At 38.1% G+C, this 72,089-nt stretch overlaps 1 protein-coding gene and 2 non-coding genes across 3 annotated transcripts; 2 read left to right on the top strand and 1 right to left on the bottom strand.

Moving 5' to 3' along the window:
• Positions 1-14,629: 14,629 nt before the first annotated feature.
• Positions 14,630-15,508, bottom strand: LOC118845824 (vomeronasal type-1 receptor 4-like). The gene has a single exon (XM_036753868.1). It carries the CDS (start codon positions 15,506-15,508, stop codon positions 14,630-14,632), a length of 879 nt encoding a protein of 292 aa, XP_036609763.1.
• A 45,946-nt stretch (positions 15,509-61,454) lies between these two features.
• Positions 61,455-61,526, top strand: TRNAH-GUG. The gene has a single exon. It is a non-coding gene; the product is annotated as a tRNA-His (tRNA).
• Positions 61,527-64,325: 2,799 nt separating this feature from the next.
• TRNAV-AAC lies at positions 64,326-64,398 on the top strand. Its single transcript has one exon. It is a non-coding gene; the product is annotated as a tRNA-Val (tRNA).
• Positions 64,399-72,089: the final 7,691 nt, after the last annotated feature.

Here is a 72,089-nt window from a genome sequence, read left to right as displayed (position 1 = left end):
AGGAGAGGCTAAAAGCAGGAAGTGGACAGGAGTGATAGCAGCCAAACCTGAAGAATTGGCAGGTTATCAGATAAATTTTCTTAAACAAAAATACAGCAGCTTCACAATCTCTTTCCCTTGGGGTAAAGTAATCAGGTTAGATCAGCTCACTTTTTTTTCTATATGTCCTTTGCTATGCAGAGTGATTTAATACTTTAAAAACAGGCATGGTTAGCATTCCTTTTTATAAAGGAAGGAATAATGACATTTTTAGTGAGAAGTGAAAGCCCTTAATCTATATCAAAAGTCTCTATGAGAAAGTAGGTATTTCCAGACAGAAATGGCTCTAAATCCCTATTATTTTCCTTACTCTTCCTCACCTGGTTAAGTGTATAGTGCTTGGAAAATGCAAAAGTAAGGAAGCAGTAAGACATATTTCCTTGATGTTCCTCAGACTGGAAACTCATGAAAAATCAATGTGTGGGCCTAAATTATTGAATGAAAATTGTTGGATTAAATACATCCCTACATCCCTACATCCCTAAGGTTTCACCTCGTACACCTACAAATTGGCAAAGATGACCAAAAAATGGCAATACTCAAATGTTGGAAGAATTGTGGAATGATAAGCACACTAATACATTGTTGGTGGAACTGTGAAATGGTATAAACATTTTAGAAAGTAATTTGGAATTATTCAAATAAAGCGCCTAAAATATCCCTACCTTTAAAACCAGAGACTGCATTTCTGAGTGTATACCCCAAGAAACTCATCCATAAGAAAAAAGTCCCCATATACACCTGAATATTTATAGCAGCACTTTTTGTGATGGCAAAGAATTGGAAGCAAAATACATGGTTTTTGCTTGAAGAATGGCTAAGTAAATTGGGGTAAATGAATGTAATAGTATATTTCTATGCTATAAGAAATTATATATTTTATGAATGCAAAGAAACGTGGAAAGATCCACATGAATTGATACAGAGTAAAGTCAACAGAGCCAAGAAAACTATATGCACAGTAATTACCACAATTTAAATGGAGAAAAACCACCAAAAATCAAAAAAATATAACAAAATTATAGATTGAACATGACTTGAATGAAGATATATGAGAAGACACACCAAACTCACCCTTTGGTGGAGGATGGGAAAGTACAGGTTTTGTACAGTGTGCACTTTTTCAGACTTTTTCAGTATATTGACCAGTCATATTGATTTTTTTCTTTTAAAAATACTATGTTATGGCTCTTTAGAGAGGGAAGGATAATAGGGATAACAATGATGGTATAAGAGGAGATACAAGCATAGAAAAAGAAAGTTGATGAATTACTTCTCAATATGGTTTAGCAGAATATGACGTTAATGAATTTGACAAATATTTTTTATTTTGAACCCCTTCTGGGAGTACTTGCTAACTTGCATACCAATTTGTCAATTGTATGTCCTAAAGGGCAGCTGACTACTTTCAGGTTTTTAGGAGCAATTCTGTGAGTCTATTCTTCCAAAAATAGTTCCTTATACAACAGTAATATTTCATCCCAATAACATCCAATCATTAGATAGATAACGTTAGCAAGGAAATATGAAGATAGTATAAAAAAATTGTTCATACCAATCATCCCCTCCAAATCTTTGGAATTTGCTCGTCCACCAATACAATCAGTTCCATGAGAAGAATGGGCTTAAAACTAGAATCAAGTGTGATGATGTACATAGATATGGACCACATGTTGCAAAAGGATAAATTCCAACTCTTTGTATTGGAAGTGTTTTCTATCTTCATAGCCTGCTTAATCATCTTCCGTTGAATGCAGCTAACTGTTGGGTAGGCTACTTACTTGGGCTGTAATATCCATTTTTTTCTTGAGGCCATAGCTGGCACTATATTCCACTATAAGAGTGCGTGCTCATTAAAGTTGGCTCCTTTCTCAAGTGACTGTCTTTGTGTCTCTATATGCTCTGGATTTAAAGGTGTGCATGCTCTCAAGTGTTCCCAGGACTCATGGGAATTTGGGACCTTCCTGGATGCATAAGGTCACTGTCAGTTCTGGACATTTTGTTTAGGGATACTCATTTTCCTAAGAATGTGTTCATGGGCACATGAAGGCCAAGTGCCAGTTAGGATTCCTATACCTTTTCCCATCTAACTCTTGGGACTGGTTCAAAAAAGCCCACAAATTCACAGCCAATATGGAAAAAAAGACTCAACAATTCGAAAGCTTGCTTTTAAATAAGCTCTGAGTCATTAGTTCTTCTGTCTCAGCAATCTATTAGGGTACTGTTCAGCATCATCCAATAGGAGCCATGATGTAAAGGAGAAAATTATCTTTTATACGCAGTCTTCCACAAGGTGACTCAAACTAGACTTGGGATATCTGTGCTTGTTCCAAAGAATGGGCCTTGTGGGCCACTTTATCCTATTACACTCATGCAGTGAAATGTTCTAGTGGGGCTCTTATAATAAGGCTCCCCCAGCCTTATTGAAATGTATTTATCTTGTGGAAATTGTGCATGCATGAACCAAGTCCTGAAAACATACTTGGTCTTCTCCTGTGTCTTCTATCTCTCTCTCAGAAGCACCCATTATAACACACATGGAACTTGTGGAACACAAAAATTTTGTTAAATGCACATCTGAGTATACAGACTTATGTACTATATAATAGACAAGGATCCATGTTGTTACTGTTTAAGCCAAAAATGAAAAATGTATATTATTATTTTAAACTGTATCGGTGGAAGGATGAATAGTTGGGAACAATGACTTGATATCTTGGATAATTCCCCACTGAAGAAAAATGCATCAGTATAGACCCCATATTTTGGGAGAAGTTTGGTGGAGATTATGGTAGAGAAGTAGACCTGGGGCATTATAGACAGAACATAGTGATACCCTGCCTACTGGTGATGCGGTGTCTTTTTCAGGACTATATTACAAAATGGGAGGATGCATTGAAGATGCTAGGATAGAGGATGGATGGAGTGTGATATGCCAGGGTCAAATTGATTGATAATGCTGAGGAAAAGATCATCTCTATGGTCTCCTAGGAAGAGAAGAATCTATAAGGAAGTGGGGAGGGGGATGAGGAAAGGATTAAAAAGGATAGTGGGAAAGAAGAGGGCCTTGCTTTTGTGGCTAAAGAGGGCTACACTAATGAATTCTCCTATGGGTGAAGAGAGAAGTTCTGTGAAGGGAAATGTACACTATTTCTCAGTGTTATCTGGGAGATTTGGGGCTTGAAAAGACCGTTTGTCCTACCTTGAGAAAGGAAGTGAGTTGGAACTGCTGGGGGCAACTGGCACCTGAGAGAATGAGAGACCATGGACTCAGGGAGGAGACTTTAGGCAAATGGGGGAAAGGGAAGAGTTGAATACAGTGATGACACTGATCAGTGGTGGGCTAAATAATTACAAATATAGTGGAAGTGGAAAGTACAGCCATGAGGCAATGTCCTCTCCGACACTTGCATGAATTGACTTTGTTCTGTGAGTGAGACACAACATTGCGTAAGTTCTACAAGGCAAAGGAAAACAATTGTCTAGAGGAGACAGCTTAGAATGGATATCCTGGAAATTTTGAGTGCATGAGGAATACAGAAAAGCGAGACTAAGTAATTAGAGGGGACATTAACCAGAGAATGAAGGTCTAAACTTGACAGAAAGAAAGGATGAAAAATGAAGAGAGGGAAAGAAATTCTCTCCAGAAAGGGATACAAAAAAAATTAAATTTAAATAAATGAACAGGACTAGTGGAAAGGGAATAGAGAACTAGGAAGTCTACTTAACTAAGAGAGTAAAAAAGGGAGGGAAAGTATTATGTAACCAGATAAAAGTAGGAAAGAAAAAGGAACTAATAAGTAAAACCCTCAAAAAGATTCTATTTCCTGAATGGAAAAGGATAACAAACAGGAATTCAAGATAGTGAATGCAGAGGAGAGAGCCAGTGGGAACAGAGCTACCTTCAAAAAGATAAGCTAAAGTAACAAAAGGAATATAAAACTATGTTAAAGCAGAGAAGAAGTAGTGAAAAACAACCTAATATTAAAGACAAATGAAAAAATATAAATCTAATTTTCATAACTTTAAATGTGAATGAATAAAATAATCCAAATATAATGAAAAAGAATAAGATTGTTTAACAAAAGAAAACCCAACAATCTGTTGCTTACAAGAAACGCATTTAAAAATACATACACAATGTAAAACTGATGAGATCAAGCAATGTACTATTCATCAAGTGATTTAAAAAAACAGGAATTGCAATCATGGTATTTGATAAGCAGAAAGAAACATTCAAAAAACAAGGGATAAACAAGGAAACTATGTTGTACTAGAAGGACCCATAGGCAACAAATCTCTACAGCAATTAACTAATATGTTCCAAATTCTTTAGGAAAGAGAGACAATTAATACAATAGTGACAGAATTCAACCTCCATCTTTCAGGTTTGGGTAAGTCTAGCAGAAAGATTAAGAGGAAAATGTGGCACTGAACGAATTGCTAGAGAAATTAGAGCTAAAAGACTTCTGGCATCTTCCAACCAGGATTGCAAAAGAAATATTCAAATTTCTTGGCACCATAAGGAACTTTTGCAAAAAAATTTATCACATATTAGGTCATATAGATAATGCAAATAAATGTTAAAAAAAGATGATACATTCTTTCTGTGGCATAACACAACTAAAATAGTCATTGTTTCAGGGATCACCAAAAAAAGACATAGATCCAAATGGAAATTTGACAATGAATTCCTAAGTAATGAAAAAGTAAAAAAAATCCTAAAAACTATGAATAACGATGTGAAAACAAAGAAAAATTTTGAAACAAAACACTAAAATTTCTGGTATAAAGCTAAATCTGTTCTCAGGAGAAAAATCATATTCCTATAAACATACATAAAAAACACAAAAAGAGTGTTAATTAATTAAATATGCATTTTTCAAAATATTAGAAAGCTAGTAAATATATAAATCTAAAATAATCCCCAAAACAGAGATATTAAAAAAGAGAAGTAATCTATTAGAAATGAAAAATAAAGAAATGATAACTCAAACTATAAGTTGGCTCTTCATAAAGACTAATAAAATTTATGTACCTTTAGTTAAAGAAGATGGTAAAAATTAGATTAAATCAATAAATTAGCAAACGAGCAAAGAGAAATCACAGCAAATAAAGAAAAGTTACAAAGAATAGTCAGTATATCATATAGAGTTTTAGGCTAACAAAACTGAGAAAACAAAAGAAATAGAGGACTACTTTCAAAAGTATGAAATACCCAGACTATCAGAAGACAATATAGAGATTTTAATAACCCAATCTCAGGAAAGGAAATAAGTTTAACTGTAAAATGTATATCAAAAAAACCTACTTGGTCTTGATAGCTTCACAGAAAAATTCTATCAAATTCTTAAAGAAAAATCAGTGCCCACATTTCACAAACTATTCTCAAAAATTGAGAAAGATTGCACCCTACCAGAATCTTTTAATGAGACAAACATTATCCAAATATATAAACAAAAGGAAAACTATAAACTAATACAATTAATGACCACTGACTCAAAATTTTAAACAAAATCCTGCTAGATAACAGTGATTTATCTGACAAATAATTCAACATGACAATGCAGGATTATGCTGGGGATAGTACAACACTAGGAAAACAATATAATTAATCATATCAGAAATCCAAACATCCATAAACACATGATCATCTTACTAGATTCAAAAAAGCTTTTGACAATAGAAGAGAGGACTGAGGAATCTACTTAATGAAATGAGAGAGAAAACAAGATGGAGGTTGGGTGGGGAAGATAATATAACAAGATAAAAGCAGGAAATAAAAAGTAACTAATAACTGAAACCTTTAAGGGGAAAGAATAATGAACAAGAATGGAAGATAGAGAATGAATGGAAAACATCCAGTGAAAATATGGCCATTTTCAAAAAGATTAAGCTAAAGTAATGGAAGCTACATAGTACAGCACAGAGCCCTTTATTTTAATATCATTTTTAAACATCTATCTAAAACCCAAAGGAAGTATCATATGCTTTGGGAATATGCTAGAAGCCTTTCCAACAGTTAAGGTAAGGATGCCCACTCTCTCTGCTTTTGTTTGATGTTTTTGTGTAAATGTTACCAGTAGCAAGAGGAGAAATGAAAAAGAATTAGAGGCATAAAGGTAGGTAAAAAGGAGATAAGACTATTCCTTTTTGCTCATGATATGATGAAAAGATCTGGAAAATCCTAGGGAATCAGCAAACATGCTTCAGAGTGATGACAAGTTCAAGAAAATGATCATTTCTACGTGTAGCTGATGTGTTGTGGACGATGAGTAGATTGTGGAAAATGAATAAGCTGAAGAACTGGGAAGTTAGTATGTTTGAGGGAGTATCATCATGTATATTGATGTCCCTTGGAGGACAGGAATTAAGGAGGGGATATTTATTGTGCATGAGGCACTGAACTTGGAGGAAAGAAGAGGAGTAACGTGGTGGTCACTAGACCACTGTTAACAGAATTTTGATTGAGTGGTAGCTATGAATGGAGAGTGATTTTACAAAATAAAAAGGGGGGGGTGATAGAAGGGAGGGCAGACAGGGGGAGGAGGTAATAAAAAACAAACATTTTTGAAAAGAGACAGGGTCAAGAGAGAAAATTCAATAAAGGGGGATAGGTTAGGAAGGAGCAAAATACAGTTAATCTTTCACAACATGAGTATTGTGTAAAGGTTTTACATAATGATACACATGTGGCCTATGTTGAATTGCTTGCCTTCTTAGGGAGGGTGGGTGGGGAGGAAAGAGGGGAGAGAATTTGGAACTCAAAGTTTTAAAAACAGATGTTCAAAAACAAAAAAAGTTTTTGCATGCAACTAGAAAATAAGATACACAGGCAATGGGGCATAGAAATTTATCTTGCCCTACAAGAAAGGAAGGGAAAAGGGGATGGGAGGGGAGTGGGGTGACAGAAGGGAGGGCTGACTGGGGAACAGGGCAACCAGAGTACACGCCATCTTGGAGTGGGGGGCGGGGTAGAAATGGGAAGAAAATTCATAATTCAAACTCTTGTGAAAATCAATGCTGAAAACTAAATATATTAAATAAATTTTTAAAAAAAAGTTAAAAAAAAAAAGGTATGTACAGTTTTATAGCCCTTTGGTTATAGTTTCAAATTACTCTCCAGAATCGTTAGATCAGTTCACAACTTGGGGAGATTTTCTTGCAGATGGGGACAAACCTCTTTTTGTTTATATTGCCATGTACTGTATAGATCTGTACTTGTGTTTGTCTGCTTGCTGTGCCACATAATAAAGTTCAAGATTATATCATCCTCCTTACTTACAATTTTCCAGAAGTTCCCAAAGCCAGGTAATTATTTTAAGCCAAGCCACAAGGACAAAAAAGTAGTGACTCCATCAATGACTTTGCTTTATAAAACATTTAATCAAATTAAATAAAAAGGTCATAAAAATAGAATTATTCTTCAAAAACATCAACTATGCATTCCCTTTGATTGCTGGACACATTCCCTCCTAAAGACAGAAATCTTTTCCTGGTTGAAGTCTATTTCTTTCTATTCCAAGATGAAGGACAGGAGCTAATACTGAAGTTCAGTTCTCATTCGAGTCTTTTTTGGGGAAGTGAGCAAAAGCAGACCCCATATTTCCCACTGGTGTAAGGATGGGGTGGGTTCGAAGAGCACATAAGAAAGTGTGCATTCTTCATTGACTAGACTGTATGGGACCCCATTTTTCCTCTGCTCACAGCAGCTAGCTTTGATACTAGTTGTATGGTGAACTCATTTATTGTACACAGAGGAAATGCAATAAGGAGAAAAGTCTTACTGGGCCAGAGGTGGGGCTGCATACCTGTAATCACTGCTGTGGTGGGAGTGGGGCTGAAGGTTAGTGGATCTTTTAAGTTCTGAAGTTTTGAGCTGATAGAGGGCTAAAGTCAACCTGTTATCTACACTAAATCTGGCATGAATATAAAGATCCCTGGGGAGTATGGGGAAAACAGGCTGCCTAAGGAAGGGTGAATAGGCCTAGGTCAAAACCAGAGATGTCAAAGATGCCATGGCTATTAGCAGTAGGGTAGGGTAGTGGGGCACCTGAGTGATCACTGCCTTTCCATCCTTGGTGGGATAAAGAGATCTAGACTGAAAAACAAAACAAAAGAAAAAGTCTCTGCTTCCCTAGCTATTTATGAGGTAATGGAATGAAATGCTAGCATTTCAGAACTGGCTCTAACTTCTATCAGGAATTGCTCACTTATATCTTAGTACACCTATTAGAGTAGATCTACCAATGTGGTTTTCTGAGTGATTTTGATGTTCAGGATTAGAAGTTATCCTTTCTTACCTGAAAATGTCTTTCTTGCCTAATCTGTTAAATCCTCTCTCTCTCTGAATGAGATATCAAATAAATAAAATGAATGTGATGTATTGACCCACTGAGTTCCACCACCCACTGGAAACCATGACTTCTTGGAAGAAGGAAAAGAGCACCAGGAAACTCTGTGAAAATGGGCTTAAGTTTCTCCATCTCTCCACAATCTTTCTTCTAGGCATTGTAGATGATGCAACTACACCAAGTCACAAAAGTGATTGGAAATGTTTCTTTAAAAAAAAGGAAGAAATTAGAAGCTTGTCACCTGGACTCAAGTATGACTTCTTCAATTTGCTGGTTTTAGACCTTTAGCCCTTAATCATCTGGATTTTTTTTCTTTTCCTGTTTCAGATTTTATATAGTTTTTTTTCCTGATTATTGAAAATTAATTGAATTTCCGCCTATTGTCTTTAGGTATGTGGTGATAATGGAGAGAGAAGCATAGTAAAATGCTATTGGCAGAGGTATAAATTGGTCTGTTCTCAGGAGGCAATTTGGAATTATGCTTATAAAGTGACTGAAATCTCTATCCCTTTTGTTTCAGGTTCCCCTACAGGTAGCTGCTCATCTTGTCCACAATTATAGAAAATCCCACCTTGCCTGTCCAGCTGTGCTTTCTATAGCACACATTCTTGACCTCTGTAAAAGACAATCTTTAGTCTTCTGAACCAACCACTTGGACTTGGCATAGCTTCTATTATGAATTGCCTGCTGTTGAGGTGTCAGGTGCACTCACTTGAATGGATTATGTAGGGGCTCATTATTAGTCAGTCAATAAGCTTTAAGTCTTTATTATCTCCCAGGTATGGTACTAAGTGCTGCTGATGCAAAAAAAAGGCAAAAGACAGGCCCTACTCTCAAGGAGCTCACAGTCTAACAAGGGAAGACAATTTTATGAAAACAACTGCATACAATTTATACACACATACATACATATACATAAATACACCTACTTACATGTGTATTACATATATGCAAATAGATATATAAAATCCCATCATTTATAAGAAGCATTTCCTGAATCCCCCCTAATTCTAGTCCATTTCCTCTCTCAGTTATCTAAAATTTTTTCATAGAATTAAGGAAGATTCAGAAAATGCTTTCCATAGACAGTGGTATTTTAGATTGGACTAAAATGAAGAAATAAAAAAGCCAGGAAGCAGAAAATTCTGGGCAGGTTTGGGGGAAGAGGACTGGTTTGGGGGACTGGTAGTGAAAATGCCAGAAATTAGGAGACTGGGTGTTGTTCAGGGAACAACAAGGAGGCCAGTGTCACAGGTTTGCATAGTGCTTTGGGTGGGGAAAATAAGGTTTAAGATGGAAAAGGTAAAGGAGGGTCAGGTTCTGAAGGACTTTGAATGCCACACATTCAATCCAGGAGGTGATGGGAATAATTTTGGTAGCTGTTAGCCATTCTTTTGTGTGGCCTGCCACTACATTCTTGATTTATCAAATAAGTTTTTGGTGGGCTCTTCTTAATGCTCGACAGCTGTAACTGGCACAATAACTTTTAAAATCTAGATTTCCCTGATCCCTTGGGTCAGTGTAAGATAGTCCATGATGGAGAGAGTAAACAATTTAGAATATGTGATAAAGAAGCTTGCCTAGGTAGTAGAAGCTCTCAAAAAGACAAAGATACCCTAGAATTCAAAAATACAGATTTGGATAAAAATCTGGCAGGACAGATTCAATATGTAAAACCCATTAAAAGGGCAAAGGACCTTAAGGACAAGTGCAGGGATAAATTGAGAATGATAAGATTTCATAGAAATCCCAAATGACATACTTTAGAAAAGAAAGCAAACAATATAACTATTTTTAAAGTAAGGAAATGTTGATCAAAAGTTCAAAAACTGTCAATAAAGAGAAATTGCAAATTTAAATTACAAATGAATGCAATGGCTAAACTTCAAAAATTATGTGTCTGACAATGCATACTGTACATACTGCACAAGAGAAGTTAATTTGAATAGTTTAAGGCAATTCCTTGTTTATGAGAAATCAAAGAATTTGAATGTGATGTTCTGAAAAACAAAGAAGATCATGATGGATCCTAGAATAACATATTTTGTCAAGACAGGCCTATTCATCAATGGGCTTTTAACAAAAGGAAGATAGATATTCAAACTATTCCTCCAAAAGGAACCAGAAGGGAACAGAATATTTATTGTTAATCTAAAATATTTGATATCTTTTGATTTTATGTTACCAAAATATCTCCCAGTATCTTTCCCTTTCCCCTGGGAAAACTTTCTTATATATAACAAAGGATGTTTCTTAAAGAAAAAGAAAGGAGAGAAGAATCATCAAAACTAATCAATATATCAAATAAGTTTGAAAATATATAAAATGTTCCATACCTGTGAACCTTTCACCTCTGTGCAGATATAGAGTGGAGGTATCTTCTCCTATCTCTTCTTTGGGACCATGCTTTTTCTTGGTGATTTTGCATTATTCACGTGTGATCATTTTGTACTTGTTCCATCTCTTTACATTGGTGTAGTCATCAAGTTTATTTTTTCGTGTCTCTGTTTACTTCACTCTACATTAATTAATTCAAGTAATTCCTTGTTTGTCTTTATTCATTATATTTGTTGTCTTTTATAGTACATGACATTATCATACCACAATTTGGTAACCACTCCCCAACTGATGCACATGTACTTTGTTTCCATTTCTTTAGTATAACAAAAAAATGCTGCTATAAATATTTTGGTGTATGTGGAGATTTCCTTCTTATTGATGACATTTTTGCAGTATGCCTAGTAATAGAATCTCTGGGTGTAGTAGCAATGTGGATTTGAAGATCTTTCCACCCATTAATATGCCATGTGATCTGCTTAAATCACAGGAAGCCTAAGTTATATGTGGTGGGATTAGCTTCCTGACAAGAAAAGGAAGTTATGTCATAGGAAATGCTGAGAGAAAGAGAGCAGTCATGGCTGCTAATGGCTGCTAATGGCTGCCCTCCTGATTGTTAGAACTGAACAGGCTGACTTAGCTGTACTGTGAGTTTGTCTTTGGGAAGACCCCAGCAGAGGGTTGGAGAGGTTTTAGGATGGTGAGGCTCCATGCTGTGATATGGTGTTTTAAGTTCCCTGCTGTTGTGATAAAGTGGGCTAACCAGCTATGGGAGATGAACATTTGGTTTTGGGATATGGTTCTCTGGTGTTCAAAGAAATGTTATACTTCTTTTATCTTCCTTAGGGAGAGTCTCTCATACTTTGTGATACATAACTACATGGACATATTCATGATTATCATTGATGATGTGTTTATTGCTTACTGATACACTGGGTCACAGGGAATGTATATTTTACTCTATTTTCATAATTAGAAATATGAGCAGGGTGTTTAATGTAAAAACACTTCAAATAAGAGGAACAGAAGAAAGATAACTATTCTTAACAAAAAAAGACCCAAAAACTCAAGTTTTCCATTATCCCAGAGATAGACTAGGTTATTATATATTTTTTTTATTCACTGGTATAGGATCTTATCAGTTATCTTGAATTCAATTACCAACTCTATGTTGATCATTCCCAGACCTAGTTATCCAGGCCCTGCTTCTCCCCTAACCTTTAGACTTGCATTTTCAATAACTGGGTATCTTGAACTGGATGTTCCTATACATTTTAGAGGCAGCCAAGTGGTGCAGTGGATAAAAGTCAGCATTTGAGTCAGGAAGATCTGAATTAAAACCAGTCTTGAACACTAACTGTGGCACCCTGGGCAAGTAACCTAACCCCATTTGCTGGACTATTCTCATCTATAAAGTGAGCTAAAGAAGGAGATGGTCAAGCACTCCAGTATCTTTGCCAAGAAAACCCCAAATGGGGACACAAAGAGTCCAACACAACCAATCAACAAAATAACAATACATTTTAACCTCAACATGTCCCACACTAAACTTCTGTTTCCCTCCCCAAGCTCTACCCTCTTCTTAATTTTTCTGTTACTACAGGGAGCACTACCATCTTCTCAGTCTTATAGGCTCACAATAAGGCATTATCCTCAACTCCCCATTCTTACACTCCACTATCTAATCAGCTAATAAGTGCTGGTGGCTTTACATTCACAATACTGACCCTATATACTCCCTTCTCCCCACAGATTCTGTCTCTGTCTTCAGGCACAACTGTATTACCCTCCTGCCAGAGCTATTGCGATATCCTGCTGGTTGGTCTTCTTGACTCATCTGTCTCCCTACTCCAGTCCACCTTCCATTCAGCTGTCAAGTTGATCATAAAAGGAGATTTGACTATGCCATCCCCTTATTCAATGGGCTTCAGGTGTTCCCTAACACTTTCAGGATCAAATATAAAATCCTCTGGCATTGAAAGCATTTTATAAGCTTCCTAACTTTCCAATCTTCTTATACTTTACTGCATCCCTTTATACTTTTAAATGCTGGGACAATGGCCTCCTTGCTGATCTTTGAACACCATACTCCATTTCCTGGTCATGCATTATCACCACCTGTCCTAGAATATGTCTATGCCTGGAATTCTCACTTTTCTGTGACTGTTGGCTTCCCTGACTTCCTTCAAGTCCCAGATAGAATACCCCTTCTTCAAGGAATCTTTTCTTGATCCCCCTAATGTTAGACCCTTCCCTCTATTGATTATTTTGAATTTGTCCTATACGCATCTTGTTTGTATGTAGTTGTTTTCATATTATCTCCCCCATTATGAGCCTTTTAATAGCAGGCTTATGGCTTTCATTTTAACCCCTGGGAGCTAGATATTTGTACAAGTGGTGTGGAAGAGGATGTGAGGAGTGAAATACTCTACTTTGCAAGGAATGCTGAACTTCTGATGTCACCACAGGAAGGTTCCAGGACTAGCTCTTGTTTCTAAACTAGACGCGGTTGAAGTTCTTTTTTATTTTTATTTTTAATGTACGAAATAAAACAAGCATTTCTATAACATAGTACAATAAAAAAGATTATTGTACTTGAAACTGCAAATTTACTATGCATGACTTGTTATTCCTTTCAAATGTACAACAAAATTATCATGTAAATTTTTTCTTCCTTCCCTCCCCAACCTAGAGATGGCTACCATTAGACACAAATGGGAACATACTTCTAGTTATTAGTTCTTTTCCTCGATGCAAATAATGTCTGTCTTCATACGTCCTTTAACCTTTGTAGTTAATTTGGGTATTTATAACAGCCAAAATAACTCATTCACTCAAAATCGTTCTTAAAACAATATTGTTGTTACTGTATACAATGTTCTTTTGGTTCTGCTCATTTAGTTCTTCATTATGTTGTGCGAGTCTTCCCATATTTTTCTAAAATCATCGAGCTCATCATTTCTTATAGCACAGTGGTAATCCATCACAATCATATACCATAACTTATTCAGCCATTCCCCAATTGATGGGCTTCTCTGCAATTTTCCATTCTTTGCCACCACAGAGAGAGCTGCTATAAACACTTTAGAATATATAGGTTCTTTTTCTTTGTCCCTAATCATTTATAGAAATAGAGCAAGTACTGGTATTGCTGGGTCAAAGGATATAGGTAGTTGAACAATTCTTTGGGTATAATTCCAGATTGTTCTCCAAAATAGTTGGATCATTTTACAATTCCACCAACGATGAATTAGCACCCAATTCTCCACATCCCCTCCAACATTTTTTGCTTTTCCCTTCAAGCATTTTAGCCAATCTGGTAGGTGGAAAATGATATCTCAAGGTTATTTTAATCTGCATTTCTCTAGTCAATAATGATTTAGAGCATTTTCATATGATTATAAATTGTTTTGATTTCTTCATTGGAAAACTGCCTGTTGATATCCTTTGGCCATTTATTAATGGGGAACGACTTGTCTTTTTGCAGATTTGACAAAGTTCCTTACATATTTTCAATATGAGACCTTTATCTGACAAGGTGTTTATAAAAAATTTTTCCCATTTTTCTGCTTTCCTCCTAATCTTGGCTACATTTGTTTTATTTGTGCAAAAACATTTGAATTTAATACAATTGAAATTATCCATTTTACACTTAACTTCCCTCTCTATCTCTTGCTTATTCACAAATTGTTCACCTGTCCATAAGTCTGATAAGTAATATGTTCCATGTTCTAATTATCTTGTAAAATCTTTCTTTATATGTAGGTCATGTGTAAGTTATTATTCCTTATGGCAAAGACCTTTATGGGGTGAGAAACATGACTGCAAGCAGGAGAAATCACTCTAGCAATCCTATATTCAAATTTTAGGATGATTCGAGGGTTAGTATCTTTTCTTCTTCAGAGAAGGCAGCTGTGCTTGGGGGCTCTGGGGAGCAACACAAAGGGGCTAAAAGTTGGGAAGCAAAGAGACAGAATGGCAGAGATGGTCAACCAGTATCGGTTAGGATCTAAACAGGTGAGAGAAATCAAAGTGATGGAGTGAAGTAAGTAAAACCAGACAAAAATGCCCATCAGCAGTAGGATAGTGCAGGTGGCTCTGACCTCAGGGGCCGTTCTAGATGAGAAGCTGGCACTATGGATCTTCTGGACTTGCTGGTGATGTCTGTGCAGGATAAGCACCATGTAGCCACTGGTCCAAAACATGAGTCCCACACACAGCACATTTCTCAGAGTAGTCATGATAAAGTAAATATCAATAAGCATTCCCATTGAACAATATATAACATTAAGTTTATATGTATTGTTGATAGTGCTCCTTGGTCCTATCACAAATATTGGCACAGGAATTTCTATCAAGATATTAAAGATCCAACAGAAGAGACAGAAGGTAGAAACCAGTTCTGGAATTCTGGCTTTGAATTCTGACAGTGTGGAGTCACTGGGAGTGATGGTGATGGCCTGGAAGCTACACAGAAGGCAGGTGAAGCAAATTGAAAGTCCCTGGGCAATTCTATAAAGGAAAAATAGCATTTTGCATCCAACATCATCCAGGAAATTTCTTATCTCAAAAGCTTGCAGTATTTCTGGGCTTCCTATGCTAACCAGTATAGTGATGTTGGCCAAGGTTAGCTGCATCAGAATCAGGTTCAGGGGTCTTAATTTGTGGCCAGGTAGGAAATTCAAAATATAAAGAGAAAGTAGGAAGAAGTTTGCCAGGATCCCAATTGTAGTCTGGAAGAGCAAAAAGATCGTAATGCAGACATTACTAGTAAGCATTCTCTGTATGTCTTGAAGAGAAGATGAGCCAGACTGACCTAGAGGGAAATAGCAGCTGTGTGACTGTCACATCATGAGATTGCAGCACATGGGAAAAACCCACACTGTGACTCCTTTCTCCTTCCCATGCCCTGAAATTACTATTGAGAGACACTATAAAGAACTTTCCTTGACCAAATACTCATTCTCATTTCCTTCAAACTCAGCCCACCTTGAGGAACAAAAAAATCTGCTGACTTAGGTGATCAGAGAAGAAAAAATGATCCATGTAGTACTTGAGTTATTGTATTTGTTTGAGCTCAGGACATCAGGCATGAAGCAAGTCAAAAAGTGATCTCCTTCCCTCTACTTTAATTTAAAGGGGAAAAAAGCCTTTCTTTGAGTTCTGGTATTCTCGTTGACCCAGGACCAAATCAGCCTTTACCTTCTCTACTATTCAACACCAAACAATAGTCAGTTTAGGTTCAGCAGCCATTTACTGAGGATCCGGGGACCATTGTACACCAATCTGAGGGGCTGAGATGAACTGTGGGACAGAACTGCTGTACTAAGGGCAAAAGGGAAAAAAGAGCTTCAAATCAATTTCAAAGTGTTGGGGACAGAGATTATCATGTAATGATTATATATGTGAGTGTGTATATGTGTGTATGTATGTGTATGTATAGATATAAAACAGTCCTGAAATTTTATGGCTAAAATTTGCCTGTGAGCTCATGTAGTCTGGTTTCTTGGTTGTTGTCCTTCATTCTCAAAGAGGACCAAAATGACATCACTTTTCTAGAGTCAACTTTCAGTGTGTCCAACTATGGCTGATCAGACAAATAAGAGCTTGGAATGCTGTACCACAGCCCAGGCACAAATAGTCCATGTGAACATCTGGGATGAATTCTCTAAATTTGCACATCCTATGCTCCTTCTAAGCTATTTGAATTCTACTTTGCTCATAGAGCCCAGCACCTTCTCTGATGTGGGCACAGAATGCTGAACAGTCCTGTGCCAGAGTCTTCCATGTCACACAATCAATTCCAAAGTTCTTAAGAGAGACCTTGGGAGTGTCCTCGTATTGCTTCTTCTGACAACTACATGAACTCTTGCCCTGTGTGAGTTCTACACAAAATAGTCTTTTTGGCAAGCATACATTTTGCATTTGAACAACATGGCCCTCCCATTGGAACTGCAACCTCTGAAGCAGAGTTTGAATGCATGGCAGTTTAGTTCACAAATGGACCACAGTGGCTGGTACCTCATCCTTCCAGGTGATGTTCAGAATCTTCCTAAGACAATTCAAATGGAAGTGACTCATTTTCCTGGTGTGGCACTGGTATACTGTCCAGGCTTCACACGCATACAACAATGAGGTCAGCACAATAGCTCTGTAGACCTTCAGTTTAGTAGTCAGTTTCATACCTCTTCTCTCCCACACTTCCCTTCAGAGTGTCCCAAACACTGAGCTAGCCCTGGCAATGTGTGTATCAACCTCATTATCTATGTGTACATCCCTGGAAAGTACACTATGAAGGAAAGTGAACTTATTTATAGCATTCAAAACTTCTCCATTTGCTGTATCTGATGGTTCCACATATAGATGGTGTGGTGATAGCTAATGGAGTGTCTGTTTTCTTGCTGTTAATTGTTAGGCCAAAATTAGCAAAAGCAGCAGAGAATCGATCCATACTTTGTTGAGCCAAATGCATGATTTTCTGTTTGCAGATGATTGTTCACTCAATGCATCCTCTGAAGCTGAGATGCAACAAAGTATGGATCATCTAGTCTAACCACTCTGTGAACCATGACTCTCCTCTAAAATTGTCTTTGTATCTCTCTCTTTGTAACCACCAAGAAAATTGGTGATGGCCTTATATCCCAGAGTGAGCCAGGTTAAAAAAAAAAGTCAGTGCTTCCCCTGCCCCAGTTGGTACATCATTTGTCTCACCGACTAGAGTTAAAAGTCCTAGGAAAAGTGCCCAGAACAGTGTTTTGCATATATTATCTAATTAATTATTTTACTTGAATTTGGTGAGTTGAATCCTTCCATACTTTATTCACTTAGAATAAAGGAAGTGGACAGTTTAGGGGTACAATATGTTGAGATGGTGATAGACTTCAGTTGTAAATTAAATGCATTAATCTGGCCTTATACATTATGTTAGTTTCCCCATCTGAAAGAACTTCAAGTCAGCAAACATTTACTATGTACCCATTTAAGTGCAGACAGTACAAAGGTGAAGGTACAAAGATGAAAAATATTGCTTTCCCTGTTCTCAAGTAATTTACTGTCCAAAAGACAGGTAGAATATAACATGAAAACATATAAATAAGATGTACATACCATGTCATGTGATAAGGATAAAGGAAAACCAAGAAGAGTCATATGAGATATTTGAAGAGGGAAAAATCAATCATACTGGGGGAGAGACAGAACAAAGTGAATAAAAGCATCTTGGAGAAGGTGGCATTTACATGAGTTGGCATATGAAAAATGGGAGAGATTTGAGTCAATGGAGATATAGTTGGGGAAGGAAATGGAGGCGATTTGTGATCCTAGACAAGTCAGTATGAGCAGAGGGATATAATTTGAAGAGGGAAGGGTGAGATTGGCAGATTAAAAGTGGTTAAATTCAGCTGGAATATTGAGTACATTAGGCATAGTTGTAAGAGATAACGATGGTCTCTCCTTTGGACCATTTAGAAGACTATAAGTGGTAGACAGGTTGGCAGCAGGTGGAAACTCTAACAGTGGAATAGTGGTGTTGTGCTGTTAGGTTGTGCTGGTAAATAAGTACATCAGGGGCAGCTAGGTGGTGCAGTGAGTAGAGCACTGGCCCTGGAGTCAGGAGGAACTCACTTCAAATCCAGCCTCAGAAACTTGACACTTACTAGCTGTGTGACCTTGGGCAAGTCACTTAATCCCAATTGCCCTGCCTTCTCCCCTCCAAAAAAAAAAAAAGTACATCAGGGATGTAACTCTTACTGCCCTTGCTGAGGCTGAACCATCCTTTTCCTTCTACTCTCTTGGTTCTTCCCCTCAGGAAGGCTTTTCTTCCAGTCACTCATTTGGCTCCTTCCCTCTATGTGAGAGATTTTCCTTTCAAACAGGGCCACAGTGACCGAAGGGAAGAAAACTGATGATGGCTTTATGTCCCAGCCCCAACCAAGTAGAAAATAAAAGGCCAGTGTTTCCCCTAGCAAGTTGCTATCTCATTTGACTCATTGTCTAAAGGTAAAGGTCCTAAGAATAAGTCTTCTCTCTCTGCTATAGAACATACACAAAAAATAATCAATAGTTCTTTTACTACAGCTCGCAGCCTAAAGACAGAAGATGAATTGCTCTGCTACAATCTGTCTCTATTAATAAATCTATTTCATTTCTCTCCTAGGCACCGCACAATTTTCTCTGTTACATTTATCTATGAAGATGCATCGACTAGCAATGCAATGGTTAATAGTATTTATCATAGTAACTGCCTTAACAGAAACTTAGACAGGTAAACGAACTCTTAAGAAATGGAATTTAAACTACATGAACATAATTACAAAATACTTTTTATACAAATAAACTCAGATTCAAATAATTGGAGAAATATTAATTGTTCATTGGTGCACAGAGGCAATATGATGAAAATGCCAATTCTATTTAATCTGCCCATTCAATGCCATTCTAATTGAATAAGCAAAAAGTGATTTTATTGAGCCAGAAAAAAATAATAACAAAATTAGTTTGTAAGAACAAAAGGTCAAGAATATAGAAGGGACTAAAGAAAAATGTAAAGTAAGGAGGCTATGTGGTGCCAGATCTTAAACTATATTATAAGGCATTAATTATCAAAGCTGTCTAGTAGTGGCTAAGAGATAGAAAGGTGAATCAGTTCAGAGTAGACATACAATACGCAGTAGTAAATGATTATAGCAACCTGATATTTAACAAATGTAAAGATTGAAGCTTTTGGCATAAGAATTCACTAACTATAATTTGCTCCTTCCTATCCTATCCCCCTTTATTCAATTTTCTACCTTGACCCTGTCCCTTTTTAAAAGTGTTTGCTTTTGATTACCTCCTCCCCCATCTGCCCTCCTTTCTATCGTTCCCCCCTTTTTATCTCCTTCCTCCTTCTTTCCTATGGGGTAAGATACCCAACTGAGTGTGTATGGTATTCCCTCCTCAGGTCAAATCTGATGAGAGCAAGATTCACTCATTGCCCCTCACCTGCCCCATCTTCCCTCCCAACAGAACTGCTTTTCTTGCCACTTTTATGTGAGGTAATTTGCCCCATTCTCTCTCTTTCTCCCTCTCTCAATATATTCCTCTCTCATCCCTTAATTTGATTTTATTTTTTTAGATATCATCCCTTCATATTCAACTCACCCTGTGCCCTCTGTCTATATATATATATATGTATGTATATATATGTATATATGTATGTATATGCCCTTCAGCTACCCTAATACTGAGGTCCCATGAATTATACACATCATCTTTCCATGTAGGAATGTAAACAACACAGTTCAACTTTAGTAAGTTCCTTGTGATTTCTCTTTCTCCTTTACCTTTTCATGCTTCTCTTGATTCTTGTGTTTGAAAGTCAAATTTTCTATTCAGCTCCAGTCTTTTCACTCAGAAAGTTTGAAATTCCTCTATTTTACTGAAAATCCATATTTTGCTTTGGAGCATGATACTCAGTTTTGCTGGGTAGGTGATTCTTGGTTTTAATCCTAGCTCCATTGACCTCTGGAATATCATATCCCAAGCCCTTTGATCCCTTAATGTAGAAGCTGCTAGATCTTGTGTTATCCTGATTGTGCTTCCACAATATTCAAATTGTTTCTTTATGGCTGCTTGTAGTATTTTCTCCTTGATCTGGGAGCTCTGGAATTTGGTGACAATATTCCTAGGAGTTTTCTTTTTGGGATCTTTTTCAGGAGTTGATCGGTGGATTCTTTCAATTTCTATTTTGCCCTGTGGCTCTAGAATGTCAGGGCAGTCATCCTTGATAATTTCTTGAAAGATGATATCTAGGCTCTTTTTTTGATCATGGCTTTCAGGTTCTGTTGTATAATATCTTGATTTCTCATAAAGTCACTGGCTTCCACTTGCTCCAATCTAATTTTTAAGGTAGTGTTTTCCTCAGTGGTCTTTTGGACCTCCTTTTCCATTTGGCTAATTCTGCCTTCAAGGCATTCTTCTCTTCATTGGCTTTTTGGAGCTCTTTTGCCATTTGAGTTAGTCTATTTTTAAAGGTGTTGTTTTCTTTAGTATTTTTTTGGGTCTCCTTTAGCAAGTCATTGACTTGTTTTTCATGGTTTTCTCAAATCATTCTCATTTCTCTTCCCAATTTTCCTCTACTGCTCTTACTTGCTTTTCCAAATCCTTTTTGAGCTCTTCCATGATCTGAGACCAGTTCACGTTTTTCTTGGAGGCTTTTGATGTAGGCTCTTTGACTTTGTTGACTTCTTTAGGCTGTATGTTTTGGTCTTCTTTGTCACCAAAGAAAGATTCCAAAGTCTGAGACTAAATCTGAGTCCATTTTCGCTGCCTGGCCATGTTCCCAGCCAACTACTTGACCCTTGAGTTTTTTGTCGGGATATGACTGCTTGAAGAGTAGAGAGTACTTTGTTCCAAGCTTCAGGGTCTGTGCTGTTGTTTTCAGAACTATTTTTACACAGCAAGCTCTGCCACACCAGCAGTCCTCCTCCCCCAAGGACTGCCAACCCAGACTGTGACTCAGATCTTAAGCAGGCTCTGCACTCCTGCTCTGATCCGCCGCAACTCCTCCCGCTGGGTGGGTCTGGGGCTGGAAGCAACTGCAGCTGTGGTTCTGTCCTCAGAGCTGCACCACCTCTGCTGCCACTCTCCCCCCTGGAAGTGGCCCAACCGAAAACTTCTTTCACTCTATCCCCGCAGCTTTTCCCACTAACCTTCTCTGTTGTCTTTGGTGTTTGTGGGTTGAGAAGTCTGGTAACTGCCACAATTCACTGATTCAGGGTGCTAGGGCTTGTTCGGCCCAGCTCCCGGTCTGGTTGGTCCAGGCGTGGTTCACACTGGGCTCTGCTCCTCTCTGCTTCCAGCTCCATGTGATAGACACTTCCCAGTGACCATCCAAGCTGTCCTGGGCTGGAGCCCTGCTTCCCTCTGCTGCTTTTTGGCTTCTGCAGTTCCAGAATTTGTTCAGAGCCATTTTTTATCGGTGTATGGAGGGTCCTGGGGGAGAGCCCTAGGCAAGTCCCTGCTTTCCAGCTGCCATCTTGGCTCCGCCCCCTCTGCTTGTATTTTCTCCCTGGTCAGGGTGCTGACCTTTCCCCTGAACTAGTGAATGTAATTAAATGAAGATTGTTGACCCCTTTAAAAACTATCTTTCCTGCAAAAGCAGATCTAAAAACCTGTGCTAGCAGGCCATCCTGGGTGTGCCAGGGTGCTTGCTGTTGTACTAGTACAGTGTTATCTCTCCTACCTCTCTTCTCCCTGGTCTTCTCCTAACCTGCAATCCCTTAGAATGGGACTGGCTACTTAATTAGTCAAAGCCTGTCTCTGTTAGCTCCAGAGTCAAGGCAGCTCCTTGTGGTGAAGTCAAAGGTGAAAATACAAGGTAATTTCTGTCATGATAGATGGGTCTCCTTCTCCAGCTTCCTTGTCTTGACAATTCTAAGATATGCTAATTTTCCTCAGGTTCACAAACTTTGCAGTCCCTTACAAAATCATACATGCTATGCTTGACATCTGTAATTATACATCACCACATCAAAATACGCATCAGTACTTAAGAGAAGTGTGATTATCCCGACATTTCAGAAAATCACCTCAAAGTGTTAAACATAATGTTAGACATTAATAATACATGAAATAGACACTGCATATCTTAAAACTTCCCCTGACAGAATATTTGATTGAATAAAGCTCTAAATTACATGCATATATAGTATATGCATGTCATATAAATAGATACATATCTATAAAACAATAGCAAATATCTATAACAGCAAAGTGAAGCAATGCTATAATCATATCAGCAGGCCCATTTGATTAAAAAACCACCATAAATAGCAGCATATACATAAATAAAAACAAAACTGAATAGAAAACAAATGTTCTTGCGGTATATGTATGAATCAAGTCAATATGAACAAAGAAAAAAATAGAAGCATACTCAAAAAATGCAGTATACAAGGGAGTAAATAACTATAGAAAAAGGACATATGTCCCGTTAAATAGTATTTTATCTCATTCATGCAGTCATGACATTTTCTTCCTTTACTCTCACAATTATTTAGAATGATAGAAGCTTCCCATTAAGGAAAACCCCATATGTGTGTGCACATGGGTGAATGTGTGTGAAGTTCCCACCTCCCAAAGGAACCTTAATAATAAGCAAAAGGATACAAATTACAAGAACTCTGAGTTAGCACCTCACAAACCTCACACTGAAAATAGTTAAAAGCAATGATGCTCAGTGGTGGTGGTGGTGTAGAGAAATAGGTTACATGAATGGCAAACTCTCAAAAAAAATTGTTGGACAGAAGTAAAATCTATAAAAGTACCATGGCCTTTCTCCCAATAGTCCCATTATCTTGAAAGCAGCTTTAAAAAAAGAAAGGAGATAACTTGAAAATTTTTAGAACAGAATTTTTTAATTAGGAAAAATTGGAGACAGATATAATGCTCCAAAATAAAGAAATGCTTTTAAAATATGGCACACAAATATAGTGTAATTCATAAATATGTGAGAGATGCATGATTTGGTCACTAGGAGAATGTCTAGGTTGGTAAATCTTTCCACATACACAGACTATATCCATCTATGACTAAGTAGATTAGATCTAGAAAGTTATCTGAAACATAAAGAGGATATATTACTTGCCCGGGGTTAATAGCTTAGCAAATGGCAGCAGTCAGATTTCAAATTAGCACTGTGTTAGCTATTCCAAACTATATTCAAAATGTGATGGAAAACTGAAATACAAGAAACATTACCACATATGAGGTATATAAAGAAACAGAGACCTTTAGGAAGTAACATAAAATGGGACTCCACCCTCCTATCCCACCAAGAACAGAGCTCATACTACTTAATGACCTTTTAAGTACAAAACTGAAGGGGGGTAAATGGCAAACAGAAAACATTGATGGAGATTTAGAAGGAATTTATAAAGTATGTTGAAATTTTCATTGAAGTTCACATATTTAAATGTAAAAAACTGTGGTCGTTGGTTGTGTTGATAATAATGTTAATATTGTTAATTAATTAACATTCACGTAATAAATAGTAAGTTTATAAAATTATTTTTAAATGCAAGAAAATATACTTTTAACTTTTAAATAACATGTAAATTAAATTATTGACACTTAAAATTTAAATAAGATTACTTTTGAGATCTCTTTCAACCTTAAATCACATGAAATTAATTTAAACACACAAGCTATAACATTCTAGTCATGCCCTAATATTAGTGAGCATTTCATTGGATGTTTCAATATCAGCAGGTTTTAATGATAACATTTTTCTAACGGGATTTAAAATCTGAGGTAGCAATGTTAAGCTTCAATCACTCCCCCCTCCCATCTTTTCTCCAAAATGTTACTTGATACTCTTACCCACTCATTTTCCCATATACGTTTCAGGGTTAGTCAGTTCTAAGAACACACCCTTGGGTTTCTTCCTAGAATTGACAAGGCCATCATCCCAGCTCAGGCCCTCATCTTCTCCCACTTGGACCATTTCAAGAGCCTCCTAATTGGTTTCACTATATGAGTCTTCCTCTCCCTAGTCCATGCTTCACACAGTTGCTAAAATTGTTTACCTGTAGCACTATTCTTATTACCTCACATGTATACTTATGTAGTAAACACCATTGATTCTCTATTTCCACTAAAATCAATCAGTCAGTCAATGCACATTTCTTAAGTGCCTACCACTGTGCTTTATTAGTTACACAAATAAAAAGACAAAAAAACCCAATCTGTTCTCAAGGAGCTTATATTCTGTCATCATTTATAAATTCCTTTAGGGCATTTAAAGCTTCATGCAAACAGATGCCAACCTATCTTTATAGGCTTATATTTTATTTATTCTTCTGGAAATCTGTGGTTCAGGGAAACTGGCTTTCCTGCTTTTCCTCATGTATAAGACCTGATCCCCCATGCTTTTCCATCAGGATTCCATCCAACCTTCATTTCTTCAAATCGCTAGGAATCACCAAAGCTACGCTTAAGTTAAACAGCCTACATAAAGTTTTTCCTGATTCCTTCCATTGCTAGTACACCCCTCCCTACCCCCACCATACTCACAATTACACTGTGAAAGCCTGAGCCACTTTCAGTCTTCAGCAACTTTGTAAATCTTAAGTAAGATAGGAATTTGCTGGAGCTACTGGTACAGCCTCAGAGAGCCAATTGTTAAACTTTCAATGCGAGCAATTATACCTTGGAAATTAGTAGATGCTATAAACATCAATTTATTGTTTTGTTGATTGTGTAGACTTAATAAAGTGATAGATAAAAAGGTTAATAATACAAATTACATTTAAAGGCATGTCATCTGTATGGTTTTTTTTTAATATCATTGTTAAAGATTTACCAGGACACCTCTGTATAAAATGTACCCTTGTAGAACCAAGGAATTGTAAAGTCAATGTCACACCCAGATTTTATTTTCACCTATTATACAATGAACTACTTTCAGATGTGAGTAATTTTATTCTGTGGAGCCCTAATCCTTATCAGAGATATGTTCTTTACTTTTTCTGAAAGATTACACTCCATTTACCCTGTATATGTGTATCTCATATGTGTGTGTGTGTGGTTATGTACATCAAATGTAAGATTCTTGAGGAGCTGGACAGTCTTTTTGCCTTTATCTGTATCTTCAGTTTTTCAAAAGGTCCTTTTCTCATAGTAAGCCCTCAAAAATGCTTACTGATTGACTGAAATAACACCACAGCTGAGCCTGAACATTATCTCTATTTGTACCACCTTAAGTTTCAGGATCAGTCAGCAGCCCAGGAGCTGTCCAGCCAAAGACCAGAGACCCTTAGCCCAAGTCTGGCAAAAGTCTCTCCAGTTCTGCTCCTGGGAAGGCCTTGCCTCTGAAGCTCAAAACCTCCCAAGGATATAGATTCAGAGGTGAAGTTTAGCCTTTCTATTGGATCATTAACCATGGTTCAGAGCTGGGTCCCCTCAGTAGGATCTTACTCAAACTTATGGTGATAATTTCATATATTCCTATACCTTTTTGCTGCAAGCTTGGTCATAACCAGATAATTGTTTTTTGTAAAACATTCACCAAACAGCTTTGACTTCCCAGGTACCCTAATTTGATTAAGCTCTAAGGTTTGCCTTGTGGTCCTTGTAAATAAGTCAGTAGGCAAAATGTATTTTTGGGGCCAGTTCATTTTCTCTGCTGACTTTTTAATATAAAAATGAGCTACTTAAAGCCTTATGTACTTTTCAAAGCCTGGAATGATCCACACAACTAGAAAAGGGCTCACTTTCTATAAAGTACAAACCCAGTTTGGGTGAAAAGTACCTTTACATTACCCATTTTATGACTTTACCCTTAAGACCTGCAAATTTCTTAAAGACTGACAGGAGTACACCCTTATATCTGCGAATGTATATGTATACGCATATGCATATGCGTATACATATATATGTTTGTACGTATGTAAATTTTACCCACCTGGACATATTATCTCTACCAATAGAATGGAAGTTGCCTAAAATCAGGGACTTATTTTTTTCTTTGTAATCCCAGTGTCATGAACAGTGCTTGGTATATAATATGTGCTAAATCAATCCTCTTTGACTGATTGGCATTGGTTCAAGTATGTAAATTTATTCTGTGAATATTATCATTTTTTTCATTGTCGTTCTTTAGTTCCTCTCTAAGAAAAAGGTACTGAACTTTATGAATCCTTCCCCCCTGGAAATAAATTGTCCTCTTCCTATAAGAGTGTGTGTAGGATATTAATAATTATAGGCATTTTCTTTTTCTCCTATCATGCAAAAGGTATCATGGAGGATATATATGACAGTGAATGGAGGTAAACCGGTCACATAGAGGAATTGGTAGCAAAATCTGTAGCACATGCACCACACAGGTACTGCCATAATATTAAAAAATCTAGAACAAGGTCCCACTTCAAGTAAGGATGGAACTGAATGATTCAATCACCCCACCCTTATAGTATGCTTTTGGGAATTTTGAATTAATATTCCATTTCAAGTTCTTTTTATTATCTAATCACCTATTGTCATTTATATGTTTTATTGCTTGTGGAGCTTTCTGAACAAACTTTATTTTTTGGGTATATACTCTTTTTCATCATAGTTCATGCTTTTTAAAGTTTACTGCTTTATTATGTTACCTAATATTTTTGTCACTATATTCACTAAGAAAATTCTCATTTTTAGTGTTTTTACATAGGTCTTAAAATCAATACCACACTTTCTTCACTGAAATTTTGGGGATTCATCTATCTTTTCCTTTTAAAAACATTATAAATAATATTATCACCAAAGCAACCAAACAGCATGAACTTAGGGGTATTTATAATCAAATAAATGAAATTCAATTAATGAAATGTCATAGTAATATTTTAGTCACTTCCTTTTAGTCTCCATTAGGAATCTTTGTTTGTGAATTTGTTCCCATTGGACAGTGTATAGAGCTCTATAGTACTAGGAATTAGAAATCTCTAACATCCTATCTTCAATACTTGCTAAGTGTTTGACCATGAAAAGTCCCTTAAACTCTGAGAGTCTTAGTTTCCACGTATGTGGAAGTGGAGATAGTGTTATCTGTAATAAGAGCTTCACAGATTGTTGCAAGGCTCAAATAGGAACATGTGTGCAAAGACCTTTTCAGATCTTAAATGACCATGATTAATGCCCCATCATTATTATCACCTTTCATTGTTGTGTTAAATAATTGTAGTTGTGATTACTCTATCCTCCTGCTTTTCCATCCATTGTATATTTCATAAATTTGGGAGGGGGATTTTTTGATATTTCTTATACTTTTTCATCTTAATTGTATTGATTCATTAGTGCTCTACAACAGCGATTTATGACCATTTACACATCATTGAACAAATAGGTTTCTTCCACCTTTGGGAAATTATATAATTATATATAATTACAAACAATATTTGAAGAGCTCTTTTGTTATTATTCTGACAACAGTTTCAACATGTCAATAAAAATGGAATTTTGATGTGTTCATTGGATTACAATTTTCGTATGTTTTCTTTCAAACTCCCAAATTGTTCTCCCAAAATATTCTCCTAGCTCACAATTGCACCAGCAGAATATCTTTAAGTGAAAAAATATTATACAAATACCTAATCAACCTCATTAATAATCAAGGAAATGAAAATGAAAAAAATCTTTGAGAGAGCATGACTCTTGAATCCTATATATAGCACATGTAATACAGGAATTGCTTTCAGAACATTTGAACAATTCAATTGTGAATACTTGTGAAAGACATATCTTTCCAGCATAATTAATTTATTTCTCCAGGTTGATCTGTTAAAAATAAATTATCTCCTGCTCTGTAATTTATAGTGCCTTTTCTCTTTGAAAATAATTATTTATTTTTCTAAAATTTGTCATCACACTAACTTTGATAGCCTTGGCTCCTCTCATCAGTGCAAGGTTCAAAGACAGCTCAAAAGACTCATGATGGAAAAAGCTATGTACATCCAGAGAAAGAATTATGGAGTCTGAATGCAGATTGAGGCACACTATTTGCTCTCTTTTTTTCCTTCTTTTTTGGTTTTGTTTCTTCTTTCTCATGATTCATTCCATCGGTTATAATTCTCCTTTGTAGCTTGACTATTGTGTAAATAAGTGTATTGCAAAGGTATATGTAGAATCTATATCAGGTTACATGCTGTCTTGGGGGAAGGGGGCAAGAGAGCAAGGAGGAGAAAATTTGGAACTCAAAAACTTGTGGAACTGAGTGTAGTAAACTAAAAATAAAAAAGGGGAAAAGAATAGAAAATTTGTCATAACATAGTTGTGCGGAAGTATTCACTAGTTATTTCTTTTATCTATAATTTGTTGTCACAGTTGTGCATGGGTATTTATTAAATACATTATTAATTTATTTTCTGTTTCTTCTTTGTCCCTCATTTTAATTTGTGATTTTGCTGATTTGTGTTCCTTATTTCTTTTTAAGTATTTGCAAATAATTTTATTGGTCTTTTCAGATTATATTTATTAGTTGATTTATTTTTTCCATTTTCTCTCCTATTTGTGCTTTTAATTTTGCAACTTCTTTCCCCCCCAAAAAAATACTTTTTTGGCTATTATATGTGGCTTCATAACTTTCTCTAATGTTCTGAGAAACAGATAACTACAGAGAAATGTATATGAGGAAATGGAAGAGGCAGATAAATATAAGAAACACAGAGATACAGAGGCAATGACTTGGAAGTAGGAGTCAGGCAGAATGCAGGAAGGTGATCTCATTAATTAAGAAAAGTAGCATGTGAACATTCTAGGGCTCCCCGAAGGTTAGTGATTTATACTGTCAAATGGCCAATATAATGATATCTATTCAGAGACAAAGGGTATTAGGGAGGAATAGAGGGCAATGCTATAGCAAAAGACAAGTTTTTAGTTCCTGAAAGTGACCAAAAAGAGACATCCAGTGACATACTGGTGGGATCTGCTGCTGCCTGTCACAAGGTGTTTTGCACACAGTCAGTGTTGCTAATGATGGTTTATATCTGAAAAAATGGAAAGGACAATGATATTCCCTAATATGACTGTAAATCACTTAAAGCATTGAGCATATATTTGCTAAAAAGAGGGAAGGAAAGGGAGATCAGGGATGAGAAAAACTTAGACATGGGAGAAGAGATAGACTCTTCCAATGTCTCCATCAGAAAGAACTGACTGAATGACAGACACTGTCCAAACAACATTGCTAGGCTTGTTTTTGTAATTGACACTCATGTTAACATTGCACTCCTGAGAGTTCCCTCCCAAACCAGCTTCAATGTGAAGCCAAGAGGCAGAATGAACTCTGATTTACTTACTTTCTGCATGGTCTTTTCTATTTTCCTAAATTCAGAGTCCTCAGCCTAGAAGCTGTTTCCCTCTACTACCCCCCTGCCATACATCTGAGGATGCTACATAAATGATTCTTACCAGTCCGTTCTCTGCTGACAGGGTGAACATCAGTGCTGCAACAATCTGTGTGTGCAGCCAAAAAGCTGGGACCAGTTATAAGGACGTGAGTCCTTCAGTCCCCAACCCCCCAGAGCTGTCATTAATATATAACCTGCTAGTGAAGTGGCACTGTCTGCAGGGGGAGTTGAACATTAATCAACTCTTGTCCCTGATGCAAATTATCAAATGGAATGATTAGCAATAATCAGCTCCACATTAAATGACTCTAACAGCTGAGACTCCAACTTTCCTGGAAAGCAAATATTGAAAGATGTGGGGACAAGGCGAAGAGAGAATATTGAATCTCAGCAACTCTTATGATGAGTATGTTTGTTTTGTGTGTAACCTATTGAGTCACTGTAAGTTCCATTCCTATTTATTTCTTCTGAGACACAGCCTATAATTTATGGAGAACCCACCAGGCAAATAGTTGTATCTCATTCTTGACTATTTGTGACACAACTTGAACTATCTAACAAGATTATCCATTAATTAAGACTCATGTGAAGTTTAATCTCTCCACCCTCTTACCATCCCTATTACTAGAGAGGGCAACGCCATTCTCCCAGTCCTTCAGGCTCTCAACCTAGGAGTCATCCTGGATTCCTTACTCTGTACCACCACCCCATATCCAAACTGTTGCCAAAATTGGTTGATTCTACCTTTGCAACATCTCTTGAAAATGTCCGTTTCTCCTCTCTGACACTGCCACCACTCTATTGCAGATCCTCATCACCTCACACTCAGATTATTTCAATAATCTGCTGGTGGGTCTGCCTCAAGTCTCTCCCAATTCCAATCCATTCTCCATTCATCCACTAAAGTGATTTTCCTAAAGTGCAGGTCTCATCATGTCACCTTGCTACTCCATCAATTCAAGTGACACCTTATTGCCTCTAGGATCAAATACAGAATGCTGTTTGGCATTCAAATCCCTTTATAACCTAGCTTTTTTTGTCTTCCCAGTCCTCTTATATCTTAGTCCTTGACATGTCCCCTTCAGTCCAGTGACATTGGCCTCCTGACTGTTCCACAAGTAAGACATTACATCTCTCTGCCCCAGGCATTTTCTCTGGCTATCCTCCTACCTGGAATACTCTTCCTCTCTGCTCTACCTACTGAACTCCTTAGTTTTTTTTTAAGTCCCAAACTAAAATCTTCTTTAACTGGAAGCCTTTCCCAACTTGGCTTCCATGCCTCATGTCTTTGCCAACTCCAATGACTATGTTCTGTCTTTCTTTTTTCATTTTAGAAATCTTTAATGTAATCCAATTAATTGGAATAAGGGTTTTTAGTTGTTCTTCCACCCCCACCAAAAAATAAATCAATACAATGCCATCTGCTGCTGAAAATAGTGCTAGAAACAAGTTTCCAAGGACCAAATGAAAATCATAAGAATGAACTAGAAAAAAATGATAAAAACCTAATTTAAGCCTTCTACTAGCTAAATCCAATTGAGTATCAATGGAGAGAAAAGACTGTAACAAAACTTTTGTTAACAATACTAATTTGTTCTGAAATAGGAAAAAATCACAAATGAAAGAAACAAATGAGAAACAGAAAATAAATTAATAATGTAATTAATAAATTCCCACACACAAATGTGACAACAAATTATAAATAAAAGAAAAATCTAGCAAATACGCCCACACAGCTATGTGAGGACAAATTGTAGAAAAATAAACAGATTATCTATTTATCTATTACCACCAACGACAGCAAGAAATAATTTATTTTAACAGACAAACCTGGAGAAAAAAATTAATTATGTTAGAAGGATATGTCTCTCTTGCATATTCACAGGTGAATTCTTTGAAAGGATCTGAAAATAATCCCTGTATTACAAAAACTATATATCAAATTCAAGAATCATAGTACCTCAGAGATTTTTCATTTTCATTCCTTTGATCATTTGTGAGGTTGATCAGGTGATAACATTTTTTTCTTCACTTAAAAAAATCTGCTGGTGCCTTTGTAAGAAAGGAGAATATTTTGGGAGGACAACTTGGCAATTTGAAGGAAATTTTTTTAAATTGTAATAAACAAATATATCAAAATTCCATTTTCATTGACATATGCTGCTGTTGTCAAAAATTAACAAAAATAGCTCTTTGAATATTGCTTATAATTGTATCATTCCTAATTGCCCAAAACTAGAAGAAACCTAAATGTTTGAAGTGACTACATAGACTGTCATAAATCATTGTTGTAGAGAACTAATTAATGCAATGAAGACTAAAAAGTACAAGGAATGTCAAGAAATCTCGAAAAAACTTTATGAAATAATGCAAGGGGTAAAACAAAAAGTGGGAAGATAGAGTAACCAGCAGCTACAACCATTTAAATAATGGAACAATGAAAGCTAAAAATAATGATTATGACTGGCATTAATTATAGTCATTTAAGATGTGAAAAGTTCTTTGCATACATTCTCTCATTTGGACCTTGCAATAACCTGTGAAGCCAATGTGACAGACAACATTATCCCCATTTCCACATATGTGGAAGACTGAGTTTAAGGGACTTTTCCATGATCAAACACCTAGCAAGTGTTGAAGATGGTATATTAGATATTTCTAATTCCTAGTATAGTGCTCCATATACTATACAATGTGAATAAATCCAAAAATAAAGATTCCTAGTGGAGGCTGAGTAAGTGACTGAAATATTACTAGGACATTTCATCAACTGAATTTCATTTATTTTATTATAAATACCCCCTAAGTTCATTCTATTTGGTTGCTTTGGTGATAATATTGTTTATATGTTTTTACATGGAACTCTGTCCAAAAACTTCTGTGCAGAAAATGTGGTATTGATTTTGAGACACTAAAAAAATACTAAAAACAAAAATATTATTACTGAATATAGTGGCTGAAAAATAATAACTAAAATACTAGGTATCATAATACAGCAGTACATTTAAAAAGTGTTAGTGATGATGAAAAGGGGCATATACCCAACAAATAAAATTTGTTCAAAAAACTATAAGCAATAAAACATAAACTACAGTAAATGAATGATATGATTTGATAATAAAAAAGGACTTGAAATGCAATATTCATCCACCACTCCTAAAAGAATATTATAAGGGGGAGGTTATTGATTTATTTAACTCCCTTCTAATTTGAAGTGGGACCTTGTCCTAGGTCTTTTAATATTATGGGGGGATCTGTGCAGTGCATGAGCTACAGATAAATTTGATAAATTTGTTTCAAGTAAGAGAAGGGTGTTCATAAAGTACAGTACATTTATCTTGGAGGGGCGCTAAAGAATGACAATGAATAAAAATGATAATATTCACAAAATAAATTTACATATTTAAACCAATGCCAATCACTCAATGAGGATTTATTTTGTATCTATTATGTGGCACTGTTCATGACATGGGGATTACAAAGAAAAAAAATTAAGTCCTTGCCTTCAAGCAACTTCTATTGGTAGAGATAGGTAATATACATACATACATATATATATATATATATATGTGTGTGTGTGTGTGTGTGTGTGTGTGTGTGTGGGTGGGTAAATTACATGTATATGTGTACATATACATATACACACAGATATAAAAGTGTACTCCTTTCAATCTTCAGGACATGTACAGGTCTTCAGGTCCAAGTAATAGAATAGGAAATGTAAGGACCCTTCTCATCCCAAACTGTCTTTGCACTTCATAGAAAGTAGGTCCTGGGGGCAGAGCCAAGATGGTGGCTGGAAAGTAGGGACTTGCTTAAGCTCTCCCCCAAATTCCTCCAAACACCTGTAAAAATAGCTCTGAACAAATTCTAGAGCTGGGGAACCCACAAAATACCAGAGGGAAACAGGTCTCCAGCCCAGGAGAGCCTGGATGGTTGCTGGAAAAGATCTATTGCACAGTGCTGGGAGCAGAGCACAGCCCAGTGTGGGCTGCCCAGGACATATCAGACCTGGAGTCAGCTGGCTGGAACAGACCTTAGGGCCATGAATCATTGCTGTGGCACTTACCAGACTTCTCAACCCACAAATGCCAAAGATCAGGTTAGTGGGAAACTGTAGGATCGAGTTTAGAGTGTCAGGCCCCATCCCTGGGGGTGGCGGAGGTGGTGCAGTGGTGGCGGTGGCAGCAGCAGGAAGCTCCTGAGGCTGCTTCCAGATGTCCAGCATCAGCTGCTTCCCAAGTCCCTGGCTCACAGGGTGGGAGGAATCTAGCAGCAGATCAGAGCAGGAGTGCAAGGAGTGCTTTGTGGGCACAGAGGCAGGTTCTCTTGCTGTGCCCTGCTTGGATCTGGGTTGCAGTCCTGTTTGGCAGTTCATGGGGGAGGAGGAGCACTGCTGTGACAGAGCTTGTAGTGATGGTGGAGTAGAACTAGCTCTGAAAACAGCAGTGCTTGGACCCTAAAGCTTGGGACAAAGTACTCTCTATTCTACAAGCACTCATATCCTGACAAAAAGCACAAGGGTCAAGTAGTTGGCTGGGAACATGAATAGGCAGCGAAAATGAATTCAGACTCAAACTCAGACTCAAACTCGAACTCTAGATTCCTTTTTTGGTGACAAAGAAGATCTAAACATATAGCCAGAAGAAGTCAACAAAGTCAAAGAGCCTACCAAAAGCCTCCAAGAAAAATATGAATTGGTCTCAGGCCATGGAAAAGCAAGTAAGAGAAGTAGAGGAAAATTGGGAAGAGAAATGAGAGTGATGCAAGAAAACCATGAAAAACAAGTCAATGACTTGGTAAAGGAGACCCCAAAAAATACTGAAGAAAATAACACCTTAAAGAAGAGACTAACCCAAATGTCAAAAGAGCTCCAAAAAGCCAATGAGGAGAAGAATGTCTTGAAAGGCAGAATTATCCAAATGGAAAAGGAGGTCCAAAAGACCACCAAAGAAAATACCACCTTAAAAATTAGATTACACTTAACCCCATTGCCTCAAATAAAAAAAAAATTAGATTGGAGCAAGTAGAAGCTACTGGTTTTATGAAAAATCAAGATATTATAAAACAAAACCAAAGGAATGAAAAAATGGAAGACAATGTGAAGTATCTCATTCGAAAAACCACCGACCTGGAGAATAGATCCAGGAGAGAGAATTTAAAAATTATTGGACTACTTGAAAGCCATGATCAAAAAAAGAGCCTAAACATCATCTTTCAAGAAATTATCAAGGAAATCTGCCATGATATTCTAGAACCAGAGGGTAAAATAGAAATTGAAAGAATCAAACGATTGCCTCTTGAAAAAGATCCCAAAAAGAAAACTCCTAAGAATATTTTCACCAAATTCCAGAGTTTCCAGGTCAAGGAGAAAATACTACAACTAGCCGGAAAGAAACAATTTGAATATTGTGGAAACACAATCAGGATAATACAAGATCTAGCAGCTTCTACATTAAGGGATCAAAGGGCTTGGAATATGATATTCCAGAGGTCAAAGGAGCTAGGATTAAAACCAAGAATCACCTACCCAGCAAAACTGAGTATAATGCTCCAAGGCAAAATATGGATTTTCAATAAAATAGAGGACTTTCAAGCTTTCTCAGTGAAAATACCAGAGCTAAATAGAAAATTTGACTTTCAAATACAAGAATCAAGAGAAGCATGAAAAGGTAAACAAGAAAGAATTCATAAGGGACTTACTAAAGTTGAACTGTTTTGTTTACCTTCCTACATGGAAAGATGATGTGTGTAATTCATGAGACCTTTCTCAGCATTAAGGTAGTTGAAGGGAACATACATGGATATATAGTCAGAGGGTGAGTTGAATATGAAGGGATGCTATCTAAAAAATAAAATAAAATTAAGGGGTGAGAGAGGAATATAATGAGAGAGGGATAAAGGGAGATATTGAATGGGGTAAATTATCTCACATAAAAGAGGCAAGAAAAAGCAGTTCTGTTGGAAGGGAAAAGGGGGCAGGTGAGGGGTAATGAGTGAATCTTGTTCTTGTTGGATTTGACTAGAGGAGGGAATAACATACACACTCAATTGGGTACCTTACTCCACAGTTTCCTGTAAGTAAAGGGAAGGGGATGAAAAAGGGGGACAATAGAAGGAAGGGCAAATAAGGGGAGGAGATAATCAAAAGCAAATACTTTTGAAAAGGGACAGGGTCAAGGGAGAAAATTGAATAAAGGGAGATGGGATAGGATGGAAGGAAATATAGTTAGCCTTTCATAACATGAGTATTGTGGAAGTGTTTTACATAATAATACATATGTGACCTATGTGTAAAGGCAATCAGTGGGCTTCAGGGACAGGGCTCTCAGGGTCCTGGGGGGAGTGGCTAGGACTGGAGTCAATGGTAGGTACCTGAGTTCTGGTCCACATGATGACATGAAGCCTGTGGTGGGAGGAGCTTGCTGAATGGTTGGAGCAGAGCTAAGAGGCAGTTGGTGAGAGCAGTTAAGAGCTGAAGGAGAGAGGAAGCAGTCAGCTAGCTGGAACACAGCTTGGAGATTGTGGCAAAAAAGGCAGCTACGGCAGCAGGCACTACAAAAAAGCAGGACTGACCCTCCTGGAGAGCAGAGAGTGCTGAGCAGGGGTTTGAGGCCAGTGGGTGGTCTTCTTGCTGGAGGGCCCTGGCATTGGGGGGAGAGGGGAGAAGCACCAGTATGGCTTGGTTTGCTGCGATAATGTTTTTCTGTGGCCTCCTGGTCCCTATTGTGAGATGGGCATACTGGTTTTGGAAGGTTCTTGCCAGGATGTCGAATTGGGGACACTGGTCCATGGGTCTGCTACTTTTGAGTTTCAATAAATGCTTTAACTCCTCTGCCTTCTACTTAGAGAATTCTTTATATCCTGCAATTCTGGACCATTCAGGCATATCCATGGTTATCTTTGAAGTCATGAATTCTGCCCTAATGATGTACTATGTTGAATTGTTTGCCTTCCTAGGGAGGGTGGGTGGGAAGGGAAGAGGGTAGAGAATTTGGAACTCAAAGTATTAAACGCAAATGCTCAAAAAAAAGTTGTTTTTGCATGCAGCTGGGAAATAAGATATATGGGGAATGGGGCATAGAAATATATCCTGCCCTACAAGAAAGTAAGGGGAAAGAGGATGGGGTGGCGGGGAGTGGGGTGACAGAAGGGAGGGCTGACTGGGGAATGAGGCAATCAGAACATATGCCATCTTGGAATGGGGGGTGGGTAGAAATGGGGAGAAAATTTGTAACTCAAAATCTTGTGGAAATCAGTGTAGAAAACTAAAATATTAAATAAAAATGATAAAATTCAAAAAAAAGAAAGTAGTTCCTTTTTCAGATACGAGTGCATTATTCCAGGCTTTGAAAAGTACATAAGGCTTTAAGTAGTTCATTTTTATATTTAAAGGTCAGCAGAGACGATGAACTTTCCCCCAAAACACAAATTACCTCTACACATTTTGCCCAACCACTCATTTGCATGGACCACCAGGCAAACCTTAGAGCTTAATAAAACTAGGAAACTTGGAAACTCAAAGTTCTTCGGTAATTATTTTGCAAAAGGCTGTTGTCTTGTTATGACCAAGCTTACAGAGAAAAAGGCATGGAAATATGTGAAATTATCACCATACGCTCACTGTAAGTTCAAGTATCCTACTGAGAGGGCTATGATTAATCATCCAATGGAAAAGCTGAACTTTACCTCTGATTCTACATTCTTGAGAGGTATCAAGCCTCAGAGACAAGACCTTCTAGGGAACAGAACTGGAGAGACTTCTGTCAGACTTAGGCTGAGGGTCATTGGTCTTTGGCTGGACAGTTTCTGGGCTGCTGACTGATCCTGAAACTTAAGGTGTTGCAGATAGGGTGAATACCCTGTGAGGAGCAATCTCAGCTTCAGGCTCAGCTGCAATCTTTGGCTGCTGTGCTGTTTCAGTCAGTCAATAAGTATTTTTGAGTGCTAGCTATACATCAGGGACCTTACTAAAATCGTAGGATACAAATCAAGGTTAAAAAAACTGTCCAACTGCCCAAGGAGCTTACGTTTAATGAGTGGGATAACCTGTAAATAACTACACACATACGAGATACACATATACAAGGTACGTGGAATGTAATCTTTCAAATAAAGTAAAGAATCTATCTCTGAAAAGAATTAGAAGCTGTAGAAGAATAATATTCACATATTAAAGTACCTCAATCTATAATAGATGAAAACATAGTCTGACTGGAACAGTGATCTTATGTTCCCTTGAACACAGGAGTGTCCTAGTAAATGTTTAACAATGATACTACCCAAAAAAAATGTACATATGACATGCTTTTAAATTTAATTTGTACGATTAACCTTTCTATCCATCACTAAAGTCTATATGATCAACAAAACAATAAATCAATCCCTAATTTGTAATGTTTGCTAATTTCCAAGGTGTAAATGCTCATATTGAAAATTTAACAAATGGCTCTCAGAGGCTATACCACCTAGCTCCAGCATACTCCTATCTTACGACATAGAAATTTGTTGAAGACTGAAAGGGTCACAGGCTTTCACAGTGGAATGGAGGGAGGGGGGCACAGTACTAGCAACTGAAGGTATCAGGAAAAACTTTATTTAGGCAGTGCAATTTAAGCTTACTTTTGATGGTACCTAGGGATACAAAGAAATGAACATGTGGGTGAAATATATTCTGTGCCTGGAGGACAGCCTATGCAAAAGTATGGGAGACCATAGGAGAAGAAAAGCAAAAAAAAGTCAATTTCCCTGAACCATACATTGCAGGAAGAAAAATTAAGTATAAACCTATAAAGATCAGTTGGTATCTGTCTAGATAGGGCTTTAAATGCCCTGAAGAACTTTATAATATAAGTTCCTTGAGAACAGATTGAGATGGGGGTGGGGGTGGTCTTTTTATTTGTGCACCAAGTAAAGTACCATAGTAGGCATTTAACAAATGTGCATTGACCGATTGATTTTAGTGGAAATGGAGAATCAACAATGTTTAATAAGTACACATGTGAGGTAATAACCTAGCCTTAATCATTGAATGAGGTGTTGCCTGTAAAAGACCTTAGCTTAAAAAGGCTGAGGTCTCCCACTGCATCCAGGGCTATTTCCAGTCATCCTGATGTGTATCTCTCCACTGAACTCTGAGGGAGAAAGTGAGGTTGGTTGCTTTGCACAACCCTTCCTCACTTAAGTCCAATTCACTTGCATGTTACGGCATCACTTCCTTGATGTCGTGGTCCTCTTCAAGAACAAAGGACAAACAACAAACAACAACTCCCATTAGACTGTGAGCCCCATGACAGCAAGGCCTGTCTTTTACCTTTCTTTGTATCAGTAGCACTTAGCACCATACCTGGGACACAATAAAGACTTAAAGCTTATTGACTAGCTAAAAATGAACCTCTACATAATCCATTCAAGTGAATGCCACTGACACTCAAACAGCAGGCAGTTCGTAACAGAAGCTGTGCCAAGTCCAAGTAGTTGGTATAGAAGACTGAGCCCACAGTGGCATGAATATATAATGAAGTAATTGACACAAAAAGACAAAGATATGGTGCTAGGCGAGTCATATAGTCAAACTATAGACTGATTTTAATGAAGTTACTGACAGTATATTGTACAGGTTAATTGCTGAGTCATCCAGACGTCAAAGAAGAGTACAATAAAGCATTGGTTAGGTTTTTTATCTCCTTGTTCCTGGGAGCAAGACACTATTTTTACTCAAGGCTAACCAAATTGAAACATTTATGCTCTCTCACATATAGATGACCAGGCTGAAACATTTCTATCATCTCCCATGTAGATAATCAGCTACAAAGGCAGGTTTTCTTTGCCAAGTCTTCTTATCCTTAAACTGGCCTTGCCGTGCATAGACCCATTCTCAGTTGACCCTGCCTTGTAGAGGTCTAAGAGGCCTAAACAGGATATAGCTGGCTCCCCACATCTCCCCCCTTTTTATTCTGTAATTTTAAGTGGCTTAAACACAGCGATCATTATCCTAAGGACACAAGGTAGACAAAAAAATTATTATGACCAAAGAAAGAATATAAGGTAGTGTATGGAAAATAGTCAAAAATACATTATTAAATGGGTTAAATTTTTTGAAAATATCGAGAATTGTTTTTGCTACCCCCTCTGGATCAATCCCAGGAAGAGGGGTGTTTCACTATTTCAGCATCCCAATCAATCCTCCTCCCTTTTTCTTTTGTTGACACTTCACCATTATAGATACATCCTAATTCTTCCCCTTAATTATAGTAAAGTAAATATAGGAAGGACTGATCGAGGCATTAACAAGTCAAAGGGGGCAGTCCCCTATATGAATATAGATACATAGACTCAAAAAGAAATAAAAAATGCAACTGTCTTTTTAAGATTCAAAAAGTCTTTTCTTATGCAGCTGTCTGGCAGGGAACATCATCAAAGCAATCTTCTGGTCCTTCCAGCCATCTCCAGCACAGCCTCTTCTTCTTCTTGTCTTCTTATAGAAATCATCTTTTTGTCCATTCTCCTACAAGAGTGATCTTAGCACAATTTTAAATTACCATTTTTAATCTTTATAACCCTGATCATATTTACAAATTCAAAATATGAACCATGGCCAATTGTCATATTTCAGAAATTCACATCAGAAGCCAGTATCTTATACTTTACATTCATCCATTACTAATTTCCTCACTAGGAGGATGAGATGTCACTTAAGGAGTTAAGAACAGGCTTCAATACATACATATATACATTAAATGGTCAATTTTTAACACAATGCATATAAATCTTAACCTTTTAGTCATGCCATGTTTCTTTGATGGCATTTGCAAAATAAACCACAAAACATTTTTCTTTTTAGCATTATTAATTGTAACAAAACTTTAGACACGCATGATATTAATCAAATAACAAAGTAACATTCTCACATTGTTTAAGGAACATTTACAAAATGAGCCCTAAGTGGCTCCCATGCATTTCTACCTTTGTTCGTGAAACTTTACCAAGTTGGTGAAAAAGTCCTTAAGTAACACTAATTCCAGAGTATTGTAACAAAGTTTCTGGTTATTGCAGAATTCTTAGATATCACAAAGTTTCTTAGTCAAAAAGGTGTAACAGAATCTCACATTGTTAGCAGTAAGAGATCACAGGAAAAATACTACTACTCTTAGAATCCTTTTTATCTTTGTACATAAACTTGCAATTTCTCAGCAAGCCAAGTTCATTGTTTAGGACCTACATAAATCAAACAAGTTCTTTTCCGGGGCTGATGAACTAGCACATAGACATGGTTTACAGGGGTCTTGGCAACTTTACAAAATAAGGATCTCAGGAAGGGGTTAATAGAAAAACTTGGGCCTGTCTGCTATCTTTTGCCTTTTCTCTGAGCACACCTATTCAAGGTTGAGGCTTTCTAAAAATCATGCAAAGGATTTTACAAAACTTTTCTTCATAAAAATATTTCCTTTTCTCAGAAACAGATTGCAATTTATCCTGATATTATTATTAATTCCTAAGTATTAAACAATTCTTAAATTTGATCACCAAACCTTTTCCACATAATTGAAGAGAAGAAAAAAAAGAGAAAACTAAACATAGTTTTGTAAATGCTAGATTTAAGCTTAATTAACAATCTCATAAATTTCCTAAATGATAGCAAAACAATTGAAGACAAAAATTGGTAATTTATAATTTCTTAAATTACAACACTACAAAAGACATGGTCAATTAGAATGATTTTAAAGTTTTCTAACTCAGTACAATTCTTAGCCTAACAACATTTAGATTATAAAATAAATTGCTTTTCTAACAACACAGATGATACAGTTGCTTACCAAGTTATGCAATAAGGAAAATTTTAGAAATATAACAATATCATAAACAATTATCATCTATTTAAACTTTAAAACCAAAACCAATTAATATGCCATTCTGGTGGCTTTACCTCAGTCAGATGTGATCCCAAATTGCCTGATACAGAGAATCATTCACCTCACATTGAAGAAAATTAGCTTAAAATTAATGCATATGAAGCAATTATATTCAACTTAAAACAATCTATATTCAAATCACATTTATTTTATGGCAAGCATTGTGCTAAGCACCTTTATAATCATGTGATCTTTGTAATATCCCTGGGAATGAATTCTACCACCATCCCCTTATTGAACAGTAAACTTAAAGTAAGTAGAATTTTCTTGGGGCTATATAGTTAATAAATTTCTCAATGCCAAATAACAATATGCACTTTTTAAAAATTATTTGAATATACATTTCTAAGTTTCATTCACATTTTTCTTGGGAAAGTTTTACAAATAGTTTGCAATCACTTATTATAATTAGGTTGGTTTAAAATGTGCTGGGCTTTGGGAAACTTGGAGCAAAAATTCCAGGTTCCGGTGGTGTGGGAGCAAAGACTTGGAGGCTTGAGAGGAGAGGTTCCTCTGCTTGCCTAGAAGTGTGGGCATCAGGTCCAGGGCTGTTGTCAGTGGGGTATGAGAGGGCAACAAAGTAGCAAAGTAGAGAATGGTGAGCAGAGCTTTTGTTGCAACATGTATTTTAATTTTTGTAGTTTCAATGTTATTACAATTTAATTTACATTGAGACTTTAGGTGAAAAAACATCAAAATAAAGGGCCTAAATAAGAAAAAGCAGCTAGTAAGCAGGGCAATATTTTGAAAAGGATCCAACTCTCTATTGTATATTCACAGCTGAATCACTTTTTAAACTTTCCAAGTAGCAAACTTAGGAAGACCACAGCAAGCTAGAAATATATATATGTGTGTGTGTGTGTGTGTGTGTGTGTGTGTGTGTGTGTGTGTGTGTGTGTGTATACATATATATATATATATATATATACATATATATATATATACAGAGAGAGAGAGAGAGAGAGAGAGAGAGAGAGAGAGAGAGAGAGAGTGAGAGAGAATTCCTATTCTAAGAAGTATTTTTGTTTCTCAGAAATATAGTAAGTAACAATCTTTCCGGTCAAATATGTTCAGATTGGCTCTCATTCTCTGCTTTTATTTCTCTATTTTGGAAGCTTTAAGCCACTTGTTTCAAACTCAAATAGGAATGAGGGTCACTAAATTGCACATAAGGATCTCTGTAGTTGTATATAGAAAAAAACTACTTGTTAATTCTACTTATTTATTTAATACCTTTATGTTATTAAGTATTTTCCAATTCTGTTTACAGGATCATTACTAAAGTTCTTAATTCCAAAAATTGGGAAAGCACATTCTAGATTTTTTTTAAAGTCCTTTCTCCAGTTTTTTATTTATACTAGTCTCATGGTGATTCTTATTAACCACACATGAATTAAAACATCTTTGTATATACTTCTGACATTGAGCTGGAATTCTTAACCCCCCAAGGAAACTATAGATAGTTTGGAGGGGGATATAGAAAAAATACATATCTTTTGTCATTTAAACTGAATTTTCTTCACATTCATAAGTATATTATTATTTTGAAAAAGGTTTCATATGCTTCACCAGATTATCTATGGTTAACAGAATCTGCTAAAGAATTTTTAGCTGCTCTAACTTTTATCGCAGCCCTGGCTCAGTCCAAGACAGGTGAAACGATCTCAATGGTTCTAATTTTAACTTGAGTAAATTTTACTTCTGTGTTCACTCCTTAAAAACTTTTTTGAAAGTGAGAACCTTGAATCCTCCAGCCAAAGTGAGTGGGACTCTGGAAAAGATCCATTGGTGCCTTGTCCCTTCTCCCCCATGCTGGGAAGCTCAAAGTGTCTCTTTCTCAGATCTATGCATTTTCCGAATTTACCTAGTGCCAGACAGCATAATAAATTCTAACAGATCCCTGTTTTCTTTCTTTTCTCTCTTCACATTCCAAATTTGGCCAGAATTGGAATGGAAGGGAGAAAGAAAGAGCATTTTCTTATTTCAACAACTTTAACAACAAAGAGTCAGATAATGCACTCTCTTCACACAGAGACACATAACACAAAACAGATACAGACAGAAAATGGGCAGGACACACAAAAAGGATTTCTAGAAATCTGGCATTTTTTTTCCCTTTCTACTTTGGTAACTCCCAATTAGCTAGTCTATCCCCTAGTGGGTGATTGTCATCCATCCCTGGGCTGAGGCTCACAAGATCTCACCCCAACCCCAATATCATGCTTAACTGATCTTTGTACCATAGGAACCTTTCCTTCTGGAGTAAGACATATTTTTAAAATGTTCCATATGGAAAAGGCTGACATTGGGAAGTGTTCTGGTCCATCTTCTCTTAATCTTTTACTCATTTGTTTTCTGATAATCTCCAATCTTTCTAAATCAATTGTACCTTCTTGTTTTTGCTCTTCTGTTATACAAAAACCTCCTTCTGTTACAATTTTTCTTAATACTTGCAGATACAGATCCCTATCTTTAAATAGTATCTGTCCCATAGTTAAATTTTCTAAATCTACTTTTCTAACTCTCTAAATCTCTAAAATTTCTACAATCCCCCAGTAAGCCTAGCAATAATTAATCCTCTTACCCCTTACCTGACTCTGCTCCAGAGCCTGTATTGGTAAGATGTTACTTCATCCAGACTTCAGGTCCCTGTTCCAAGCACCAACTGAGCCTGCAGTGGCATGAATGTATGATGAAGTAATTGACACAAAAAGACAAAGATATGGGGCTAGGTGAGTCATACAGTCAAGCTATAGACTGATACTGACAGTATATTGTACAGGTTAATTGCTGAGTCATCCAGACTTCAAAGAAGAGTACAAGAGAGCATCGGTTAGGTTTTGTATCTCCTTGTTCCTGGGAGCAAGACACTATTTTTACTCAAGGCTAACCAAATTGAAACATTTATGTTCTCTCGCATATAGATAACCAGGCTGAAACATTTCTGTCATCTCCCATGCAGATAATCAGCTACAAAGGCGGGTTTTCTTTGCCAAGTCTTCTTATCCTAAAACTGGCCTTGCTGTGCATAGACCCATTCTCAGTTGACCCTGCCTTGCAGAGGTCTAAGAGGCCTAAACAGGATATAGCTGGCTCCCCACTGAAGACCAAAGATTGTCTTTTACAGAAGTCAAGAATGTGTGCTGTAGAAAGCACAGCTGAACAGAAGAGATGGGATTTTCTATAGCTGTGGACAAGATGAGCAGCTACCTGATGGGGAACCCAAAACAAAGGGGGTGGAGATTTCAGCCACTTTATTAGCATAATTCCAAATTGCTTTCTGAGAACAGACCAATTTATACCTCTGCCAAAAGCATTTTATTGTGCTTCTCTCACCGTAGTCAGCACATACCTAAAAACAAGAGCTACAAATACAATTTATTTTTAATAGGCAGAAAAAAAAAGAAAACTATGTGAAATCTTAAACAGGAAAAGAAAAAAAAATCTCTGAATACTGAGGTCACAAAACCAGGAAGTTGAGAGTCCAGGTGACCAGCTTTGAAGATTACTTTCCTAGAAACATTTCAATTCACTTTTGTGACTTGGTCTAGATGCATCATCTACAATGCCTAGAAGAAGTATTGTGGAGAGATCAAGAAACCTAAGCCCATTTCACCAAGTTTCCCAGTGCTTTTCACCTTCCCCCAAGAAGTCATGGTTTCTAGGCAGTGGTGGAAATCAATGGGTCAATACATTACATGCATTTTATTCTTTTGATATTTCATTCAGAGGCAGAGAATTTAACAGATTAGTCAAGAAAGAACTTTACAGGTAAGAAAGGATGACTTCAAATCCTGAACATCAGCATCATTCAGAAAACCACATTGGTAGGTCTGATCTGATAGGTGTACTGAAGTTTAAGAGAGCAGCTCCTAATGAAAGTTAGAGCCAGTTCAGAGAAGTTAGCATTTCATTTCATGGCCTCATAAATAGCTAGGCTAGCAGACTTGCTTTTTTGATTTGTTTTTTTTTTTTCAGACTAGATCTCTTTATCTCACCCATGGCGAAAGGGCAAGCACAACTCAGGTGCCCCACTACCCTTACCCCACTGCTGATTGCCATGGCACCTCTGATAGCTCTGTTTTTGACCTAGCCCTGTTTGCTCTTTCTTGGGCAACCTAGTATCCCCCCACTCCACAGGGCTCTTCATATCCATACCAGACTGAGTGCAGACAACAGATCAGCTTTAGCCCTGCCACAGCTTGAAACTGTAGAATTTAAAAGATTCATCAAACTCAGTCTCCCCTCATAGCAAGAATTAGTTTACGCAACCCCACCCCTGATCCCAGAAGGCTTTCCTCCATGTTGCAGCTTCTTCTATGTGCAATAAATGAATTTATCATTTAACTGCATTGAAGCTGACTGGTGTGAACAGAGGAAAATCGAGGTCCCATCCAGCCTAACTAATGAGAAATGCAGATTTTTCTGAGTGCTCTTCAAATCCATCCCCTCTTTACACCAGCAGGAGATATGAGGTTTGCTTTTACTTACTTCCCAAAAGAAAACTCAAATATGAACTGAACTTCAATATTAGCTGCTGTCCCGAGACTTGGAACTGAAAGAAATAGACTTCAACCGGAAAGGATTTCTGTCATTAGGAGGGAATGTGTCCAAGGATCAAAAGGAATGCATAGTCAATGTTGTTTATGAGGAATAATTCTATTTTATGCCTTTTTTATTTAATTTGGTTAAATGCTTTATAAAGCAATGTCATTGATAGAGGCCTTGCTTTTTTTTTTGGCCTCATGGCTTGAGCTAAAACAATTACCTGGATTTGGGAATTTCTGGAAAATTGTAACTAAGGAAGATGATACAATCACGAGCTTTATTATGTGGCACAACAAGCAGACAAGCAAAAGCATATATATACCATATGGCAATATAAACAAACAGAGGTTTGTCCCCATCTGCAAAAAAATCTCCCCAGCCCTAGAGTGAGGGGGATGTGTTGGGGAGGAAAGGTACTCAAAGTTGGGGTTCAGTTAGTAAGATCACGAATCCTAAGAATCGACTTGGTTGAGAACAAGTAACCAGTGCCAGATGTAGAAAGGAATAATCCTATTCATACTCAGATATGGTGGAAAAGTGATACTAGGCTTGGGTGAAGCTTGGGTAAGGGGGGGTTTCCTTATCAGGACCACAAACCAGTGGGAAGATGTAACATTAACTATTTTAGGCAACAAAAAGAGAATGACTCAAGACCCCTGCAGCAGGTCAAGAGTCCATCCAGTCAAAAACTGCAAGCCTTCTGTGCCCGACACAGAATTGAGTCAAAAATTATAATCTGTCTATTTTGCCTACATGCTTTTATGGGCATCAGAACCACTTAGCCTAAGTGACTCCATGTTGAAGTCCTATTATTATAACTCTAACATCAAAACATAGCATCCATAATATGAAGTCTACAATCATCACAAGAGAATGATAAAATAGTAAACCCATGGAATCATAGATCTAGAGATTGAAGGGGCCTCAAAAGCCTCTACATTTTACAGATGAGAAACTTGAGTTCCAAAAAGGTATGATATTATTCTATTATACTCATATGCAAGAATTTGTTCATCCATGATGTGGAGCTAAGACAGTGGAGCAGTAAAAAGCAGTACAACTCAGCTCTGCCCCACAAAACTCTTGTAAACAAACCTGGGAAATGTACCAGACTGAATCCTGAAGGGGAAATCGATGAATAAAAAGTTGCAGTAAGTCAATTATCCAGGCCAGCTAAGCATAAGGCAACAGAGAGCTGTTCAGATGCTAAGGATAGTGTTAGGCCACAAACAGTCCCATATCCAGGGAGAGTCTATGAACCAAGGCAAGAGAAGTCCCAGACTTATACCAGGATACCATTAGACACATACCGTGACACCAAAATGGGGACATTGCCAACTGGCAGCTTTGCTACCCACTACCCAGTTCTGAGTCATAGACCCAGGGCAGACTGAGAAGGGGACCTGGACAAAGGGTGGTGTTCTCAGGTGGGGAAGTCCTTTATAGCGCACAGAGAAAGAAGAAAGTTTAGAATCAAGCAGCAGTAGTATGGCTCAGTTCCCAGAAGCAGAGCAGGATCTCAGTTACAATATCTAGCCCACCTTGTAGAAGACTAACCAGAGAGAAATCCTAGACCAAAGGGAAATCTATCATTCTGTCACTCTAAACCAACAGGGATTTCCAGCTTTCTGATTGGGGCTGAGTCCAACAGCAGTCTACTATTGCTCAGACACAAACCAAGCTCAGGTACTTATAGAGATCAAACCAGGAGGGTAGCAATCAGACTTTGCCCTGGATTAGAACACTGTGCGAGCACTTCAGAAAACTTGCAAGTTTTCTGCCTGTCCCTGACATCCTGGAATAAAACAACACTCAATATCCCCCAAAAAAGCAGCAACAGGACCAGCTAGGACCTTCTCTTCAGAAGTGCTACAGAGTCCAGCCCTAATATCAAATCTGAAGTCAGAAAGTAGGCTGGAAAAATGAGCAGGCAAAAAAAGAATTCCATCATAAAGAGCTATTATGATGTCAGAGAAGCTCAAGATACAAATCCAGAAGATAATTACTGTAAAATATCTAAAAGGAAATCCTCAGAGGAAAACATAGCTTGGTCACAAATTCAATAAAAATTCCTTGGGAGAGAAAAACTAAGAGGTTTTTTAAAGAGTTGAAATGTTTTTTTTTTATAAAGGAAAGGAAAGGAATTGAGGGAAAAATGGAAAAGAAATGAGGACTGTGGGGGAAAGAATTGAAAAGAGAATTAACAACTTGGCACAAGATGAACAAAATCTTTCCCAAGCAACAAACACCCTGAAAATTAGAATGGACCAAATGGAATCCAATGACTCAATGAGGTAACAAGAAATGTTTAAAAAGAAAAAGTAAAAAGGCTGGAGAGAAAAATAAGAAAATACAAAGTATCTCATAGCAAAAAAAAAATGAGTGGGAAAAAAAGAATCATTGGATTATCTAAACACTAAGACCAAAAAAGAGCCTAGGTTTTATATTTCAAAAAATCATAAAAGAAAATGGCACAGATTTATTAGAACCAGAGGTCAGAGCAGAAAGAGAAAGAATCTACTGTCACCTTATGAAAGAAAATCCAAAGCAAAAACTTCCAGGAACATCACAGCCAAAATCCAGAGCTCCCAATCAAAGGGGAAAAAATAGTATAAACAGCCAGAAATAAAGAATTCAGGTATTGAGGAGTCACAGTCAGGATTACATATATAATTTATCTGGCACCACCATAAAGAAGCATAAAAAAAAGCTAGGGTTGTATCCCAAAGAAATCACACAAGCGGGAAAAGGACCCATATGTACAAAAATATTTATAGCGGCTCTTTTTGTGGTAGCCAAGAATTGGAAATCAAAGGGATGCCCATCAATTAGGGAATGGCTGAACAAGCTGTGGTATATGAAGGTAATGGAATACTATTGTGCCATAAGAAATGGGGATGATACGGACTTCATAACAACCTGGAAAAACCTATCTGACATAATGCTGAGTGAGCAGAGCCAGGAGAACATTGTACACAAACAAAGATATATGGATTCCGTGAGGACCAACCCTGACAGACTTCACTCTTCTGAGCAACACAAGGTGCAAGGACAACTCCAAAGGACTCACGATGGAGAATGCTATCTACATCCAGAGAAAGAACTACGAAGTTTGAATGCAGATTGAGGCACACTTCATGCTCGCCTTTTTCTCTTCTCTTTTGTTTTTGTTTTTGTGTTGTTTGTTTGGTTTTTTTTTTTTGGTTCTGTTTCTTCTTTCTCATGATTCATTCCGTTGATCATAATTCTTCTCCTCAACTTGACTAGTGTATAAATTAATACAATGCGAAGTTATTCGTGGTAGTTATATGAGATTCCACGCCATCTTGAGGAGGGAGGAGGGAGGGAGAGGAGAAAATCTGGAACTCAAAATTATGTAGAACCATCTGTTGCAAACTAAAAATAAAAATAAATAATAAAAAAAGCTTGGAATACAATATTTCTGAAGGCAAAGGATAGAGGATTACAGCCAAGAATAATTTACCCAGCCAAACAAAGTGTAATCCTTTGGAGGTAAAATGGACTCTTAATGAAATAGGTACTTCCAAGCATGGCCTGGTGAAAGGACCACAGCTACATAGAAACTTTGAAGTTGAAACATCAGAATGAAAAGAAACATTGAATGGTAAACATGAAAGAAGGATAAAGGGCTAAACAAGGATAAACTTCTTACACTCAAATATAAAGGGATTTGTCCCCTCTGAACCCTACCATCATCAGAGCCCATAGAGGGAACTTAATTAGACAAGACCTGGAAGTGGGTCTGTTATGTCTTGACAAGCTTAAAACAAAAGTAGAAAGAGTGAAAGAGAAATAGACTGGGAGAAAGGGGAAAGGAAGGTTAAGGGAAATTATTTCACACAATTACCTTACACAAATAGACATCTATATAAATAAACAAAAAGGAGTAGAATCTGACACTCATCTGAACTGGTTAATGTAAAGAAAACTACAGAGAGAGTTAGTTGGATACAGAAATACATTTCATTCACCAGGAAGATAAATGGGAAAGGGAAGAATGGAGAGGAAGAAGATAGATTAAAAGAGGGATTAGTCCTAATCAAAACAAACTATAACCAAGGACATACAAAAATATCTATAGCTCCTTTTGAAGTGGCAAAGAATGGAAATATGAAGGGGGTACCCATAAATTTGGGAATGAATGCCCAAGTTGTCATATTTAAACACGACAGTATACTATCATGCTGTAAGAAATAATGAAGGACGTGGTTTCAGAGAAACCTGGAAAAATTTGTGTAAATTGATAGTAGTGGAACCATGATAACAATTTATGCAATGACAATAATATTGTAAAGACAAACAATTGTAAAAGAATTAGGAACTCAGCAGTATAATAGCCAACCACAATTCTGAGGAACTAATGATGAAACATGTTGACCATTTCTTAATGCATGAGGTACTCAAAGTGCAGAATGAGACTATTTTTAGTTTTATTTTTCTTTCATTCTCAATAACCAATTGAAAAAAAAAATCTTTTTAAAATTGTTCAGCCACTCCCCTAGCTGATGAGGCCTTTGTTTCCTTCATTAGACTGTGAACTCCTTGAAAGCAGGTACCATTTTTTTGCCTTTCTTTGTATCCCCAGAACTTAGCACATTACCTGATATACAGCAAGTGCTTAATAAATGCTAGTTAACCGAATGACTGAAATGATTCCTGAAGAACTATCAGAGATATTTGAAAAATCATAAGGTTGAGGCAAACTATTTGCTCTTTTTTTTTCTTCTTTTTTGATTTTGTTTCTTCTTTCTCATGATTCATTCCTTTGGTCGTAATTCTTCTTTACAACTTTACTGTTGTGAAAATAAGTTTAATGGGAAAGTATATGTAGAACATATATCAGATTCCATGCCACCTTGGGGAGGAAGGGGGGCAGGGAGGGAGAGGGAGAAAGTTTGGAACTCAAAAACTTGTGAAACTGAGTGTTGCAAACCAAAAATAAAAAACAAATTTAAAAAAGAAAATAAAATGAAAAATCATATAAAATATAAAAGCTACAAAACTAGAGAAGGGAAAATGTCTCATCTTTCCAAAAAGGGAATAAAATGGAATCTGAAAACTATAGACTAGTGAGATTGGTTTTGATTCCTGGGGAACTTCTAGAATGGATTAAAGAGGTAGTTGGCAAAATCTAGAAAAGGAAGCATTGATTACAAAAAGCCAAGATGGCTTTATCAAGAATAAGTCATGCCAAACTAGATGTGAGAGATGCTGTGTTTATAAATAACCTAGATTTTGGCAAAGTTTTTGATAAAATATTTTATACTATTCTGGAAAAGAGAGATATGAATTAAATTAATTAGATGGAATCATGACCAGTTGGTTGGCTGGATTCAAAGAGTGTTATGAATGGTTCAATGTCAACATGGCAGGTCTCTAAAGAAATTCCCTAGATATCAGTGCTCGTCTCTTTGTTGCTTAACATTGTTATCAATTACATAAACAGTGGCACAGAAGACATGCTCATCAAATTTTTGATGACCCAGTTCTGGAAGACTGACTAATGCAATAGATGACAGAATCAGTATTCAAAAGAATCTTGATAAGCTACATCATTGGGCTAAGTCTAATAAAAGGAAATTTGGTAGAGATATAGGTAAAGTCTTACCCTTTGGTAGAAAAAAATCAACTTAATAAGTATAAAAGAAGCATGGCTAGACAAAAAATTATTTGAAAAAGATCTCAGAATTTTAGGAGAGTGTATGCTTTGTAAAAATTATGTGTGACATGGCAGTCAAAAAAAAAGCTAATGTAATATTGGACTGTAATGAGAGAGGCATAGCTTTCAGGAATAAGGTGATTGTCTCATTACACTCTGCCTTCTTCAAACCTCATTTGCACTATTGTGTTGAGGGAGAACACCACAGTTTAACAAGAACATTTATAACCTTGAGATTGTCCAAAGCAGGGCGACCAAAATGATGAATGGCCTTGAGTCTACGTCATAGGAGGATTTATTGAAGGAATTGGTCATGTTTATCCAGGAAAGGAGAAGACTGAATGTTGGGGGGATAGGCATGGAGAGAGAAGATGATAACCGACTTCAAGTGTTTGAAGGGCCATCACATGGAAGAGGGATTACACTTGTTCTGCTTTGCCTTAAAAGGTAGATCCAGCAGCAATTGGGTAGAAGTTATAAAATAGCCATTTTGGGCTTAATGTCAGAAAAGTATTCCAAACAATCAGAGTGCTCCAAAAGTGGAATGGACTGCCTCAAGAGGTTAATTGTTCTCCCTCTTTAGTGGTCTTCCAACAGGCTGGATGACCATTTGTCCAGAGGCCCTTGAGGTCCAATACAGTAATCCATTATATTACTCTCTGACTATAAGTATGAGATCCTTTTCATCTTTAGACATGTGATCCTATGATTTTTGAACCCAAATACAAGACTTAAATTTATCTCTACCATCTATATGTTGGCCATGCCTAAAAGAGTAATGACTAAATTTCTCATGACAGCATGTAGCTAAGGTTCTGGAGCTGATTGCATAAGAATAGAAACTGTGGAGGTCATGAACAGAGTCACATGCATACCACAAATGTGTCAGTGCATGCTGTTTGGCCAACATCAAAGACTACGGGAAGTGAGCATACCATGAGATCTGTTACAACCTGGATGCAGCAGCCAATCAGAACCAGAGCTAAGGTTGATGCTGACTCAGAATTTAGGCATCAGAAGCTGGCAAAACCAAAGCTGGAATGAATGAATGAATGAATGAACACTTATTGGGTACTGGTTATATTCAGGCACTGAGAACAGTGGAAAAACAACTGCGAGAAAGTAAGATAGTCCTTGCCCTCAAGGAATTTGCATCCTAATGGGGAAGACAGAACATATAGGACCACATATGACCATGAAGAAGTGTTTTAGAAAGGGAAGCTGGAGGGAATGATAATTGGCATCATAGGGCAATTAATTGGTAAATCCTTTCCAGAAACAGTAGTGTTGCTTTGATTACTATCCTCAGAGCCAGAATTAAGCAGGAGTTTCTCAGGGCATGGAAAAGGGTATGCATATAGAGGCATGGCATGGATATGGCCAAAGAGAATCAGGATGAGACTGGTCTGGGATTGAGCAAGATAAAATGAATACTCACCTATCACAAGTCCTAGGGGTGCGAGCTCAAGTTCTATTCAGAGGTGTAGGATGGAGCACAGGTGGCATGATATGGAGATGGCTGGAAAGTGGCTTAATAGGACTGAGCCCAGGCAAGATAAAGTGAATTGCCCCCAAACACAAGTCCAATATTCCAGTGGTGGGATGCCAGCAATGTTTTCACCAGAGTTCTTCAGTTCTATCCATCTTACAGCATCCTTTCCTATTAGTATTATAAGTTTTGGTTCTTGTTACTGGAGTCAAATTTGAGTTTATGTCTTTATCTGTTGTGTAATAAAGGAGCCAATAGCTAGTAGAACCAAACTGATAGGGAGGGAGGGAGGAAGGAAGGAAGGAAGAGAGGGAGGGAGGGAGGGAAGAAGGATGGATGGAAGCTTGGAGTCCCAGAGCCAAGAGGTTGAAAGTTCTAGAGGAGAAGGTTAGAGTACCCTTGGCATGGCATGGAGATAGCTTATACCTCTGGAACCAAGCAAGATAAGTTGAATACTCATGAGTCAGAGTGCCAGGGTCCCAAAGATATGTGCTAACAATGTCATCACCAAATTTTACCAACTCCAGCCATCTGGTGGTATCCCTCTTTACTAGTGCCATAATTTTGATGCTTGTTATTAGGCTCAAAGTTTAGTGCAATTTATGTTCTTATCTGCTTAGTGATGAATATGCTTTATATTCAAAATATGTATTGATTGCTTTGGATACTAACAGGTAAATTAGCTGAATAATCTGGAATTGAGCATTCAAATGTTATAAAAATCATCAAGATTTGGACAAAGTTCCCCAATATATAAGTGGGCAAAGGAAATTGAATATGAAATAAATCTATAAAGGTAGGCAGAGACAGGAGAGAGTAGTTGGTTTAAATGGCCAGTTGAAAAAAATCTTATTTTACCCTAGAAGCATGTTCTACCATCCACACACAAACTATTCCCCACTGACAAAAACAAAACAAAACAAAACATGTTTCTTCTCCAGGCTAAACATCCTTGGTTTGTTCAACGGATCTTTTCCTGGTCTGGTCTTCATCTCCACTGCACTCCCATCCCTTTTACTTGGGCTGCAGCTTCTAAACATCCTCCCCTAGTCAATCCTCTGGATCGGAGCCATACTTAGTTATTTTGTTGAGCCAGATTAAAGCCTAGGGAGAGCTGTAGAAAAAAGAATAGAACTTGAGAAGGACTGTACAAGCCCCCATAGGCATAGACTCAAGTAAGTTATGGAGGCCAAAAAGATAGGAGTAGAATAGCTTTCTACGTTAACTTATCTTTATTCTCACTGGAAAGGTGCTAAAATGAATTTTTTTCAATGATCCTGAAAAGTGAAAGTTCTTAAAGTGTCATTACACAAAGCTAGTTTCTTCTTCTAGTAGAGTACAATGTAAACTCCTGGCTTGTCTTTGTATTTCCAGTTTAGCACAGGCCTTTCTTCAGGCACTAAATTACTACTTTCAGAACTGACTTAGTCACCCTCAAAGAATACAAAGTCCTTAACATTTCCTTTGTTCCAGATACACTGCCTCTCTGAATATTGCCTAAGAGCTCTTTAGTCCCCTCTTTATGCTTCCCTCCCCACCAGCGCAAAAGTTAGTAGCTGGACAATGTGATAAATGATTCACTCAGCCTTCAATTACAACCTATAGAAAATCAGAAGGGTTCAAAAGATAGAAATATAAATGACCACTTCCCTGCCATGCCTGAACTTAAGAAGAAATTGCTACAACCACAATACAGGTCACTAAATATTATACTACCTGGGCCCAGCGCTTAATCCCTTACTTTAGTTCTTAGTTCAGTTCTTTTCTTCATAAGGACTGCAAAATCCCACAGAATTTCTTTGTTTCAATTCAGCATTCTGTCAATCATCCTTTGTTGTTGTCCTCCATTCTCCAAGAGGACCAAAATGACATCATTATACTTCAGTCAAGATTCATTGTGTTCGACTGTGGCTGATCAGGCCAATACAAGCTTAGAAAGCTCTACCACAGGTCAGGCACAAATAGTATGTGTGAACATTTGGGGTGGATACTCCAAACTTATGCATCCTGTGTTTCCTTCGAGCTGTTTCAATTCTGCTTTGTTCATAGAGCACAGCACCCTCTCTGATGTGGGAATGCCATGCTGAACAGTCCTGTGCCAATGTCTCCCATGTCACACAATCAATTCCAAAGTTCTTGAGGGAGATCTTGAGAGTGTCCTTGTACCGCTTCTTCTGACCACCATGTGAACACTTGCCCTGTGTGAGTTCTCCGTAAAATAGTCTTCTTGGCAAGCATACATTTTGCATTTGAACAACATAGCCAGCCCATCAGAATTGTGCTCTCTGAAGCAGAGTTTGAATGCTTGGCAGTTTAGTTCAAGTAAGGACCTCAGTGTCTGGTACCTTATCCTGCCAGGTGATGTTCAGAATCTTCCTAAGACAATTCAAATGGAAGTGATACAGTTTCCTGGCATGGCACTGGTAGACTGTCCTGGTTTCATAGGCATACAACAATGAGGTCAGCACCACAGCTCTGTAGACCTTCAGTTTGGTAATCAGTCTAATAACCCTTTTCTTCCATACTTTCCTTTGGAGCTTCCCAAACACTGAGCTAGCTCTGGCAATGCATGTGTCAACCTCATTATCAATGTGTACATCTCTGGAAAATACACTACCAAGGAAGTGAACTTAACCACAGCATTCAAAACTTCTCCATTTGCTGTAACTGATGGTTCCACATATGAATGGTGTGGTGATGGCTGATGGAGAACCTGTGTTTTCTTGGTGTTAATTGTTAGGCCAAAGTTAGCATAAGCAGCAGAGAATTGATCCATACTTTGTTGCATCCCAGTGTCAGAGGCTGCATTGAGTGCACAATCATCTGCAAATAGAACATCATGCACCAACACTCCCCTCCATTTTGGTCTGTCAATCAACAGATGTGCTGAAACACTGTCAATGGCTTTGCCAGTGCGCGCGCGCGCGCGCGCACACACACACACACACACACACACACACACATACGTATTATGGGACTTGGCTGTGATTACTTCCAATCTATATGCCATAACAAAAAGACATGGACACACAAGTAAACTACATAGAGACAGTGGACACCATTATATGAGGACACAGAAAAGAAGATATTCTTTCTCCTGCTTCGGACAAATATGATGGACTTCCTGAGGAGAGGGAAATGCCTTCAGCTGAATCACTATCACATTTAACTTTCTCTTTTTCTCTCCCTACTTTGAATTTTTCTGGTATCCATGGGTTGGTGACAGGTCAATCAAGATCCAACACTTTCAGAGAGGTAAAGGTGGAAAGAAAGTATTTACTGCAATGCAACAAAGGAGACAAGTACAATCATAAATTTAGAGCTTTAGAGGCCCTCGAGACCACCCACCTGTTTGAAGAACTTTGATTGTACAAAATTTTAAAGGTTGTGCACAAATAAATCTAATGTACTCAAAAATCAAAGGAAAACAGGTAAATGGGAATAAATCTTTGAAGCAAGTTTCTCTAATAAATATCTCATGGCTAAAATATATAAAGAATGGACTAGAATTTATAAAACTTAAAACCATTTCCCACAGATGAAAGTATAAAAACAGGCAATGATCAAAGGAAAAAAATTAAGCTGCCTCTCCATAGGGGGTTCCTTTCCAGAGTGATCTCTAAGGACCTCCTCAGGATCTCAGGTGTTGAATCTCCACAGGGGGTTCCTTTCAAGAATGTTCTCTGCGACTGCCTCTCCACAGGGGCTTCCTTTCCAGAGTGATCTCTGAAGACCTCCTGAAGATCTCTAGGGCTTCCTCTCCCAGGAAGGTTCCTTTGCAGAGTGATCTCCAACAACCACCTCAGAATTTCTGGGGCTTGAACTCCACAGCGGTTTCCTTTCCAGAGTGTTCTCTGACCACCTCACTAGGCTCTCTGTTGCTGCTTCTCCACAGCGGGTTCCTTTACAGAGTGATGTCTCGCGACTTCTTGAAGATCTTGGGGCTGCCTCTCGACTGATGCAGACACATAAGAAAATGCCCTTATGTATTAATAATTAGAGAATTGCAAATTAAAACTTTAAAGTTTCACTTCACATCCATCAAATTGACAAAGATGACTAGAGATTGACAAACAATGGAGGAGATGTGGGGAAACGGGAACCCTACTGACCTGTTGTTGAAGCTGTGAATTGGTCTCACCATTTTGGAAAGCAATTTGGAACTATGCCTCCCAAATTACTGAATTATGCATACCCTCTGACCCAGATGTAGAACCACTAAGCCTATAACTCCAAAGAAATCAAAGATAGGAAAAGAACCTATGTGTAGAATAATATTTATAGCAACTGTTTTCAAGGTAACCAAAAATTAGAAACTAAGGGAATGTCCTATTAGCTACATAAATTGGGGCATGAGAGTGTAACAGAATATTACTATGCCATAAAAAATGATGAAATGGACCATTTCAAAGGAAACTAGGAAAAGAGTTGTGAATTGACACAGATTGAAGCAGAACAAGAACAATTCATACAATGATAACAAGATTTAGAGGAAAACAACTGTGAAAGGCTTTAAAATTCTGATCAATACAATGACAAACCACAGAGAGCAAAAGAACGAAGATGAAACACACCAGTCCATCTCCTATCAGAAAATGTAAAATGTGATTTTAAAAATGTTTATATCTATATGTGCATATGTAAGTATGTATTTTTTCAGACTCAGCGAATGTGGACATTTGTTTTGCCAGACCAGGTATCTGCTACTGAGGGCTTTATTTTTCGGTGTTTGCTTACTTGTTTTTATTTGCTCAGAGGAGGAAGGGGTAGTGATGAGGACACATTAATAAAAAAAAATATAAGAGATGTCTCTCCCGAAGGGGAAGGGATGACATACGGGGAGAAATTTGGGTCTGTGTATGCATGCGAGCGTACATTAGGGCATGTGAAGCCTCCCTGCTGAATGCACAGGGTGAGCAGCTCCGATGCAGGATGAAGTAGCAGATAAGAGGAAAGGAAAGAGAAAGAAAATTCCCTCTTCCTTAAGCTGTCTTCGGGTACAGAGCGGGAGTCGCACTCCATAGAGTTTCGCCTCCCTCCGTGGTTCGCAAGCTTAATTTTATAGATGCCGCTAGGGGAAGAGTAAGACTTCAGCCAGTCAAGGACCAGGGAAATTGCGAAAAAAATTTCAAATCATTGCTCTTTGCGTTTCGCTTTGACACATTAATACTTGGTCTCTCTCTCTCTTAACTCTCCCATTCGATGATTTTACCAACTATTCGAAGAGGAATCTGACAATTAGTCTGAGGCTTCCTTCTGTCCCACCCAACCCTCCCCCCACCCCGCCCCACCCTATGTAGACAAGAAAAAATCGAATTTAGCAATCCAGTTATCAGGAAGAGGAAGAAAAAACCTTAGTCCATAAAACTGACAAATCGTTTTCAATATTAGACCTTCGCCTACGTAGAGATTCACTAAGAGAAGCTCACCACATCAGTCCAGGTTGTTGCGTTTGGAAGGGTGGAGTTGGGAGGTAGGATCCAAAGTAGGGACTGGTAAGATTGGCTAAGGGTCGGTGGCTAGTAGTTAGCGGTCAGCGCCGGCTTAGCCCAGCCACTAGGCGTCCTCCTGCTGCTGCCCCTGAGTCTGACCCGCACAGCAGAAATCAAACAAAAGCTTCTCTGGGAACAACTGCACAAGATCAAGAAGTTGGGGAAGGGGAGGGGAACAGGAATTTAACTTCAAGTACTGGAACTTTTTCAAGCTTCTGCTTGGGAGTAGAATTGACCAATTTGTTTACATAGTGTAGCGGTTACCTCATTTTCCTCATGCGCTGTCCAGATCGAAATCATCTGGATGGATAGTCCTTTCTAATGTGGTGAGTGAGCTACGGCTAAATATGATGAGAATCTGAAGTATTCCGCATAGGAGGGGAGAGCAAACCAGTGAACTGTTGTTCTGTACCATGGAGATCAACATTTTTAAATTACTCATTTTCTTTTGAGAGGATATTCTGAGCAGTTTAGTACATAAACACATTAATAGAATACGTGGTGGGAAGCCATGGGGACAAAAAAGAAATGTAAAGTTTTCTAGGATCATTTCAGAAGGTAGAGAACACTTTTAACTGGGTTAAATCTCCAGGGAGAAGGGGCTCCTAAGTGGAGCCTGAAAGGTAGACGCAGGAAAGCAGCCCAGGAAGACCGATATTACATCAAAATCCTCTACTCTAGATCAGCCGTCAAGCTGCCCACTGACTGTGCCGTCTGCTTTTTTTGGAAGGCAATCTCTCCTCAGCTGTGCTTTCTGAGGACCAACTTAAGTAATTACAAAAAAAGGCATCTGCATCAATGGTCTTAATTCTTGTAGGTAAACATGAATTCTTTAGCCTAGACAGTGTTGGCACAAACTAAAACTCCTTTAAGATAGTTGGAGAGATATATGATTCAAGGGCAACCCTGTTTTAGAACAGTAAATCATACAATTCCCAGTTCCAGTTTCCCAGGGAGGGTACTTTTCCTGTGATCTGGATGTTGAGTACTACCCAAATAATCCTGTCTGTTCCTTGACTGAAGGATAGCTAGGTTAAGGATCCCCTGAATTGATAATGAGTATGCGGTTAATGATTATTGGATTTGGGGATCTTGCTTAGAATCTACACTTTGATTCCTCAATTAATTCAGGCTCTCTTCCTGATAAGGTGGGAATAAATGGGTAGAGCTATTCTCCCTTGTCAGGCATTGGCTTGATCAAGAAATTGTTGTTGTTGTTGTTGTTAGGGTGCATAGAGGCCCTGGTCAAATCCCAGAATAACCCTCTCCCCTCCTATTTTGCCTTCCACTGATGAAGGAAAAATGCATTTCTGATCAGATGAAAAGATCTAAAATCTCTCAACCTGTCCATCCCAACCATTTTGTTGGATAGCTCCCTTCCTTTGTTACCCACCCACTACTCTGTTATCCACAGTACTATCTCCCCTGCTACATGGGGGTAGAGGGGCGGGGCGGGAAGAATGGCTTTATTTTCCCCTAATTATTTCTATTTTGAGTCCTTACAACACAAATTTACTTTCTGGTATTAAAAATGCTTGGTTGGTAAAGGTACTTCTTGATGTGCTCCCTAGGAGGCTGCCTGCCTACCCTACCCTTCCTACTATCTCAGCTCTACCCTGTGTTGACCCCTACTCCGGAAACCAGATTCATCAAAGAGAAACTAGTTTTTTGGACAATCTCCTTTCAGCCACTGCTACAAACCATCTTGCACCTGCTTCAACATCCTTGAACGGAAAGAGATGTGCTGGGAAAGTCTCTTATCACACCCTTTCTCATGTCCTCTTAAGATTTGAAAATATCCTGTAAAGTACACTTTTTGATTTTTCACAAAATAAACACCCACATGCAGTGGAGAATAGGATTTTCTAGCATTGTAAATACTTTAGGATATAAAAATGGAATTAAAACTTCTCCCTTGGTGCATTGTCACCTACATGCACTGAGATAATTATATCCTTAATAGCTTAATAATTAGCTCTTATACTTATTTTACCATACCTTGCGTTAGCCGGTGCCATCTCTGCTCAGCCCTGACTTTTCCACGAAGGGTCGTCAGAGGAGACTGGAAAGCCAGGCATCGATCACGCCTTCAGGAAGAATTGGAGAGTGACAAAGCACCTGCATACACGAGGGCCTCGACTTACCGTTCCATAGAAAAAGAGATCAAATCTGAAGTGAAAGGTGAGAGAAGAGGCAGCAAACATTCCGCGCATTTGGTACTCTCTTAGGACACAGGTGAAAGGCAAAATCCCCAAATGCTTCATGTACTAGTCAACTCCTTATTTTCCTCCAGTCAAGGCAAGGGTACAAAGTCGATGGACTCCACCGACGTGAGGATAAAAGGAAAGACGGACGTTAGTGAATGGAGAGGGGCTGGGAGAAAGAAAAAGAAAATGAGAACCATGTCTGTGATCCCGCATGAGACAGGTGGCCTCCGGGGCTCCTGTGAGTGGCAGGAGAGAGAGAAACGTGTGTTCTTTTGTGTTTTCTAGAGTGCTGTTGTCCACTGTGTACAGGCAACTGTTTACGTATTTATTGCTCATCTTCTGCGGCCAAGTATCAATTTTCGGAGCTTTACGATTCCGTGTAGTCTGTGGGAAACGTTTGAGTGCATCCTAGCAACTAAGAGTGCAGTACATCTGTTATTTGAAGGAATGGTGAATTGAAATAAAGGAATTGGGTACAAGCTTACTGAAGTTAAATTGAGCAAGCACAACAGCAGCTGGCTTTGTAGTGTGCCGTGATCGTATAGTGGTTAGTACTCTGCGTTGTGGCCGCAGCAACCTCGGTTCGAATCCGAGTCACGGCAGGGTTAGCTGGTAAGCTTTCTTTTTCAATCGACCTAGTTTTCCATAGGTTACAATATCCCATCCCCCATCATTCTCCCAGGCTTTTGAGGGTCTGTCTATTGATTCCTCAATCAAAATATCATTATTTTTATTATTATTATTATAACAGCATTTATATAGTGCTTTAGGTTTAACAAAGCCCTTTGCAAATATGTATTATCTCCCTAAGAAGGGCGGTTACAAAGTATTTAGGCTTCTAAAAGTAAAATTTATTAATATCTCTTGTTTTTAAATACATACCCTAACTTTCCCTGCATCTCTTCCCCTCACAGCGAGCTAGCCCATATAGCAAATATTTTAAATAAAAATAAGAAAAAGGAAAAAAAAAACAAAAAAAATCTCTAGATTTTTTTTTTTATATATCTGATCACATATGCAATGTTCCAGAGCCGTAAACCCCATTGGACCTATGCAAAGTATTGAGAGGAAGTGGAATCTCATATCTCTTCTCTTGGGCCAAGTATGTTCTTTGCAGCATGCCTTTTCAATTGTTTTGTGATGATGGTGCTTCTATTTTCATTGTTATAATGGATTAAATTTTAAAGGAGTTGGCTCCTTGGTCGGTAGAGGTAAGACCACCCTAGAGGTCCTTGGTTCAAATCCAGTCCAGCTACTATATACTGATATTCCATTCCTTCTCATATGCACCTGAGGCCCAGAGTCCTGGCAAAGCACTTTGCTCCCTAATGGAATATAGACAAGTCTTATACTACTTGCCCTCCAACTCCCTTATTAACCCCCTCTTATATCCACTTAATGGTTTGAATATTTACTGTAAAAAAAAAAGTTATTTTGCTTTTCACAAAATAAGCACTAACTTACGATAATGAATAGGATTTTGTAGCACTTCAAATACCTCCATTATATGTCAGTGGACACATGTACTGAGTTTGGAGCCAGTAAGATCTGAGTTCAAAGCCAGCTTGCCTCATACATTTACCTGTCATTTGAGTCTGAGCAAGTCATTTAATCTCTCAGCCTCAGTTCCCTCATCTGCAAAATTGGGTAGGAGGTGGCTATACAGGTCTTCTTGTGGACCATCCTCTTTAAATCGCATTTAGCAATCCCTGAAGCATCTTCAATCACATGTCTTTAGATGCTTTTATGAAGTCCTCATCTTCCTCATACCAATCCTTTACATTCCTGTGCCTCAGTTTCTTTAGTCTTTCTCTCAAATCCAGGAGTATTTTCTTTTTCCCCAGTTCTTAGCTTTCACAAAACATGCTAGTATGACTATTTTGATAAATCTGAGAACTTTCTGTCTTTGACATTAGTGGGATACATGCTTAGTGCTAGATTCTCTGGTTTAAAGAGTTGGAACATTTTAGCAACTCTTTAAAAATTTACTCTGATTTCTAGGGTCATTGTTTTTCATCAGTCTAACTAAGTTATGAGTTAATAGTGTGATTTACACTTACATACATTTCATTTCTCCATATACACCTTCCCCCTCATCCCTGCATTCCCTTGTAACAAAGAAAGATACTAGAATCCAATCACAAAAGCTCCCTATCTAACTAACATAATGCCCTTCCCCTGCTCCCCCGCCTTGGATCTCTAGACAAGGGAGGTGTGTTTACCCAATGTTGAATTAACACTGGTTATCCTTCATTTTCGTCTTGAGAAGTAGTTTTCTTCATAATGGCGCTATGAAGTAAGTAATGTAGGTATCATTGCCCCCATCCTATGGAAGAGTAAACTAAAAATCTCTTTAGTGATTAACTGACTTGTCCATAAGAACATGGGAAAAAATACTTTTGGCTTGCTTTGAACCCAGGTTTACTGACTCTAAGTCCTGCACTTTTCTGCTCTGCCCCTCTGACTCCAGAAGTAACATTTCTTGGAGGCAAGAGAGGCAAAGGGGAGAGACAGAAGGCAAATGTTGAAAGAGAAAGAGTGGAGAAAATGGACTGAAAATAAAATGTGTAGCAATCAAATTTCAAGTAAAAGAGCATCGGCAGTCTGTGGCCTGCATGACTCCAGCACGACCTGGACAGATGGGCAGTGCATTCCTGAAGGGTAACAGTGAAAGCCAAGTCCTTCCCAATTTGCTCTGCTGGGTGGGCTATGGAGCTCTATCTCCAGCCAGTGTTTTGATGCAGCATCCTGCTGCAGCTACCCCACAGTCTGACTCCCACAGCAGGGAATCAAATAAAAAGCCTTACTGTGAACAACAGCTGCCAAGGTGAGGGCGGACCCGGTTTTCAAACTGGACACACCCTGGCTCTCCAGGCTAGAGAATTTTGCTCTGAGACGGCAGGAAAAAGGTAGAGGCCGAAGTCATCTTGCGCAGGGCTGGATCTCGGTTCTTTTGAGGGCTTCGGTGACTAGGCCAGGATTGGGGCGGGGGTGGGGGGGGGAGCACCAGAAAAAGACAGCAGCGAAAGCAGCAAGAATCTGAGTGAGGACACTAGCCTGCAAATGGGGGCCTCTGACACCGGGAGAGAAGTAGCTGCGGCCACCAAGTTTGAGCTTTCGGGGAGTTTCTGCCAGATGGTCAGGAAGAAGTAATTCTCTACCACCGAATCAGTATCAAAAGGCTGTGGTATAAAGGTCTTTGTTGTCTGTGACTAGAATGCCAGGTAATGTCGTTTGGGCCCCTTGAGGAAAGTAGAGTTCATAGGTAATCAGGTAGGTACTACTGTGGCAGTTTCCCAGAACCCAAGTCCAATGACAAGAATTGATTGAAGGGTCTTGGGAGGAGACGTTTGACTTCAAGTAGGTGAATTTTGTCAAAGTTTTTTCTAAAATTCAGGTTAGTTTCCGTAGTGTAGTGGTTATCACGTTCGCCTAACACGCGAAAGGTCCCCGGTTCGAAACCGGGCGGAAACAAAGCAGTTCTTTTTAGGGGAAAGTGTCATGAAAGTATTTCCTGGGGATTCCTACAATTAGGCGCCAAAGCAGCGTGCGAATCTACAAATGTGACATTTTGTGTTATGTGTATATGCATATACAAACTATTTCCCCATAGTCTAGATGATGGCCAAGTGCCCAAATTCCTTGAAGTTTCTTAAATGACTCCAGGATACCTGGGTGCTGCTAGTATCAGAATCTTCTGAGCTGAGAAAAATCAGTGCTTAGTGAAAGTTGCAATTGTTAAGTCATGCTGAGAGTTTACACTTCGACAGCCTTAATCAGGAGAGTTCCTCGAACAGACTATCCTTGCAGAGATCAGAATAAATGGTTCAACAGATCCTTACTTGGGCACTAACTTGGGATGTATCTTCTGCTGAGGATGTGAAAGCCTCAGGTGCAAGTCTGGACTACTCCTCTAAACTGGATACGCCCACTTGAGATTGTGAATTTTCTACTTTAATGACTTCCATTTAATTCTTTACAACACAAACCCTTACTTGCCTTAAAGAAATGGACTTTTTGACATTAACAGTGTATTTATAAAAATACTAATGATTTGCATCCTCGGAAGCTGTCTAGCTGGCCTCCCCTTAGCTGCTCAGTCCAGCTGTTTCCACCAGGTGGGGTTTATTGGAGAGAGATAGGTTCTTTGGGCAATCTCTGAGCTGAGAAATGTGGGTGCTGTGGTCCTCAACAAACAATCTCCACCCCAATCCACTGTCCCTTACTCAATGTCACAATGCAGGATACCTTGGAAGATGATACCCCACAACAACCTTTAGGTGTCAGTGTGTGTACATCTTATGTCCCTAAGTGTTTATTTTAAGCTCTTAGTAAATAGACTCTGCCTGTTGGTCATTTGCATCTCTTCCAGCACTTAGTAACAGTGCTTTGCAATGAGTTATATATCTCCATAAATACCTGTTCTTTTAACAGATTAATAAGTTACACTAGAGAAATTTGGAGCTAGGCCACTGATGTTCCAGTGAGTAGTTCCCCAAAGCATATTCCCAAACCCTTAACCAGGTGGTGAGCCCCAATCTTGACCACTTCTTTTCTCCCTTCCTCCCTTCTCCCACAATCTTTGTTCAAATTCAAGTCACAGCCCTGGTCCACCTCCTCTCCTTCACTCTTTCCCTTTTCTCATTCCTGTTTTCCACAGGTAGCTGGTGAACATCAAGGAAAAGCAATCACAGAGAACCTCTGAAGAAAATGTAAGGTAGGGACAAGAGCAGAGTCAGCAAGGAACTTGGAGTCCAGTAGATGGTCCCTTTAAAGCCTGTCCACCTACCCTCCCCAGCCCAGGCTGCTCTGCTTTGTTTAATGTTTGTCTGTGTCTTCAAGCTATGGGCTATATTGCTTTTTAACTGTGTTATCAATCAACCATGATTTCAGTGCCTGTTAATAAGTGAAGGATTTGGAACAGAAAGAGGGTAAGAGAAACATAAAGAGTGATTAGAGATTTCCCAGCTCAGATTGGGGGGGGGAGGCAAAAAGTCTATTACATGTTAGAATTTCTACTTATTAATAATATTGATTCAACCATTTTGGAGAATTATCTGAAATTATGCCCAGAGAACTATTAAAGTGCTTATACTCTTAGGTCTGTTTCCCAAAGTGATTACGGAAAAAGGAAAAGAACTTACATGTTTTGAAATATTTATAGCAGCTCTCTGTGTTGGCAAAGAACAAGAAACTGAGGGGATACCCATCAATTGGGGAATTGTTAAACAAGTTGTGGTTTATAATTGTGATGGAATACTACTGTGCTATAAGAAATGATGAACAAGTTAATTTCAGGAAAACATGGAAAGATCTGCATGAAATAATGAAGAGTGAAATAAGCAGAACCAAGAGAACATTGTATACAGTAAAAGCAATGTTGTTCTAAGAACAACTTTGAATCACTAAGTTCTTCTGAATATTATAAATACTCAAATCAACTACAGTACAAAGGATCCAGGAAGGAAGATGCTATCCACTTCTTGTTAACCAGTCTTGCTAATAGACTTTGATATCTTTATCTTCTGCCTCTTGTATTGCTCCCAGGGCACAGGGTTGTACAACCAGAAAGCTCTTAACACCACAGCATCCTGGGGATCTATGGAGGAGTGGAAACGCTTGCAACAGTTCTGGTATGCAGGGTCTGAAGGCAGCATCTCCATCAGTGTGGTTTTCTTTCCCTTTCACTGTAGTTACTATGTTCCTGGGTAAGGCTGGAGGCATTCATCTGTTGCTTTTTCCCCCACACAAGAAAATATGTCATTCGATTGTTCCATATGACATATCCTGAGCTTAGGCACAGGCCAGCAGAGAGGGATGTATTCAGGTCAACAGGTCACTGACTGCATCAAGTTTAGAGAAAGACCTGATAAGTATAAGTATGTATAGCATGGCGATGTGTGTGTGTGTGTGTGCGCGCACGCGCGCGTGCAATGGTGGCCTTCTCTAGGCAGAGTGGAGAGGGAGAGAGAAAAAATTAAAAGTGCACAGCAGAGAACAAAAGGAAACTTAGTAGGAAGCACAGAAAAACAGGGTGCTTTGAAAATAATGTGTAGTATTTATTACATAGTTTTTTTAACAAACAATGTGAAAGGGAAATTTGTATTTGTACATGGAAGTGTTCTCTTTTTGTCTTTTTGTATTTAACTTCAAAATGAAAAAAATTGTAGAAAAAGAAAAAAAAACTTTTATGTTCTACAATGTTCATAGCAGCTCTCTTTGTGGTAGAAAAGAACTGAAAATTAAATGGATGTCCATCAGTTGGAGAATGGCTAAACAAGTTGTGGTATATTATTGTAAGAAATGATGTGCAGGTTGATTTTAGAAAAATGTGGAAAGACTTGCATAAAATAATAAAGAGTGCAATGGGCAGAACCAAGAGAACGTTGTATACGGTAACAGCAATATTGTTCAAAGAATAACTGTGAATGACTAAGTTATTCTGAGTATTATAAATATTCAAATATCAACCACAAAAGACTTATGAAGGATGATGCTATCCACTTCCAGAGAAAGAACTGATAAATAGAATCATGCATAGCTTGGTTTTTGATTGGGTGCTTCGGTGCTTGTGCTTGGACCCCAATTCCAAGATCACATTTCTCCCTAGCTTAAAAAACAAAACACTCTCTCCCTGACAGTTTTCTCCCCAGCCCATTATTGCCTAGCAATAACTCATGAGTGGGCCCCAATAAGACAAACTACCTTTCCCCATCATAAGAACAATCTGACCTCTGAAGAAATTCTCTTGTAAAAACAGAACTGTCTTTTAACCACAGAATTATCATGTATTGATTCCCAAAGTTATCATATGCAATCCAGAGGTCAAGCTCCATCTGTTATAATATAATATGATATGATATGATATAATGCAATATAATATAATATAATATAATATAATATAATATAATATAATATAATATAATATAATATAATATAATATAATATAATATAATGTAATATAATATAATGTAATATAATGTAATATAATGTAATATAATGTAATATAATGTAATATAATATAATATAATATAATATAATATAATATAATATAATATAATATAATATAATATAATATAATATAATATAATATAATATAATATAATATAATATAATATAATATAATATAATATAATATAATATAATATAATATAATATAATATAATATGATATAATATGATATAATATAAATTTTTTCAGTACTTTTTTTTCACATTCATGGCAGGCACACACACAGAGAGTTGGTGATGATGGTGGTAAGGATGATGATAGATGGCAAAAAAATCAATTCCCTCTTCACATACCATACCTCAACAACAAAAAGCTGTGTATGAAGTTGAAATTAGGTGAGAAAGGGAGAGATACACAAGAATCAGTTGAATTCACAGCATATTATTTGCTAAAGCTAACATATCCACCAGATATAAAACCAAGAATATAATACCTCAAATTCCATATACACTTTCTCATGGATTTTAAGCACAGTAAAATTGTCTTTGAGGTATTTCTAAGATATTCTCTTTTGTATTGTGAAGCTAATTAAAGTAAATGAATTATGCAGAGAATACCATGAGATAGAGGACACTTGGTGCCTAGGTGCTGTTGGGAAGAGGATTGTGGTGGGCTAAGATGAGGAGTTCCTGGAAGTAATGGTCTTAGATAGGAAAATCTAGCCTGCAAGAACCAGGGGGACTTCTAATACTAAACTGCCTTATCTTTCTTGCTCTACTCTACCCCCACCCCAATGGACAAGAAGGGGGGGGGGGGGGAGAGTGTCAAGAAAATTAAAATTGAGATCATGTGAATAAATATACATTTTATGCTTATACTGGGGATCAAGATGTGCTCTTAGCACTCATTCAACCAAGTGCCCTTGAAGAGTTTGGCCTTTGTTTCCTTTGATCAATTTAGTGTCTTTGACTGAGTCTTACTAGGTCCTAAGCCCGAGGCCCAAACCCTTATCTATTAGGTGCTAAACCTATGTGGGTGTGAACTGGTAACTAAGGTGGGGCTCCAGGTGGGGCCAATGAAGGGAGGTGCAAGACCAGGTCCAATAGTAAGAGCTTAAGTTCTGGTTGCTCAGATGACATTTGATGATGGCTAAAAAGCACTTAAAAGAGGAAGACAGAGCTATTTGCTTAGGGCTCTCACTCTTGGCGGTGTGCTGATGTGGAGACTCTGGGCAGCTGTAGTTAAGAGCCCTCCAGTTTGTAAACCCAGATGTTCAGACTTTGTTAAACTCTGGTAACTATGCATTGACATTTGAATCAGAAAAGGTCTGTCTGTTGATGTTTGTAATTTGTTTGTATTTGCTCTGAAGTTCAGGGTGCTGGATTTTTCACCTGAACTAAGTGAATGATATTTGTATGCTGGATTAAAGTAAGATTGTTAAGTCCTTAATGTTGCTTTCCTTAGTAAAGCAGATCAAAAGAACCTGGGCTTGCAATGTTCTGTGAGCTGGTTGTTGTTGGTTTTTCACCCCCACAGCAGCTGCTAGCCAGATTGTTGAAAGAATGCTCCAGTGGTATTTTAGAGGTGTCCAGAGAAAGTGCAGAAAACCCTAAACGATGTTGATCTCTGTCAAATTTATGAGATGGGGGGAGTGGGGAGTGGAATCTGCATTATTGAAGGAAATTCATTGATAGGAGAGGATTTTGTTATTAAAGAAGTAGAGGGAAATTTTCTCAGATGGCCTGGCTACCTCAGTCAGTAGAGAATGAGATTTTTAATCTTCGGGTCATGGGTTCAAGCTCCACATTGGGCTACTCCTTCATTTTGTTGTCACAAAACAGTCATAAGTATTTGTATCCAAGAGGCTTTTGGTAGATTTCCACTCTAACCAGACCTCATATATTTGACAAGTGTTCGGTAACCCAAAGATTCTGTTTTCTTTTCTAACCAGACCTCGTCTATACGTACTCTGCAAATGTTCAAGGATAAACGTTTGGTAAATCATCTTTCCACATTTTCCATTAGCTCCCTTGTTCACTCACTATCTCATTCAGCAAAATTCGCCAAGCTCTTAGTTGTGCTTAACACTGTACTTTGATGGGGGGTGATATAATGTTTAGGTCAGACTTCCTCACTGCCCTAAATGTACTTGAAAAATCTCCTTGGGAAATAAGACACAAATACATAGTCATGAAAATATGAAATATTACAGGACTAGTGCATTGGAGAGTTCCAAGGCCAAGTACTGTGTGAGGTTAAGGGGGCAAGGGCATTATAGAAACGGAGGATTGAGGGAGTCTTCTTAAGGGAGGTAGATAGAGCCTTGACCTGTTGTGTATGGAAAAAGATAAGGGACCACATTCCAAGACCAAGTGTCAACAAAAGTGAAACTCTTTGCCTGTGGCAAAAGTTTGTACGGAGTGTTACTGGAATAATTCATTTTGGCCGAAGCCTAGTGCAAAAAGAGGCAAGCAAAAGGCCTGGCCAGATCCAAAATACTTCTGCTGCAGAGCTTCAAGGATTCAATCTCCTTTAATAGTAGATCACAGGAACCATCTGCTCAGCAGAAACCCTCATACACATTAAAATCCCACGCTCTTCCCCTCTGCCATGCATCATTCTTGTCTCATCTTCTTACTTACAAAACACACTAAAGTACTGGGTAGTCTGGTAATCTTGCTATTTCTTGGAGACGAGTCCAGCCTGATGACTATCAGACCCACCGTCAGCCATTCCAGCATCAGTTTGCCTTGAACACAGCCAAGCAGCTGACCTGTGGCTAGCTGTCAGCTGTCTATTTTGGGAATCGGGATGATTCCGCAAGACCCAAGGACCTCCGGTAGCCACAGAGAAGCCCCATGATCCAGCCTCTCTCCGGATTCATGTTCTCATTAAGCTCCTGCACTAAAATTTTCCTTTCATGTTCCACAGTTGCTCCCTTCCGTTTAGCTCCTCTCCCTTCAGTCCTCCAATTCTGGAGCCTCTGCAGCCACTGACGGAGAGAAGAATAACCAAAAACATTCTTTCATGAATTGTAGTTTGCTGTTTCGTGGCCAATGGAAAGTTTATCTGTGGGGAAGCTCAAGGATTTGAGTCCCAGTTTCCTCAAGGAAAACGTCCCTGATCTTACGGGATCTTACCAATACCTGGAAAGCGCCTTTGAGGCCACTTAGTTCAACTCCCTTATTGTTCAGTCGAGGAAACTGAAGCTCCGGAGGGAAAGGAAATGTGCTTATGGTAACACTGGTAGTAATAAATGTCACAGGTAGGATTTAAGAGGTAGGTTTCCAAGAGCCCCTTTCCACCGTATCCCCCCGCCTGCCAGTAAGAAGCCTTTTATTAAAGTCCACATGAAAAGCAACGCAAAGTTCAAGAAGGACAGAGGACTGGCTCACAACCGTTGGAGAAGGAGGTAACTGGGTCCTGGCTACGTCATCTGCCTTCCACTAGCTCTTGGCGGAAGCAGCTGGTTAAAGGAGAAAACAACCGTGTGAGCTCCCTGGGTCTCAATACAAACGAAGCTGGCATCTCAGGCTCTCACACTCCAGCTCACCCTTTAGGGAAATGAGGAGATTGAAGGGAAGGAAAGAGCAGTAGAGAAGAAGAAAGAAAGTAGTAAAGCCGAGTCAGCAAGAGAATCTGGTGAAGTGAAAGGCATAGCTGGGATTGGGAGAAAAGGACAGGGTCGCCTCTGATTCGCTGCCTGTAGGTAACAAACAGCTCCGTAGGCCAGAATCCCCCATCAGTCTCAAAGACACTGTTTGAAATGACGTAAAGAGTATCAGCTGATCCATAGAAAAACCAGCTAGCCCCTGGGTTGTGAGGGAAGGGGCCCCAGAGTCCATGGTTGATGGAGGGGGCAGAGATAAGGAAAGAACGACACAGAAAGAAGGCTGTGTAATCTTAACTCAGACAGCCAGTCAGCAAGCAATTGATAACCACCTGTCATGTACCAGACACTGTGCTAAGCGCTGAGGCCACAAAGACAAAAAATATGCCTGTTCTCAGGGTGCTTACAATCTAAAAGAGGAAACAACATGCAAATAACTAGGCATAAACAAAAAAGATAGATGCAGGATAATTTAGAGATCGTCAAAAGAAGGAAGGTACTAGCTTTGGGAAAGGTTTGTAGTAGAATGTGGTCCCATTAGAGCAAAGCAACAGCATTTTCTAAGATGGTATAATAAGGACAGTAGCTACTAACATTCCTCAAG

This window comes from Trichosurus vulpecula, chromosome 1 (assembly GCF_011100635.1).
Source record: "Trichosurus vulpecula isolate mTriVul1 chromosome 1, mTriVul1.pri, whole genome shotgun sequence".
Taxonomy (NCBI): Eukaryota; Metazoa; Chordata; class Mammalia; order Diprotodontia; family Phalangeridae; genus Trichosurus; species Trichosurus vulpecula.
The sequence above is the reverse complement of the archived record's forward strand: the minus strand, read 5'-3'. Positions and strand labels throughout refer to the sequence as shown.

Bases quoted from the DNA above. Each gene is read 5' to 3' on its own strand.
- LOC118845824 (XM_036753868.1), bottom strand. From the start codon at position 15,508: ATGCTTACTAGTAATGTCTGCATTACGATCTTTTTGCTCTTCCAGACT.